Source organism: Papaver somniferum, chromosome 1 (genome assembly GCF_003573695.1).
Source record: "Papaver somniferum cultivar HN1 chromosome 1, ASM357369v1, whole genome shotgun sequence".
Lineage (NCBI taxonomy): Eukaryota > Viridiplantae > Streptophyta > Magnoliopsida > Ranunculales > Papaveraceae > Papaver > Papaver somniferum.
This window is the reverse complement of record NC_039358.1, coordinates 5,459,706-5,531,794: the sequence shown is the minus strand read 5'-3', so window position 1 is coordinate 5,531,794 and position 72,089 is coordinate 5,459,706. Positions and strand designations below refer to the sequence as shown.

General features: G+C 37.5%; 3 protein-coding genes and 1 pseudogene across 3 annotated transcripts; 2 read left to right on the top strand and 2 right to left on the bottom strand.

The window, feature by feature from the left end:
* Window positions 1-39,510: 39,510 nt before the first annotated feature.
* LOC113278267 lies at window positions 39,511-41,273 on the top strand (annotated as a pseudogene).
* A 5,199-nt stretch (window positions 41,274-46,472) lies between these two features.
* Window positions 46,473-48,151, top strand: LOC113284812 (UPF0481 protein At3g47200-like). The gene is made up of 2 exons (XM_026534231.1): window positions 46,473-47,123; window positions 47,219-48,151. Exons 1-2 carry the CDS (start codon window positions 46,473-46,475, stop codon window positions 48,149-48,151), a joined length of 1,584 nt encoding a protein of 527 aa, XP_026390016.1.
* Window positions 48,152-48,833: 682 nt separating this feature from the next.
* LOC113325216 (probable glycosyltransferase At5g03795) lies at window positions 48,834-50,988 on the bottom strand. The gene is made up of 4 exons (XM_026573430.1): window positions 50,563-50,988; window positions 50,154-50,347; window positions 49,710-50,055; window positions 48,834-49,618 (listed from the first exon to the last, which is right to left on the bottom strand). The coding sequence occupies exons 1-4, from the start codon at window positions 50,974-50,976 to the stop codon at window positions 48,950-48,952; spliced, it is 1,623 nt and encodes a 540-aa protein (XP_026429215.1). The 5' UTR covers window positions 50,977-50,988; the 3' UTR covers window positions 48,834-48,949.
* Window positions 50,989-51,545: 557 nt separating this feature from the next.
* On the bottom strand, window positions 51,546-52,416 carry LOC113283972 (uncharacterized protein At4g26485-like). The gene is made up of 3 exons (XM_026533627.1): window positions 52,260-52,416; window positions 51,919-52,129; window positions 51,546-51,828 (listed from the first exon to the last, which is right to left on the bottom strand). The coding sequence occupies exons 1-3, from the start codon at window positions 52,414-52,416 to the stop codon at window positions 51,546-51,548; spliced, it is 651 nt and encodes a 216-aa protein (XP_026389412.1).
* Window positions 52,417-72,089: the final 19,673 nt, after the last annotated feature.

Here is a 72,089-nt window from a genome sequence, read left to right as displayed (position 1 = left end):
AATTGTTTTCCTGTTTAAGAAAAGCCTGAGTTTATATTATATATATTTATTGCTTTTGCTTAAAAAAATTTCGGTACAATTGATGTTTATTCCATGATGTGTGTGATTCAATTGGTTCCGGTTAAGAAAAACTATTGTTATCTTGCTTTATTGTGCGGTATCAATTGTTTAGGCTTACAAAATTTCGGTGCAATTGCAGTGCTTTTAATGTCTATGATTGTTTTAATTGCTTCCGGTTAACGTGAATAATTATGCAAGTTGATTTATTTTGGTTTGTATGAATTATTTATGGATTAACGAAATAAAATATGTACGGGATGAGTTGTTTAGTCCAATTCGATTCCGGATAAGAGAAACTAAGTTAATTCTGATCTTAGTTAGACTTATCCAAGTAAGGTTTCGGTTATTCAAGTCTAATTGAATACCTTAACAACAAATACTAGTTAACTAACCTAGTATTTGTCTTGTTTAAAATTGAAATGTCTAAGTTTATGGATAATTAGAACCTGATGAGAAAAATAGAGTTTATCTTTATTTTGGTCTTATCGAATTAAGCGGTTGTTTTTTAACAATCGGTTTAGCAAAGGGACTAAAGTGCTTAGTTGATTTTTGTTTTGCTAAACTAAATTGGAAAAATTGTTTCGGACAATTGTTTCCTTGGTAACATATCAAAATAAAACTAATTGTAGTTTTGGTTTTGATATTGGTTATCAAAACATGATGTGTGGAACCCTCGTGCCTAACTCTACAGGTTGCAAGTCTATTGAGATTTATAAGATTCTTTTCATGTTGTCCTTTATTTTTTTCGTTTCTTTATCATTTTTGTGACAAAAAGTGGGAGAAATATATGGAGTAAACAGGTGATACTGGCATTTATTTTATATTGATTGGTATCGATAAGGAAAAGAACATTGGTGCTTGAAAGTTTATCTAACGAAAGAGTGAAAGCACATACTAAGGGGGAGTAACATGTCATATGAAGTGGTTTAACAAAGACGTGCAGATTGAATATCTACATATCTTCCTTAGGGGGAGTATTAGCTTTGTTATTATAGTGTCAACAACGACATTTTTAAGGATTGAATGTAAGAAGTTTTACTGTGCTGTTGAATCGGGAATCAAGCAGATGTGTAATGAATTCTTGTATTTTTTTTATCCATATGATGTAAGAGTTTTGTCACTAAAAATTTAAAAAGGGGGAGATTGTTAGAGCATTGCTTGGTTGAACCCACCGAGCGTTGGTATGTTAAGTTTGGTTGTCATATTTTAGTGAATCAAAACTCATGTTAAGAATCACTTGATTATGTACTAGAGTCAACTTCATATAGGTTAGCTTGAAAGTATTAGGATATGAGACATTACAAGTATTGCGAAGTCTTGAAGATGTGAAGAAGCAAGGAGCTACGACGACAACAATCATCCTTCCACTTGAGGTTAGTGATATTTGACTTCAACTATTTCATTCCCTAACTATCTTTGAAGTCGTGCATATTGAAAACATAACTGCGAAGCATATTTGAACTCTAGATAGACATAGTATTAAGGAATATAATATGAGGTTTATTGCTTAACCATTAAACTTTGTAGATAAGACATCGTCATAATCATTTGAATGCTATTGTGATTATGTATGGGTATGAGGTGAGGATTTCATCCTAGGTAACAATGTTTACATGTGTTCTAAGGAAGTAAGTTCATAAACTTGTTTGTGAACCGAAAAGGAAATTGCCATGTGTTATTGGTTTTGTTATTCATTGCATATCTTATGAACAACCAATATGTGTGATTGAATATAACCGCTCATAACTTTTCTTTGTTCTTGGTAGAACTATTCACAAAGGCCTGAATTATGTATTGGGTATGACTTTTATTAGTGAAACCGATCTTAAGTAATCACCTGAAATGGTATGATCGGGTTTGTGTTTTGTCTGACCGAATATGGGAGAGGGGAACCGATCCTAGTAAGATGTGCATTACATCACAAGGGGAACTGATCCTTGTATTGGGTGTAACAAGGTTTATAGAAGAAAGGGGAACCGATCCTATGGACATGTGCAACACGTTTTTAGGAAAAGGATAACCGATCCTATGGACATGTGCAACACATACAAGTTAGATACCATATATATGTGAGGAACCGATCCTAGGACCTAGTCAACCGAATTTTGGAAATCTAGTGTGACTATGCACAATACTCACATGGAGGTAGAACCAAAACTTGTTTTGGTAGAACCGTTAAACCCATGATTGTGATTGAATGTTGTTTTGATTAATCACATAGTTCTTGAAAGTCAGATGAACCAATTCTATACTTGTTTGGAAGTGTGGCAAATCGGTTTCAAGGTTGTAAGTGTGAAAGAGAACTTACAAAGTAAGGATATCGACATACTTTGAACACATGCTGTGAATGTTTATTTCTTTAATTGTTCAAAGATATTGCTTAACGGCTAAGGGAAGAGAATCCCAGGATCGAAACATAAATAAGTTAATAATCTTTTGATTAAGGTTATTAATTTCATTTGGTAGGAAAATTCCAGAATTAGTAATGTGCATTTATTAATTAGATTTTCCGAGAGATTTCGATCATTATCTTTGGACAGAGCATTTCCAGGAATTATGAAAACCGAATCTGTGCTTTAATGAATATCTTGAGAATATTTTTGGTTTTGGAAATTCCTTGGTGTCCAAACTTCCTTGTCTATAAATACTTGAAGTTTGCCTTTCTAGCAAACTAATCCTTCGTAATAACAGACTTCCTCTTTTGTTGTTGTTACTGGTGTATCCGCCTATTCGGAGAGGAGAGTAACCTAATTAGGTGAAATCTCTTACGGCCTCTCAGTTTAAAGTCTTATTTGGGATTGAGAATCTCAAGCATGTACCATTGGTGGGAAACTAGATAATTGCGGTTTATCTTTTGTTTTTGATTGATTTGATTGACTAACGGTGGTTGAAATCTGATTGCACCTTTTTTATTGAGAGTCTTCTCTTCTGATATAAGATTCACTCAAACTAGTTCAAAGTTTCGACAGGGATCTCTAGACTGTTTTCGTTCTAAAGAATATCTTTTGATAATCCATGTTAACAGACTCCGTTCTGTGCGTGATTGATCACTAGAGATTCAAGTGATTGTGTGCAGGTTTTTATTGAATATTTAATAATATTTGTAGACAAAGAAGCTATTGAAGATCTGACTTGGGTTTTATAATCTTTGGTGTGCACAATACTTTTTTCGGTAAAAGAGGATCCAATTAATAATCGGTTTATCCTTGTGGTAGATTGGATTGATTAATTGAGTAGATCGGCATTAACACAATTCTTTGGATTAAGAGTGTTGTTGGATTAATCTTAAATGATTACTTCGGTAATTGAACATAAGATAGATCTAAGGACCTGATGAAGGAGTTTATATTAAGATAAACAGAAGAGCTTTTGTCCAAATCGTATCACTTGGTTGAGTAGAGTTGATACCAAACAGATTTGTTGTTCCTTTACTGTTTGGAATATGAACCAAAGGAATTGTTTCAATACGTACTTATTTATAAGTTGGAGGCGTGGGAATACAGACGGAACTAGGTGAACTATAGATTTAGTTGCTTGGTATCAACTATACCAAGTTAGGTGTAATTTTGTGTAGCGGCTTAATCCTGAGAGTATTCAGTTCTGGACAAGATCCCGGGGTTTTTCTGCATTTGCGTTTTCCTCGTTAACAAAATATTGCCGTGTCATTTACTTTATATTTCATCATTATAATTGTTTTATTATAATTAAAGTAAATCGCACAAACGTTCTTATTTACTTGATAAGCAATCCTATTGTGTTTGGTTAAGTCCGAACATTTGTATCAAGTAAACATACTTCGTTGTTGTATTTTCTCGATCTCGTATCCATAGACGATCACACGAAGTGTGAACCTATTAGTTGTATTGTCTCGACTCAGTCCATAGACAATCACTTTCGGAGAAATGACTTATAGGTAGGAAAAGTTTTAGCTTGAGGTATATTTGGGTACCCTCGACTTTTCAATCCCATGACCAATATTTTAATTATTATACTCGGCCCAGTCGTCAGTATCTTAAATTAATATTTCATTTGGTCCCACTACCAATAATTCATCAAACGAAGCAACATTTTCTCAGATGAGCAATATTTTCTCAGACTAAGGAATATGGGTTCAACTATCAATATTCAACAATTCATCAAATGAGCAATATGTGCTCACCCTAAATATCAACAATTTATTCAACAATTATACCTCTGTCTCAACAGACACGTTCAATTCATGAGTCTTAGAACATTTACAAATCACGTTCGACTCAGCAATACAAAGACACGTCGTCTCATAAAGTCAACAACTGACTAACTAAATACACGTCTGCCTTGCAGACTCCACAATCACGAGACATCAATCGTGTCACATGGGGGATATCAACTAGGGTTTTTTTCTAGTGGTCTACAACACGTGTGTTCATACACACGATGAAATCAACCAAGTCTCCGCACAATGAGCAACTGGTCTCACAAGCAGAAATTTTGTTAACGGGGAAACCGCAAATGCAGAAAAACCCCGGGACCTAGTCCAGATTGAACACACACTGTATTGAGCCCCTACAGACACTAGCCTACTCAAGCTAACTTCAGACTGGGCTGTAGTTGAACCCCAATCAGTCTCCCACTGATCCAAGGTACAGATGTACTCCCTACGCCTCTGATCCCAGCAGGATACTACGCACTTGATTCCCTTAGCTGATCTCACCTACAACTAAGAGTTGCTACGACCCAAAATCGCAGGCTTTGACAATTAACAAATCTGTCTCATACAAACAAGTCTATCAAAGGATCAATCTGTCTCCCATAGAAAAAACCTAAAGTTTTTGTTCCGTCTTTTGATAATAATAATCAAGGTGAAAAGGAACCAATTGATAATCCGGTCTTATATTCCAGAAGAACAACCTAGATAAATCAATCACCTCACAACAATCATAATCGTATGGTAGCGAAACAAGATGTTGCGAAATCACAAACAATAAGACGAAGATGTTTGTGACTACTTTTTATATCTTTCCTATTGGAGATATTAATCTCAAGCCAATCAATCTGATTGTACTCGTACGATAGAAGATGCAAGATCAGATCACACAACTACAATAAAAGTAATATCGGTCTGGCTTCACAATCCCAATAAAGTCTTTAAGTCGTTAACCTGGTTTTAGAAGAAGAAAACCAAAGGTTAAAGGAGAAACGACTCTAGCACGCAAACTAGTATCACAAGTGAAGTGTGGGGGTTAGTTTTACAGAGTTGTCAGATGTCCCCTTATATAGTCTTTAAAATCAGGGTTTCTCCTTGGTCACAAAGCAAACAATATCCACCGTTAGATGAAAACCTGATTTAGATTCAAGCTAATATTTCTCAACCGTTAGATCGAAAGCTTAGCTTGTTATACACAAATGAAATGCATGTTTCTAGGTTTGTTAAACGTACCCAAACGTGTACATTGTTGGTTCAACAATAGTTAACCAAAAGGTTAGCCATATGAGCATTTCATACCAACCATATTCTTTTTCACCATAACTAGTTCAAATGACTCAAATGAACTAGTTAGATAGTTGTTCAATTGCAAGGATGATTTGATTCACTCGAATCGGTTGATGAACATTATAGACACGGTTTGAAAATTGTATTCCTTAGTGTTTATATGTTTAAGTTCAGAAATCATCTTCATATATATAACCTTCTTAAGTTCGCACACTAGGTTCGCGGACTTAAGCAACCGGGCATAGTTTACAAACTCCAGCAGAAAATCTAGGCAAAGACTTTCCGCCGGTTCGCGAATTGGTACTCACGTAACAAGTTTGTCAACTCCAGTAGAATTTCTATGGATGAGAAGTACGACAGTTCGCGGACTGAGTTTGCGGACTTGGAAACAAGCCATTCTTCCGGTTTCTCCTGATCAACAAAGTTCGCAAACTTTGGTTCAATGGATAGAACTTATGCACATATGTGTTTCCAAAACAATACTTATGTCCATCATTGGTTATGTAATCTCATTCCAACCATTGAAACATTCTTATAGGACGTTATATAGTTGCTACACCATTTCTAGTCAAAGAAATTTTCAAAGTGATTGAAACATATCATGACTTACGTTACTAGGTAAAGAGAAACATGGTCAAATAGAAACGCTTACCAACACATATTTCGAGATATAGATAGGCGAGGTATACTCGGCTCGAAATACCAAATGTGTATAATCTAAGTCTATATATAGCATACGACTTTTTGTCTCAAGAAGTAGGAGATAGAGTAGATAGACTTTTGAGTGACAGATAAGTTCAAGTCTTCAAATACTTTTTTGTCGAGAAGTTCCACCGGTTCCTTGAGTAGTTCTTCTTCTTGTATGATGAATCGCCATGAAGTCCTTGATCTCAACTACACTTTTTATCCTAGTCCGAGACTTAGCTATAGTAGACTAGAAATCAAGACTTATAGTTTTGATCACTAACATTGAAAAACATGCTTGAGATAGGAACGCATGCGAGTTCAACCGAGCAATGCTCTAACAATCTCCCCCTTTGTCAATTTTAGTGACAAAACTATCAATACATATGAAATACAAAAAAGATAAAGAAACTATAGTAGCTCCTATTCCACATGTCTAATCTTCAACATTCCTTGAAATCTTCGTCACTTCCAAGTACTCCAATGATCCCAAAGGTTGTAAGTTTAGCATCACCGTTGTTGAAGATCCGTAGCTATAACAATGAGAAAGCATCGGTATCGATCATTGTTATACAGTGTCATAGTATTATTACATAGTGTCAAAGTCCAATTGTATCACAACTTCAAAAATAATACTATGATGATATGTATCACTCCCCCTTAGTCAATACTCCATCTCACATGGAAACCACTCCCCCTTACACAATGATCCGAAAATCATATGTATTTGTAGTGTGAACTACATATTAATTCTCCCCCTTTTTGTCAATAAAATTGGCAAAGGTACAAGAACGGGATCATAATAAAATTTCTGTAAGAGACATTTCATGACCAAAAGAAAATACATACCATCTAATTTAGATGCAATCATATAGCCGAAGCTAATAGCATTCATCAAGGAGTTTAAATATACAAGATAACCCCTTTTAAATTCTACAGCCGCACACCCCTCAAGATATGACCATTAAGCACAAGTTCAAAAGAACTCTCCCCCATTAGATGTCATTCCCGAAAGAACAACAAGAGCGACCTTAATTACAAAAGAAAAGAAGGATTTTATTGGACACTAAAAACCATAAGAACGATTTTATATATCCAAAGAACTCAATCAAATTAATCACAAGTAAACCCATGATTAATTTAATCGGAATACACAATCAAATTAAACACAAGAGGTGATAAATTCAATTGATTATGCTCAACATAAGATAACTTATGGAGACACGAAAATACTCAACTAGATTAATTACAAGAGAACCCATAATTAATCTAATTGGAATACACAACCAAACTAATCACAAAAGTAATAAATTTAATTGTCAATTATTTTGCTCGACAGAAGAAAACTTATGGAACAATAACTAAATAACCAAACAAGATGATTAATTTAGTTCAATATGCTCGACATAACATATCTCACGGAACACCAACTAAGTTAAAAGATCAACTTGGTTGTATAGTGCTCAACATAAGATACATTACGGAGCCTCACAGTAATACATAAAATATGGATCAGGGATGATCAATACTGCGGAATACACAAGGATTCATTATATCTTCAATCATTATTTTCATAACAACAATCAATAGATATCATCCTTGTCACAAAAGATTTTAACCTATCTTCCATCAAAGATTTGACAATATAGGCTTAACTTTTGTATTTTCCAAAAGTCCATTCATTATTTAATCAATACATGAATACCGATCATGAACGACTTTACTTCTGATAGAGTGTGGGACAAACATAGTTCACGGACGTATACACCAATATCCCATAACATATTGCAATATATAAAATCATAAAGATTAATACTGCAAAAATCATCTTCGAAACAAATTTAGAATTTAAACATGAAGATGAAAATGTTGGACATAGCTATGTGAAATCACAATAATTTCTATTCCAAACTCTAGTAATACTTCAAAAACAAGAATAAATTCTCATAAGAAGTTTCCTAGGCATCAAGACAAACTCGTAATGCACATATAAGATGATTTGTCCTTAGAGGGTAGAATCAATCTTTTTCTCCCGGATTTATACTAAGTAGCTACCAAAGGCGTATAAAAAAGATTTTCTTAACAAAGAAGAACATACAAACGACCATCCACCATAATTCACATAAAATGGTTGTGAACATTCAAGAATCCTATAGTAATGCGTACTATAACCCATTCTTGAACTTACTTCTTTGTGATTCACTAAAAACATTCTTTTTAAAGCTACAAATGAGCATAAAAGAGTAGTACTCCAAGAATCCAAGTTCCCAAGTCCAAGAGAAGTGGAACATGTGCAACGAAACTGAGCAAAACACTCAAAAACAAGAGACAGGACAAATACCAATCTTAACTCATCCAAATACAATAATTCTCATATCCATTTTGAAGATAATTCAAACAGGAAGATAATGCAAAAAGAATTAGGACATTCCGAGTTCGGACGAAGAAGTTACGGAAAAAACAAGTTTACCGAATATCGACGTCAAGTATGCATACGGGTTTGCAAACGAACTTTCAAGTCTGCGAACTTAAACCCCTGGATTTTGATTTTAAAAGATGTGATGCATACCTGGTAGGTGTACCATGAAGTCCAAACATCTCGAACTACTATTTTCAAACCTAAACGTTAAAGAACCTTAAACACGGATCAAGTTAGGTAGAAAAGAACGATAAGAAAGGTACGTGAATCATTATAAGTTCTCTAAACAAATAAAAGCACAAATCTTGTTCAAGTTTATAGACATACCTTTCTAGATGAATCCAATTGAATTATACAGCATTGTCGAACATAATCTTTGCGCCCCAGTTTCGTTCTTCCCTCACCGTATACATAGCAGGGCATTCCTTGGTGAGGATGCACTTACAACACAATCAAGTTATGTTGGGGTGAACAATGTCTTGTTCACCATAATTTCCCTTTGGATTATCATGAAAGGGATCACTTTTAGAGCCATTCACATCCAATTCCATTTTTCCAAAAAACTTGTTAAGTTCCAACATCATGGATACTGCCTTCTCCATAGTCATGGAATTTTCTGGAAGATCATTCCTTTTCACACTCAAAGCATCATTAGCTTTCTTTGGTACCCACTTCTGAGTGCGTTTAGGAACAACCGGAACCTTCTTCCCATTACTCTCTTTAATATTTCTCGGAAGAAAATTGGATTGACTGTTCTTTTGAAAGTTAGTCTTTCTCCAATTGGGAGCATCGGATCTTGTCTTTGTATTTACGAAGTTATCCTTTTGATAACCATTACGATTGTGAAAAGGATTCGTATGACGTTTATAGGCAAAACTAGGATTATCACAGCACTGATTCCTTTACCTAAAGGTTGGACAGTTACAACCTGTAACGTTAAGGGGATTAGTCTTAACATATGATCTTGGTTTCACAACTTCTTGTGATGCCCAAACAAGAACATCATGAAGTTTCTCATTACTTATACGGAAACGACATCTCCTTTCCAGGTGACCTTTATTTCTGCAATAGTGGAAAACATAAGGAATTTTCTTACCTCGATCCGTGTGAGCTGACTTGGGAGGTTGATATACTTTGCTCTTTCGAGCTTTAACTTCTGGTGAAGATATTTCACTTTTTCTATCAGTGGAAACCTTTTGTTGAGAAGAATCACTAGCCTTAACAAATTTTACCTCTTTGCTAATACTTGGAGCATATATTCCCTTATAGCCCAATCCTCGTGTATCACGATGATTTTTTACTTGCTCCTAACATAGTGGTTAATTTGCTTGAACTAGTATTGGACTTTTTCAAGTCATCTTCTAACATCTTGATTTTATCAAGAGCAGCAGCTAAATCATCCTGAAGGCGTTTTTCTCGAGTGAGACAAGCACTTTCTCTGTCATCAAAACTAATTTTTTGAGAGTTAAACCTTTCTTCAGATTCTGCAAGTTTCTCTTCCAACAAAAGTAATTTTGATAAAGATTATCACATTCAAGTGACTTCATACGTAGTTTTTCCTCAGAATCCTTGATGATCGATTCGTTAGAATAATTCGAAAAATAAACACCTGCATAACATCTTCTCAATTTTTTGTTTTCTCGACAGAGAGGAGTCAGAAGAGGTGTGACATGATAAGTTGTAATCCTCTTCATTTTCCATGAATCCAAAAACTTAACATACTTTGAGACTTCCTCATCAACATCTCTATCAATATCTGAATCACCTTCATCAGAAAGTTCATCCAATTGTTCTTCTAGGAGAGTTTCCCAATCAACAGTTTTTACATCAAGAGAATGTTTAGATATTGACTTAGATGTGACAGATCCAATCTTTTATAATTATCTGTTAATTTCTGAATTGGTACATTATTAGAGATAGACTCGTCCATAATCAGTTCACTACAAACACAGACTTATAAGGTCTTTAACGTGTTTGCCTGCTCTGATACCAATTGAAAAAGCGGGGGTCTAACAACACCACCCAATATTTCGCTTAGCAATCTGTATGGACTAACTCCGAAATACTTTCTAGAGAATCAACTAGACAGTCATACTCAATCTAGGTAAAAGTATCTCAAGGAGTTAATATCTCTCTCTTGTTTTGATTTACTCGAGATAATAGAAATCAACGAGTCTTTAATCAAACACAAGGAATAACTTGGATGGTACCAAAGACCAATATCCAAGGATCAATCAATGACAATCAACAACCAAAGGTTGGATTACTCTAATTGATGATCTAACGCACAACCTGTATTATTTCAATTATAAAGATAAAACAATATAATGCGGAAACTGAAATAACACAGACACCAAAAATTTTGTTAACGAGGAAACCGCAAATGCAGAAAACCCCCGGGACCTAGTCCAGATTGAACACACACTGTATTAAGCCGCTACAGACACTAGCTTACTACAAACTAACTTCGGTCTGGACTGTAGTTGAACCCCAATCAATCTCACACCGATCCAAGGTACAGTTATGCTCCTACGTCTCTGATCCCAGCAGGATGCTACGTACTTGATTCCCTAAGATGATCTCACCCACAACTAAGAGTTGCTACGACCCAAAGTCGAAGACTTTAATAAACAAATCTGTATCACACAGAAAAGTTTACAGTAATAGATAAATCTATCTCCTACAGAAATACCTATGAGTTTTGTTCCGTATTTTTATAAATCAAGGTGAACAGGAACCAATTGATAACCTGAACTTATATTCCCGAAAAACAGCCTAGTATTATCAATCACCTCACAGTAATCTTAATCGACGCGGTGAAAGAAGATATTGTGGAATTACAAACGATGAGACGAAGATTTTTGTGACTACTTTTATATCTTGCCTATCAGAGATATCAATCTCAATCCAATATTTACGATTGTACTCGTACGATAGAATATGCAAGATCAGATCACACAACTACGAGAAAGTAGTATCGGTCTAGCTTCACAATCCCAATGAAGTCTTTAAGTCGTTAACCTGGTTTACAAGAAGAAACATAAGGTTAGAGGAGAATCAACTCTAGCTAATACAACTAGTATCACACGTAAGGTGTGGGGATTAGGTTTCCTAGTTGCTAGAGTTCTCCCTTATATAGTCTTTCAAATCAGGGTTTGCAATCAATATTAGCTTGGTAACAAAGCATTCAATATTCACCATTAGATGAAAATTTTATTAGATTCAACCTAATATATTTCAACCGTTAGATCGAAAACCTAGCTTGTTACACACAAACGAAATGTACGATTTTAGGTTTGGGTAACCTACCCAAACATGTACATTCGTTGGTTCAATAATAGTTAACCAAATGGTTATCCATATGATCACTTTCATATTAACCATATTCTTATTTACCATAACTAGTTCAAATGAATCAAATGAACTAGTTAGAGTGTGTTCAATTGCTTAGATCGTATAAAAGTATACAAGACACAATCGAAGCAAAACCGATTTGATTCACTCGAACCGATTCATGAACTTTATAGCCACGGTTTGCAAACTTGTATTCTTTAGTTTATATAAGTTTAATTTCACGAATAATCGTCTTTAGAAATAACCAACTCAAGTACGCGGACTTAGTTCGCGGACTTAAGTTCCCTAAAGAGTTTACAAACTCCAGCAGATTTTCTCGAGTCGAGAACCTCCGAAAGTTCGCGGACTGGTTTTCCGGTTTTCCTGATCAACAAAGTACGCATACTTTGGTTCAAGGAATAAGGACTTATACATATATGTGTTAGCACACAATGCTTATATCCAACATTGGTTATATATTCTAAACTCTGATTTCAATCATTGAAACTTTCTTAGAGGATGTTATATAGTTGTTATTCACAAACTATTTTTCGTCAAAGCCATTTTCAAGTGATTAAAAGATAATATGACTTTCGTCACTAGGTAATGATGAACTTGTCCAAAGCGAAAGTTTACAAACACATATTTCGAGAAATAGATAGGCGAGATAAACTCGGCTCGAAATAGCAAATGTGTATAATCAAAGTCTATATAGCATAACGACTTTTGTCTCAAGATAGGAGATAGAGTAGATAGACTTTTGAGTGATAGATAAGTTCAAGTCTCCACATACCTTTTAGGCGATGAAGTTCCACCAGTTCCTTGAGTAGTTCTTCGTCTTGTATGATGATCGCCATGGAGTTCTGGAGCTCAAGTACACTTTCTATCCTAGTCCGTGACTTAGCTATAGTAAACTAGAAATCAAGACTTATAGTATTGATCACTAACATTGACAAACATGCTTGAGATAGCAACGCTTGCGTGTTCGACAAAGCAATGCTCTAACAGTTTTCTTGATAAGGGTTTTGGTTTCGAATTCAAAGAGGAGGAGAAAATAACTCTTGTGGAAGTTCATGACACCTCTTTTCTATCCAGATAATTATTCAGACATTGAGGACGATGAAGAGATTTATGTTCAGAAAAACCCAGGGACCTAGTCCAGATTGAACACACACTGTATTAAGCCGCTACAGACACTAGCATACTCCAAGCTAGATTCGGAATGGACTGTAGTTGAACCCCAGTCAGTCTCACACTGATCCAAGGTACAGTTGTACTCCCTACGCCTCTAATCCCAGCAGGATATTGCGCACTTGATTCCCTTAGCTGATCTCACCCATAACTAAGAGTTTCTACGACCCAAAATCGCAGGCTTTGACAATAAACAAATCTGTCTCACACAAACAAGTCTACCAAAGGATCAATCTGTCTCCCACAAAAAAAACCTAAAGTTTTTGTTCCGTCTTTTGATAATAATCAAGATGAGTAGGAACCATTTGATAATCCGGTCTTATATTCCCGAAGAACAGCCTAGATAAATCAATCACCTCACAAAAATCTTAATCGTATGGTAGCGAAACAAGATGTTGCGGAATCACAAACAATAATACGAAGATGTTTGTGACTACTTTTTATATCTTGCCTATCGGAGATATTAATCTCAGCCAATCAATCTGATTGTACTCGTACATAGAAGATGCAAGATCAGATCACACAACTACAATAAAAGTAATATCGGTCTGGCTTCACAATCCCAATAAAGTCTTTAAGTCGTTAACCTGGTTTTAGAAGAATAAAACCAAATGTTAAAGGAGAAACGACTCTAGCGCGCAAACTAATATCACACGTGAAGTGTGGGGATTAGTTTTGCAGAGTTGCTAGATGTCCCCTTATATAGTCTTTTAAATCAGGATTTCGCCTTGGTCACAAAGAAAAAAATATCCACCGTTAGATGAAAACCTGATTAAGATTCAAGCTAGTATTTCTCAACCGTTAGATCGAAAACTTAGCTTGTTATACACAAATGAAATGCACGCTTCTAGGTTTTTTAACCGTACCCAAACGTGTACATTGTTGGTTCAACAATAATTAACCAAAATGTTAGCCATATAACATTTCATACCAACCATATTCTTCTTCACCATAACTAGTTCAAATGACTCAAATGAACTAGTTAGATAGTTGTTCAATTGCAAGGAAATCTTATGTACTATACAAGACACAATTGAAGCAAAGGTGATTTTATTCACTCGAATTGGTTCATGAACTTTATAGCCACGGTTTGAAAATTGCATTCCTTAGTCTTTATAAGTTTAAGTTCATAAATCATCTTCAAATATATAACCTTCTTAAGTTCGGACACTAGGTTCGCGGACTTAAGCAACTGGGCAGAGCTTACAAACTCCAGTAGAAAATCTCGGCAAAGACTTTCCGTCGGTTCGTGGACTGGGTTCGCGTACTGGTACTTACATAACAATTTTATCAACTCCAGCAGAATTTCTCGGGATGAGAAGTTCGGCAGTTCGCGGACCTTGCAACAAGCCATTCTTCCGGTTTCTCTTGATCAACAAAGTTCGCAAACTTTGGTTCAAAGGATAGGACTTACGCACATATATGTTTCCACAACAATACTTATTTCCATCATTGTTTATGTAATCTAAACTCTCATTCCAACCATTGAAACATTCTTAGAGGACGTTATACAGTTGTTACACATTTCTCGTCAAAGCAATTTTCAAGGTGATTGAAACATATCATGACTTACGTCACTAGGTAAAGATAAACATGGTCGAAGCGAAATGCTTACCAACACATATTTCGAGATATAGATAGGCGAGGTATACTCGGCTCGAAATACCAAATGTGTATAAGCTAAGTCTATATATAGCATACGAATTTTGTCTCAAGAAGTAGAAGATAAAGTAGATAGACTTTTGAGTGACAGATAAGTTCAAGTCTTCACATACCTTTTTGTCGAGAAGTTCCACCGGTTCCTTGAGTAGTTCTTCTTCTTGTATGATGAATCGCCATGAAGTCCTTGAGCTCAACTACACTTTCGATCCTAGTCCGAGACTTAGCTATAATGGACTAGAAATCAAGACTTATAGTTTTGATCACTAACATTGACAAACATGCTTGAGATAGCAACGCATGCGAGTTCGACCGAGCACCTTCCAATACTACTCCTCTGAATACTGGTGCTCCAGTGATCACTCCTGCAAAAGACGGTACTGACGCCATCAACAATCCTCTCTTCGGCCGGTCCCCTGAAGAAGTCAAAGAAAATCCGCGTACCATAGGTGATCTCATGAAAGTGCAAGAAACTCTTGCCAAAAATCAGGTTGACATGGCTTCCACTCAGAAGAAATTATGAAATTATCTCAAGACTCTTACAGACAAGATGTCAGAGAAAACTCAAGAGAAAGGAAAATCCAAAGAAACATCTTCGGTTGCTGATCCTGAGGTCACTCCAATCCATGTTGTAGATAATGAAGAAATACTCAGGGATGCATATGACTCGCCAGCAAAGGAACCTGCAATTTTCATCACTCGTGAAGACCTGGAGTGCTTTTTGGAGGATAGAGGAAAAGACAAGATATCATCTGTCCAACGTTACCAACCTTCAAATATATCCTGCTTTCACACAGAGAGCTCCTCTCTCGAAAGGATACACTTTTCCAACTTTCACGCTTTACAACGGAACAGTAAATGCTCGAGAACATGTCTCTCGATTCTTATAATCATTAGGCATGAACACAATCATGTCGTCCGTCGGAAGGAATTCTCAAAGTCTCAGGAAGATCGTATATCTGGTACGACAACATGGAACCAGGAAGTATCACTAGTTGGGGAGAAATGATTAATGCTTTCTACAGAAAATATTTCTTTGTTTCACAGCAAGTCACTCTCTCTGATCTAGGAAGGATGTTTCAAAGGAGCAATGAACATACCAATGACTATGTGAAACGGTTCATAGTTCAAGCCTTGGATTTCCATGATCCAAGCATCGCAAAGCAGCAACTTGTTTACTTGTTCATAAAATGAATGGTACCGGCCTACAGAGATTTATTGGAAAATCTCAGGTTCCAAACTTTCTCAGAATTTTATGAAGCGGCTAAGAGGTCAGCAACTATCGCACATGCTTTACTGGAGATACCTAAAACTACAAAAGCTGAAGAACCACGAGAAACTCGAGGTAGAAGACGTTTGATCAACAAATACTACAATCTCCAACCTTCCACAAATGTTGTCGCAGAAGGGAGCAAACGGAAATCCGAGCCACAACGCAAGCATACTTCTCCAGCTCCTTCAAAAGCACAAAGGAAGGATAATCAAACCCTAGATGTAGAGGCTCCAACCCAGCGTACAAAAGCTGATCAAGAAGCCTCTGATTTCCCCTTTTCCATTGAAGAAGTGATTGAACTAGATGTATGGATTCAAGATGGTGCAATCAAGTTTCTGTACGTCAAGAAAGAACCAACCGAAGAAGATATGGAAAGTCCTCGCTACTGCCGCTTTCACAGATTCGTCAACCATCCTACAAAGGACTACAGAATTTTGAAGTGCATATTCCAAGAAAAAGTCAAATCAGGAGAGCTTAACTTGGGGACTGAATGAGTACACATATACCCTCTACCAGTCAGAACTTTCACTCTCTCTGAACCACCTGTCAAGGAAGAAGTTCAATCCTTAATCGAGCATGTCTGTGAATTGTTGTACTTATCAAAGGCTTAGAGGAAAGACATGTTTTCCGCATTGAACCACATCGTGTCAGGAAGAAATTTATCAATTCAAGAGACACTCCCCGTACCTCCAGTAACAGACAAGGAGATATATGACTGAGGACTTCTGATAGACACATATTTGTGTCTGATTTGTCCTCAATGTCTATATTGTTGGTACTCGATTGTGTGCTTATTATGGTGTTTTATGTGTTTGTATGTGTTTTTAGAGAAATACACTTGTGTGGAAAAATTTGCTCGAAAAGTGCTATTTGGACCCCCTGAGGAGATTTGATATTCGGACCCCAGTTTTGGCTAAGGGGAATCTCAGTTGGGCATCTACTATTCGTACCCGTACTCTGGTTAGGGGGAAAACCTTTCTTCCACGTTTAAACAGAATTTGGCAGGAAATTTACCTTTGCACCTGCGATATTTTATGGAGCAGAATTGGACGTGATTTTATGTGAGTTTCCACGGATTGGTTTGCAAATAACCTGTTTCATTAAAACAGGGAAGATAATTGATTCATGCACGTAAATAATGGAAGAAATCATCACACGAAGGAAGAAATATTTTCTCGGATATTTTGTTTTAATTTCCAGGTAATTTTTGGGAAGTTTGTTCGTTGGTACAACGAGTCCTTTGCTGTCATAGAAAAATAAGGAACGTGTTGGGACATGTTATCCAGAGAAAACAGCGTGACAAAACAAGAATGGAAAGAAAACTTCTCGATAATATTTTCATTGAGTGTCGAGTAATGGGGAGATTATTTGGATTAATGAGGAGTTATTCTGGGTCCAAAAGGTGTTTAAATAGGTTGTTGGGGTCGATCAGAGGGGCACGGAGAGTTTGGGAGACCACAGTGCAAAGAAAAATCGAGTTGCAGAGCTACCATTTCTGCTGCTGCATAGCTGAAGAGCACGAAGAACAGACCAGCCAAGACAGTCGTTTATCAATAGTGTTAACCACACAGAGGTGTGGGTCTTAGAAGCTACAGTAACATCGACAGTTTTCTTTTATCGTTCTTTGTAACAGTGTTTTGCAACAATTAAAAACGTTGCAAACACCCGATTTTCATCATTTTCTCTCCATTTCATCTTTGTAAACAATTTTTGAAGCAATGAACAAATATTTTGAGCGTGTTTACACAATGATGAGCTAAACCCATCCTCTGGGGCGAAGGAGGAAGCTATTTCACCAATGAAAAGTGGTAATCTCTAATTTATGCAATTATTATATGATTATTTGCCTAGATAAATAAATTGATAAAATGGCTTTTGTTAAACAATTGTCATTTTAATTGATGGAGCATGCTAGCCTAGGGTTTTGATGTCCCATACTTTCGATCTACAATTTTTTTTCCTAAAAAATCAACTATTGCAATATTAAGAATCAATTTGAATGCATGATTTGCATGATTATAATTAGAGAATATAAATCACTTTGATATTGGTAAAAAGTGAATTCCATAGCCCCAGTCTTCTCCATATTTTTCATATCACTTTTATTTAAGTTTGCTATATTTTTAGCCTTAAAATTAAATCTAAAATCTATTGCTTTCACAAGTCTCAACGAACCTATTACTACAAAATCATTGAAAATCACGTCAATTTTTGGCGTCGCCGACGCGGACTTGTCTTTAGGCTAGAGTTTTTAGATTTTTTTTTTTTTTAGGTTTTTATTTGTTCTTCTTTACGTTTTTGGGTTTTTGTCTTTTCCTTACAAATTTTGGAATTTGGAGCGAAAGAAAAATTTGCCAAAGCTTTTGGTGAATACTTAAAGATTTGGAGTAAAAGCAAAGCGAAAGGAGCGAAAGAAAAGAAGAAGAAAAATTAATTAAAAAGAGAGAGAGAGACATTGTATTTTGTTTTTATTCTTTAGAGTTTTTAAATTTTTTTTTTAGACTTTCCTTTTCTTTTGCACTGTATTTTTGGACTTTGGACTGTGCAAGGGTAGTTTAAATATATTTTCTTAGACTTTCCTTTCCTTTTCTTTTGCACTATATTTTGGGACTTTATTTTTTTTAAAACCCTACGAAAGGGTAGTTTAAATATAAACTGTTTGCAGACAAGGACGACGATTACGATATCGCCTTTGCCCCTCGGGTTCTACATGACATAGGAGTCGTGGCCCAAGTTGACTTCAGCAGTTCATCCTCCGTCTGGAACGGGAGGTAAGTTTATCTAAACACCCTAGAATCCCCTGTCAACGGGTTTACTGTATTCCTTCGTTTGCATATATGCTGAGGAATTGAAAACGGCTGCTTTAATTTCCTAGTAAAGGGCAAGGACTGGCCATACAAGATAAGGGTTCGGATTTCATCACCGTTCTCTTCTTGACCGCCATAGGAAAACGAAACCAAATGTGAACCTAAGGCTAAAATTTTGACTAGAACTGGACCTATAGGGTAACGAGATTAATAGGAAAGTCGTTCGAAAAATATTAGTTACTCTTTTGAGCATACTTTGAAGTTCATGATGGTTTCTGTGAGTTGAATACGCCGCCTTGTAACGCCGGTGAGGCCTTGGGTATCAAAGATCCACGCAGCTTCCCTCGTCTCTATTCAACTTATTTTAACTCGGATTGATTCCAGAGAGGTTTGCTCAGATTGTAACGAGTTTCTTTTCGAAAGAATAGAAGCTGGTCTAGAAACAATCTAATTGGAGCCATCATGCTTTTTGTTTGTTAGAAATATTTAGGTTTGCTTTAGTGGAGTCAGCCTTCTTTGTGTTTTCTTAGAACCTCCCTTCCTTTAGGATTATTTTATTTGTTTTTCTAGTGTATTCCAGAGGTCATTAGAAAACGGGCTTGGAAAAGAGATAATCTAGGTCGATTGATTAGTGAAAAACCTAGTAGTTCTTCTTGTGGAAGCGGGGAGCTCGAAGACGACTCTTCTTTTGAGTGCCCTGTTTTTGGAAACTTCAGTTTTGAAAATCTGTCTCTTCGTGAGGAAAATACCCCTAGTACTTCAGCTGTGCCGATGGAAACTTTGAAAGATTACATGTTCCCAACTAGGTCCACCCGAGCCTCGTGCATTAAATTGCCAGCCACTACGGCTAATTTCGAGATAAAGCCTAGTATTCTTCAGATGATCCCTATATTCTTAGGGAAAATGATGAGAACCCTTATTTTCATATTAGGGACTTTGAGGAAATTTGTGGGACAATTAGAATAAAAGACCTTACTGATGAAGTCTTGAAACTTAAGTTGTTTCTCTTTTCCTTGAGAGATAAAGCCAAGACTTGGATGTACAACCTACATCTGAATCCATTGAAACATGGCAGGCACTTATTGCTGCTTTCTATATGAAATTCTACCCTAAGCATAAAACTGCGTCTGTTAGGCAGAAAATTAGTGCTAGTGTGCAACAAGAGGGAGAGTCTCTTTATAGGTTTTTAGAGAGATTCAATGATCTCCTATCCCAGTGTCCACACCATGGATTTTATAAGATGAAACTCGTAGAGATTATTTATGATGGTTTAGACTATTCAACCAAAGCCATGGTTGAGTCTATGTACGCTGGTGAGTTCACTAGTAAAAGTGCTGATGATGTTTTCACCTTCTTAGGAGCTGTCGCTGAAAAATCCCAATAGTGGGAGTCTTGTGTTGAACCCCCCAAAAGACTCTTGGTCAATAGAAGTAGCACCAATGTGGTAGATATAAGCTTCGGGTCAGTTGCTAAGTTTGTTGCTTTGTCTAGAAGGTTAGAAGCTTTGGAATTGAATCATACGAAACATAGGTATCTTGTTGAACCTGATGATAGGTTTAGAGCCTCTCAAGTTTCTAGTTGTGGAGTAGAACCCAATAACTCGATTTTGGAAGATTAGGTTAGTGAAGAGCAAGCCCATTATATCTATAACAATGCTAGGTTTTAGAACCGTCAAAAGTTTGACCCATACTCAGAGACTTACAACACTGGTTGGAGAAACCATCCTAATTTTTCCTGGTCTAAGGGTCAGAATCAAGGACAGTCTAGTAATTCTCATCCTCTCCCAGGTTTTGGTTATGCTAAGAACTCTTCAGGTCAACCCCGGTTTTAGAATGAGAAAAAGATCTCCACCTTAGAAGAAACCCTAACTATGTTAGCAAAGAACCATGAGATGTTATCAAAGAACCACTATGGTTTTCAAGAAGAAACCAAGAAAAATTTTAAGAATAATTCCTAGTCTCTTGCTAAATTAGAACTTCAAGTCGGCCAAATAGCTAAGTTTCTTAGTGAAAGAGAAGATGGAAGGTTCCGTAGTCAAACTGATCCTAACCCTAAAGGAGAGAAATCGTACAATCATGTGAATTCTATTACAACCCTTAGGAGTGGAAAGAAAGTTGACAATAAGGTTGCCATGCCTGATAGTGAACATGCTGTAGTTCACCCTTCTGGGCCAGACAATGAGGAAACTGATAAGAGTCTCCAAAGAGACCAATGAGGGTCATGCTGAGCCCGGCTTTGTTCCCAGAGCCCCGCTCCCCCAGCTGCTAGTTCCAACTAAGATGGAGTCTAACTTTAATGATATATTGGAGGTTTTTAAGCAGGTTACTATCAAACTCCAATTGTTAGATGCGATTAAGCAGATTCCCGCTTATGCCAAGTTTCTTAAGGATATGTGTACGCGAAAGCGACAACTTATTGTCCAGAATAAAACCTTCCTAGCTAGTCATGTGAGTTCTATTATTCAGAATACCACTACTCCTAAGTATAAAGGCCCAGGGTCCCCTACTATTTCTTGCACAATGGTAAATACCGTGTCGAGAAAGCTTTGCTTGACTTAGGAGACAGTGTGAACTTACTCCCATACCATGTGTACCTTAAGTTAGAACTTGGTGAGATGAAACCTACCCAGATGACACTTCAGTTAGCTGATAGGTCCGTTAAAATTCCTCGTGTTGTGATCGAGGACGTTCTTATAGAGGTCGACAAGTTTATTTATCCAGTGATTTTGTTATGCTTGATACCCAACCTGTCCCTGGACTAGAGAACCAAATACCAGTGATTTTAGGTCACCCGTTTTTAGCTACATCGAATGCGATCATTAAGTGTCGAAATGGTATTATGAATTTTTCTTTTGGTAATATGACTATTGAGCTGAACATCTTTAATATTAGTAAGCTACCCTCTTAACTAGATGATTCAAGCATAGAAGAGGTGAACATGATAGGAACATTATTCGAGGAGTCATTACCAAACACTTTATTAGAAGATCCATTAGAGAAACGCCTAGCCTCATAAGTTGGACCTTAAACCATTACCAGATACCCTGAAGTATGTGTTTTTAGGCCCATGTGAAACTTTACCTGTGATTATATCATCCGACTTGGATAGTGATTAGGAAAGTAGGCTAGTGACCGTCCTTCAGAATACAAGAAAGCTTTAGGGTGGACCATAGTAGACATTAAGGGTATAAGTCCTACTGATTGTATGCATCATATATATTTAGAGAGTGACAGCAAACCTTCTAGAGATGCAACGTCGACTGAACCCTAATATGAAAGAAGTAGTTCGAACCGAGGTTCTTAAGTTGTTATATGCAGGCATTATCTACCCCATTTCAGACAGTAAGTGGGTCAGCCCCGTTCAGGTTGTTCCAAAGAAATCCGGTATTACTGTAGTCCAGAATGATAACAATGACTTAATCCCAACCCGGGTGACCACGGGTTGGCGTGGATGTATTGACTATAGGAAATTGAACAAGGTCACTAGGAAGGACCACTTTCCCCTTCCCTTCATCGACCAAATGCTATAGAGATTAGCTGGACGTCGCCATTATTTCTTTTTAGATGGATACTGCGGTTATAATCAGGTTGTCAAAGCCCCAGAAGACCAAGAGAAAACAACTTTTACCTGTCCCTTTGGTACCTTTGCGTATAGACGCATGCCTTTCGGGCTATGTAATGCCCCTGCGACCTTTCAGCGTTGTATGCTGAGCATATTTTCTGACATGGTAGATTGGTTCTTAGAGGTCTTTATGGATGGGTTTTCAGTGTTTGGTTTGTCTTTCGATGAGTGCTTGCATCATTTGTCATTAGTTTTGACTAGTGTAAGGAAAAGAAGTTAGTGCTTAATTGGGAGAAATGTCACTTCATGGTTCGTTCAGGAATTATTCTAGGGCATATCGTATCTTCGAAGGGTATAGAGGTAGATAGAACCAAAGTTGACCTTATTAAAACTTTACAGGTCCCAAAAACCGTAAGAGATATTAGGTCATTCTTAGGTCATGCAGGTTTTTATCGTCGATTCATTAAGGATTTTAGCTTGATTTCTAGACCTCTTTGCAATTTGCTTGCAAAAGACGTTAAGTTTGTCTTTGATGATGCTTGTTTAGAGGCTTTTGAGAAGATTAAGAATTTACACAATATCGCCCCCATAGTCCAGGTACCCAACTGGAACCTACCCTTTGAGATCATGTGTGATACTTCAGATTATGCTATTGGTGTTGTGCTAGGTCAACGAGAAAACAAATTACTTCATGTGATTTACTATGCTAGCAAAACTCTGAATGATGCCCAGTTGAACTATACCACTACCGAGAAGGAACTGTTAGCCATTGTGTTTGCCTTAGACAAGTTTAGACCCTATCTCTTAGGTTCTATGATCGTAATATATATACTGATCATGCTTCTTTGAAATATCTTCTGTTTAAAAAGGATACGAAACCTAGATTGATTAGGTGGATCCTTTTGTTGCAAGAGTTTTATCCGGACATTAGAGACAAAAAGGGTGCCGAAAATGTAGTAGCAGACCTCTTGTCTAGGCTAGTTTTTAATTCCCCTGATGATTCCCTTCTTATAAGGGATGGCTTTCCTGATGAACAACTGTTCTTTGTTACCCAATTACATTAGTATGCAAATATAGTGAACTATCTTGTTACTGGTCGAATGCCCTAACATTGGGGTAAACAAGATCGTTCTAGGTTTTTAGCGGAGGTGAAGCACTTATTTTAGGATGATCCTTGTTTAATTATTGTCCATACCAGATTATTAAGAGATGTATACCTGAGAGTGACTAGTCCAGTATTATTTCTGTTTTTCATGATCATGCTTGTGGGGGTCACTTTAGTGCTAAGAAGACCGTTGCTAAGATATTGCAGTGTGGATTCTATTGGCCTTCGTTGTTTAAAGACTCTCATAGTCACTGTGTTACTTGTGAGCGTTGCCAGAAATTAGGAACCATTTCCCGTAGGAACATGATGCCCTTGAACCATATTCTAATTGTTGAGGTCTTTGATGTGTGGGGTATTGACTTTATGGGTCCGTTTCCTAGTTCTTTTGGTAACCTATACATCCTTGTCGCTGTAGACTATGTCTCTAAGTGGATTGAGGCGGTTGCGTGTAAAACCAATGACCATAGGGTTGTGGTTGAGTTCTTGAAAGATAATATACTTACACGTTTTGGTACACCGCGTGCTATAATTAGTGATGGAGGGTCGCACTTTTGTAATAGACCTTTTAGGCTTTTGATGAAGAAATATGGTATTACACATAAGGTAGATACCCCGTATCATCCACAAACTAGTGGTCAAGTAGAGGTTTCCAATAGGGAGATAAAACGTATATTAGAGAAAACAGTTAATCCTAATCGGAAAGACTGGTCGTCTAGGCTTACCGATGCCTTATGGGCTTACCGTACTGCGTTTAAGACCCCCATTGGAATGTCACCTTATCGACTTGTGTATGGAAAGGAATGTCACTTACCTGTTGATTTAGAACATAGAGCATATTGGGATGTTAAGCAGCTAAATTTTTCACTCGACAAGGCAGGAGCCCATATGAAACTCCAGCTCAATGAGTTTGAAGAAATTCGTAGAGATGCATACGATAGTGCTAAGGAGTATAAAACAAAATGAAATTGTGCATGATAAGCATATTTTAAGAAAGTCATTTTCTCCAGGTCAAAAAGTTCTTCTGTATGATACCCGCTTGCATATTTTCCCTGGGAAGTTACGTTCTCGGTGGACGGGTCCTTTTACTGTTCGCACTGTATTTTCTCATGGAGCTGTTGAGATCGAGACACTGGATGGTACTAGTTCTTCGAAGGTTAACAGTCAGAGATTGAAACCCTTTTTTAGATCCCTTTCCTACAGGTGATGTTGAGGAGGTCCCTCTGGAGGACCCTGTTTACCCTTGATTGACCATCGAGGCGATTGTATGTTGTATATTAGTTTTTGATTTCTCTCTTCACCCAGGTATTATCTTTCCGACTTCTCTCTTTACTGATTCCTCATGTTACTTTACTTTTTGGTATTTCTCTTTCATTATAAACATTGAGGACAATGCTAGATTTAAGTTTTGGGGTGGGAAGAAACTTTTTGTTAGCTTTTAGTTGCAATAAATAAACTCCAGAGCCTAGAAATTTATGTTTATTAAGGTTGGCACTAACCAATCTAAGTGGATGAGAACATCTTGGTTGTAGGAGTTGAGGAACCAGTCTGATTAGATGGAAACATCTAAAGAGTCTATTCATAAAAGCACAGAGCTAAGGTGTTAGAATTAAAAAAAACACATGGTAGTTTCGCCATATCTCGTTCAATCCTAATCCCTTCTGTTTTTATTTCTTAAGTGATTTGGTGGGGCACACGATTCAAGTTGTTACCATTGCTAGGTGAAATAGAGTGATTGAGATACAAAAATTTTTTTGAGACCAGACCATCAGACCAACCGGAATAAATTCAATAAAGTCGACCACTGGTGCCCTTGTATATGCCAGTTGTGTTGATATTAGTCAGACCGGTATCTCAGTCCATTAGGATAGGTTCATCTTGGCAGAGGCCTTCAGACAGATATGGGAAACACCGTTCACTTTAAACCGTCGATTTTTTCTCTTTATCCATCTTCTTAATCTTTCCATATGATTGGTTGACTCCGGTTATGATGTCCAAAAACTATCTGAGTAGAGCTCTGTCACTTATATATGAATTTTAGTATGCTGAGTGCAAACTCGTGTACAATAATTGGAATTTCGCATCAGGGTGCTTCCTCCTGTAGTCAATGAGAGTATGCCAATAAAGGAGATTCTTTAGTGCCTTCCAAGGTTCTGCGTAGATAGCTAGGGTCTGGAGTAAAGGTTTTGTCGGTAGACCTCTGGTAAACCCTCCGAAGACAACACTCCGCCGCTAGGGCCACCTAGCGGTTTAACGGATTGCTGCACGTGCTAAGTGTAGTAATTTTATTTTCTAGATTATTTTTTCTCGGGACCAGCAAATATAAGTTTGGGGGTATTTTGATAGACATATTTTTGTGTCTGAGTTTTCCTCAATGTCTGTATTGTTGGTACTCGATTGTGTGCTTATTATGGTGTTTTATGTGTTTGTATTTGTTTTTAGAGAAATACACTTGTGTGAAAAAAGTTGCTCGAAAAGTGTTATTTGGACCCCCGGAGGAGATTTTCTATTCGGACCCCAGTTTTGGCTAAGGGGCATCTCAGTTGGGCATCTACTATTCGCACCCTTACTCTGGTTAGGGGGAAACCTTTCTTCCACGTTTAAACAGAATTTGGCGGGAAATTTACCTTTGCACCTGCGATATTTTATGGAGCGGAATTAGACGTGATTTTATGTGAGTTTTTCACGGGATTGGTTTGCAAATAACCTGTTTCACTAAAACAGGGAAGGTAATTGATTCATGCACGTAAATAATGGAAGAAATCATCACACATAGGAAGAAATATTTTCTCGGATATTTTGTTTTAATTTCCGGGTAATTTTTGGGAAGTTTGTTCGTTGGTACAACGTGTTCATTGGTACAACGTGTTCGTTGCTGTCACAGAAGAATATGGAACGTGTTGGGACATGTTATCCATAGAAAACATTGTGACAAGAAAAGAATGGAAAGAAAACTTCTTGAGAATATTTTCATTGACTGCCGAGTAATGGGGAGATTATTTGTATTAATGAGGAGTTATTCTGGGTCCAAAAGGTGTTTAAATAGGTTGTTGGGGTCGATCAGAGGGGCAAAGAGAGTTTGGGAGAGTTTAGGAGACCACGGTGCAAAGAAAAATCCAGTTGCAGAGCTACCATTTCTGCTGCTGCATAGCTGAAGAACACGAAGAACAGACCAGCCAAGACAGTCGTTTATCAACAGTGTTAACGATACAGAGGTGTGGGTCTTATAAGCTACAGTAACAACGACAATTTCCTTTTATCGTTCTCTGTAACAGTGTTTTGCAACAATTAAAAACGCTGCAAACGCCCGATTTTCATCATTTTCAATCCATTTCATCTTTGTAAACAATTTTTGAAGCAATGAACAAATATTTTGAGCGTGTTTACACAATGATGAGCTAAACCCATCCTCTGGGGAGAAGGAGGAAGCTATTTCACTAATGAAAAGTGGTAATCTCTAATTTATGCAATTATTATATGATTATTTTCCTAGATAAATAAATTGATAAAATGGTTTTTGTTAAACAATTGTCATTTCAATTGATGGAGCATGCTAGCCTAGGGTTTTGATGTCCCATACTTTCGATCTACAATTGTTATTTCTAAAAAATCAACTATTGCAAAATTAAGAATCAATTTGAATGCGTGATTTGCATGATTATAATTAGAGAATATAAACCACTTTGATATTGGTAAATAATGGATTCCATAGCCCCAGTCTTCTCCATATTTTTCATATCACTTTTATTTAAGTTTGCTATATTTTTAGTCTTAAAATTAAATCTAAAATCTATTGCTTTCACAAGTCTCAACGAACCTAATACTACAACATCATTGAAAATCACATCAACTTCTCACCACAGTCCATCTCAAAGGAAACAAATTCAAATGAGCATTGATTGCTGTTGGCACTGCTGGCATTCCTTTGAAAACTCTCAGAGCTGCTGGTATCACCCTACAATAAGCTACTCATGCTCCAATATCAATCACGGATCATGAAGGAACGTCCAGAGATGCTTATGGTTACACTACTAAGATGACTACTGAGGCGCCTACACCCTTCTCAGACGGAGAGAAATCTATGATTCGGGAGATTTAACGGATGTTCGAGCATTTAAAGCAACTCCAAACTTTGATGGAGTTGAAACAAGAGAGGATGTGCTAGAAGGAGATTTCGCACTCAGGAAAATCTCATTCCTCCTCATACATCCATGTCATTTGTTTTAAAACATGCTCTTCTAGTCCGAGGACTCAATCCTACCAGCAACTCTGCTATTGTGAGGCGTTATGAATGAATAGCTTTACCATACCAATATTTTATCAAATGGTTGAATCTGGAACCTCTTCAAATTGAGTATCTCACTAAGAAATTCATTACTGAAATGATGTCTCAACATGATGAAAAACATCTCGGGTATTCTGCTCTTCACGAGTGTCCACATGTTCCACAAGCTTGGAAGGCTCCACAAACGTGGAACCCCATTGGGATTCCGAATCAACATAAGATATTCAGAGCACAGAGGGTCAAGTCTAAAAAATTTCATGAAAATAAATCAGCAAAGTAAGATTTTTGCTCTTCTGCATTCTTCAAGACTTGCAAAGTTGCTTTCTCCAACTCCATCTCCTTGGTAAATCTAGCAACTGCAGACTTTTTCTCTATCACAATATCACTTGGAAAGGGTATGTTCTTCTCACAATAATCCTTGATAATATTTATTCTCTGACCAATCCACTTCACATTGAAGCAAAGTGTTCTCCAATTTGTACTCCCAATCAAAGGGTATGTATTGAGTAACAATACTTCTAGCTCTGGTTCGTATGTCTTCTATGACACTCAATATAGCTCATACTTTCATTGTCAAGAAGTAAAGATGTTTGGAGTCTTGGGTAACGATGATATGACCGTACCGCTCCCATATTTTTTCACACAAGCCAGCATATCTAGTACGCTGAATCCACCAACTAGATCATGATAGGTAGTAACTAACTGAATGTAAGAGCAAAGGAAATACCTTTATTAGTATACTCGTGCACCACTATACGATTCTCAATCATTGGAGCATATTTTTCTATCCATTGAAGCAGTTTCTTCAATCTTTTGCATGGTTTCTTCTATCCCTGAAGTGATGACGACATGAGCTTCAGTTTCTTTAATCGTTTCAGTAACGAACTCCTCAAGTGAAAAAATGGTTGTGTCAGTTCTTTGATTCAAAATACCGCTCGTACCATTGCCATCAACTCGGTTATTCCCAGCTTCATCATTCGACACCTAATATGATAATTACATGAGAATAGAGCGCTCCAAGCATATAAAGCAAAAGAAATCATAAATTTAGGATATAAGTGATCTAACGTGATCAAAGTTCTTCATTATGGCTTCAAGACACAAGAAAATAACGTGAAGATACAAGAAATACGTTTTACAAGCAAGTCTGTCTGAGTCAATTTTACGCTTCCTTTTATAAGACGATGAACTGGGAGCAATTGGTAAGGAATCTAAGGTTGATTCATATAACATTATCTCCGTATGGATGTCCTTTACAACATATCCAAAATTCACATTAATTGGATAAGCGAGAAAAACATGCGGCCGAAACACTCAACTACATGCCAACTGAAAATTTTCTGAAAACTTCCTGGAAGTTTACTGTTTCGTCAATTTCGACTCCTAAACATGCTCTAATAGACACATTTTTGTTCCTGAATTGTCCTCAGTGTCTCTATTGCTAGTGCTTGATTTTGTACTTATTATGGTATTTTTATGTTTGTGTAGGTGTTTTTGGAGAAATACACTTGTGTGGAAAAAGTTGCTCAAAAAGTGCTATTTAGACCCCTGGAGGACATTTGCTATACGGACCCCAGATTTGGCTAAGGGGAACTCAAAGTTATCTGTAGCCCAAATTCATCCTCAACACCCAAATTTGTCGTCAGCACCTCAGTTGAACACCTACTATTTACTCTCCACAGACGGATAGGGGGCGACCTTCTTCTTCCACATTTAAACAACAGAATTGGCGGGAAATTTGGCAGCGGAAGAACAATATTAGGGTTTGCGATTTGACCTTGTTTAAGTGAGATTAAAGGGTTGTAATCAAATGGGTTTAATCCTTTGGGCCAGACAGGCGTGTTATGGGTGTTTAGTTGGATCAGATTTGGCTGGATATTCCGTTCGAAGTGAAACAAGGAGAGTTAACCAAGTCACCTGCGGTTTCTTCTGGAACTGATTTAGACGAGATTCCATTGGATTTTTCTCTTAGTTTGGATATATACCATCCTGTTACATCACAACGGGATTGGTAAGTGCTTTGAATTAGATCAGAGGGTAAGATTTCATGTAATCTTGACTAAACAGGGCATGCACATTCTCGGGAAACTTCTGTGATATTTTGAGAAGGTTTGTGTGTATTTTCAACGTGCTAAAACTCTTAAGGAGCGCGTATGATGCTGTTGGGAGTGTACAGAGTACATGAATACGCGTGTAGGAGATGCAAAGGAAATTATTCCCGTGACAAGAAGAAGAGAATAAACGGAGTTAATGAAGATTATATGGAGTTATTACAGCGATTTTTAGGCCCTGTATAGTATATAAAGAGTGTTCGGTGGTCAGAGAAGGTTTACGGAGAGTTTGGGAGATTATAGAGCATCACACAGTCGAGAAAATCAAATTCCAGAAATATTTTTCTACTGCTGCTCATCTGAAGAACGCGAAGAACAGACCATCCAAGACAATCGTTTTTCAACAGTGGAAACAACACACAGTCGTGGGTCGAGAATCAGCGACAGTACACTTCTATCGTTCTTTTCTGTTTGTAACACATATAACTGTTACAAACCCGGTTATCATTGTTTCTCCCATTTCATCATTTTTAAACACCATTTGAGCAATGAAATCAACTTTTGATCGTGTTTTCCTAATGATGAGCGAAACCCAATTCTTGGGGAGACGGAGGAAGCCATTCTCTCAAGAATTATGTGGTAATATTTATTTTATAAATTTATGAAATATTTTTATATGATTAATTGCATTGATAAAAAAATAAATTAAATGATTCTTATTAATCAAATGTGTTTTCTCTTGATGATGGATGCTTAGTTTTAGACTCTTGATGCGTTATACTTGCGACTAACATTTGATGTTTTGGGAATCTGATTTTGGCAATACTTTAGAATCGAATCAATTGTTTAAATTGTATGATATAAATTAATTTAGAACCACATAAGTATTGATGAATGGTGAAATCCTTGCTCCAGCCTCTCCATAATTTTCACAACCTATCAACATTTATTTTCTTTATTTTTCTTTGCTTTAAAATTAAGTCTAAAATCTATTGCTTTCACAAGTCTCAACGAACTTTTTACTACAACTCAATTTGAAATCACATCAATTTTTGACGCCGCCGACGTGGATTTGTCTTTAGGATAGAGTTTTTATATTTTTTTTTAAGTTTTTATTTGTTTTTCATTTTTATTTTATTTGTTCTTCTTTAGGTTTCTGGGTTTTTGTCTTTTCCTCACAGATTTTGGAATTTGGAGCGAAAGAAAATTTTTCCAAAGCTTTTGGTGAATACTTAAAGAGTTGGAGTAAAAGCAAAGCGAAAGGAGCGAAAGAAAAGGAGAATAAAAATAATTAAAAAAAAAGAGAGAGACAATTTTTTTTATTATTATTTTTTTAGAATTTCTTTTAGGTTATCTTTTTATTTTGCACTTTATTTTTGGACTTTGGACTGTGGACTTTGGGACTTTATTTTTTTTAAACTCTACGGAAGGGTAGTTTAAATATAAACTGTTTGCAGAGAAGGACGGCGATTATGATATCGCCTCGGCCCATCGGGTTCGTACATGACATAGGAGTCGTGGCCCGAGTCGACTTCAGCGGTTCATCCCCCGTCTGGTACGGGAGGTAAGTTTGTCGAAACACTCGGGAATCTCCTGTCAACGAGTTATTGTATTCCTTCATTTGCATATATGCTGAGGATTTGAAAACGGCTGCTTTAATTTCCTAGTAAAGGGCAAGGACTGGCCATACAAGATAAGGGTTCATATTTCATCACCGTTCCCTTCTTGCCCGCCTTAGGAAAACGAAACCAAACGCGAACCTAAGCCTAAAATTTAACTAGAACGAGACCTATAGGTTAACGAGATTAATAGGAAAGTCATTCTAAAAATATTGGTTACTCTTTTAAGCATGCTTCAAAGTTCATGATGGTTTCTGCGAGTGAATACGCCGCCTTGTAACGCTGGTGAGGCCTTGGGTACCAAAGCTCCATTGATCTTCCCTCGTCTCGATTCAACTTACTTAAACTCGGATTGATTTTAGAGGGGTTTGCTTAAATTGTAAAGAATTCCCTTTCGAAGGATTAAAAGCTGGTCTAGAAACAATCTAAGTGGAGCTATCATGCTTTTTGTTTGCTAGAAATCTTTAGTTTTGCTTTGGTGGAGTCGGCCTACTTTGTGTTTGCATAGAACTTCCCTTCCTTTTAGGATTTCTTTCTATTTCTTTTGTTTTTCTAGTGTATTCCCAAGGTTATTAAATAGCGGGCTTGAAAAAGAAACACTCTAGGTCGTTTGATTAGTGATAAACCTAGTAGTTCTTCTTGTGAAGGCGGGGAGCTCGAAGACTCTTCTTTTGAGAGCCCTGTTTTTGGAAACTTCAGTTTTGAGAATCTGTCTCTTCGTGACGAAAATACCTCTAGTACTTCAGCTGTGCCAGCGATGGCTACTTTGAAAGATTACATGTTCCCAACTAGGTCCACCCGAGCCTCGTGCATTAAATTGACAGCCACTACGGCTAATTTCGAGATAAAACCTAGTATTCTTTAGATGATCCCTATATTCTTAGGGAAAAATGATGAGAACCCTTATTTTTATATTAGGGACTTTGAGGAAATTTGTGGGACAATTATAATAAAAGACCTTACTGATGAAGTCTTGAAACTTAAGATGTTTCCCTTTTCCTTAAGAGATAAAGCCAAGACTTGGATGAACAACCTACCATCGGAATCCATTGAAACATGGCAGGAACTTATTGATGCTTTCTATAAGAAATTTTACCCTCAGCATAAAACAGCGTCTGTTAGGCAGAAAATTAGTGCTAGTGTGCAACAAGAGGGAGAGTCTCTTTATAGGTTCTTAGAGAGATTCAATGATCTCTTATCCCATTATCCTCGCCATGGATTTGATAAGATGAAACTCGTAGAGATTATTTATGATGGTTTAGACTATTCAACCAAAGCCATGGTTGAGTCTATGTGCGCTTGTGAGTTCACTAGTAAAAGTGCTGATAATGCTTTCACCTTCTTAGGAGCTGTCGCTGAAAAATCCCACAGTGGGAGTCTTGTGTTGAACCCCCAAAAAGAATCTTGGTCAATAGAAGTAGCACCAATGTGGTAGATACAAGCTTCGGGTCTGATGCTAAGTTTGCTGCTTTTTCTAGAAGGTTAGAAGCTTTGGAATTGAATCATCCTAAACATAGGTCTCTTATTGAACCTGATGATAGGTTTAGAGCCTCTCAAGTGTCTAGTTATGGAGTAGAACCCAATAACTCGTTTTGGGATGGTCAGGTTAGTGAAGAGAAAGCCCATGCTGTCTATATCAATGCTAGGTTTGAGAACCGTCAGAAGCTTGACCCATATTCTGAGACTTACAACCCTGGTTGGAGAAACTATCCTAATTTTTCTTGGTCTAAAGATCAGAATCAAGGACAGTCTAGTAATTCTTAGCCTCCCCCAGGTTTTGGTTATGCTAAGAATTCTTCAGGTCAACCCCAGTTTCAGAATGAGAAAAAGATCTCAACCTTAGAAGAAACCCTTACTATGTTAGCAAAGAACCATGAGATGTTATCAAAGAACCACTGTGGTTTTCAAGAAGAAACCAGGCATAATTTTAAGAATAATTCCCCGTTTCTTGCTAACTTAGAACTTCAAGTTGGCCAAATAGCTAAGTTTCTTAGTGAAAGAGAAGATAAAAGGTTCCCTAGTCAAACTGATCCTAACCCTAAAGGAGAGAAATCATACAATCATGTGAATTCTATAACAACCCTTAGGAGTGGAAAGAAAGTTGACAATAAGACTGATAGAAACTATAGTGAACATGTTGTAGTTCACCCTTCTGAGCCAGAAAATGAGAAGACTGATAGAGTCTCCAAAGAGACCAATGAGGGTCATGCTGATCCCGGCTTTGTTCCCAGAGCCCCGTTCCCCCATCTACTAGTTCCAAATAAGAGGGAGTCCAACTTTAATGATATATTGGAGGTTTTTAAGCAGGTTACTATCAACCTCCCCTTGTTAGATGACATTAAGCAGATTCCCGCTTATGCCAAGTTTCTTAAGGATATGTGTACGCGAAAGAGAAAACTTAGTGTCCAGAAGAAATCCTTCCTTTCTAGTCATGTGAGTTCTATTATTTCTTGCACAATAGGTAAATACCGTGTCGAGAAAGCTTTGCTTGACTTAGGAGCCAGTGTGAACTTACTCCCATACCATGTGTACCTTAAGCTAGGACTTGGTGAGATGAAACCTACCCAGATGACACTTCAGTTAGATGATAGGCCCGTTAAAATTCCTCGTGGTGTGATCGAGGACGTTTTTATTGAGGTCGACAAGTTTATTTATCCAGTGGATTTTGTTATCCTAGATACCCAACCTGTACCTGACCCAGAGAACCAAATACTAGTGATTTTAGGTCGCCCGTTTTTAGCTACATCCAATGCGATCATTAACTGTCGAAATAGTATTATGAATTTGTCTTTTGGTAATATGACTATTGAGCTGAACATTTTTAATATTAGTAAGCTACCCTCTGAACTAGATGACTCGAACATAGAAGAGGTGAACATGATAGGAACATTAGTCGAGGAGTCATTACCAAACACATTGTTAGAAGATCCATTATAGAAATGCCTAGCCCACTTTGGGATTGATTTTGATGGTGACGATGTGATTAATGAGGTGAATGCTTTGTTAGATTCAACCCCTTTGATAGACACTAGTAATGGCTGGAAACCTAAGTTCGAACCTCTACCCGTTTCTGAGTCTACCCTAGTTCATTCGTTAGAAAATCCTTTAAGTTGGACCTTAAACCATTACTAGATTCCCTGAAGTATGTGTTTTTAGACCCATCTGAAACTTTACCTGCGATTATAGCATCCGACTTGGATAGTGATCAGGAAAGTAGGCTAGTGACTGTCCTTCAAAATAACAAGGAAGCTTTGGGTGGACCATAACATACATTAAGGGTATAAGTCCTACTGATTGTATGCATCAGATCTATTTAGAGAGTGACACCAAACCTTCTAGGGAGATGCAACGTAGGCTGAACCCTAATATGAAAGAAGTAGTTCGAACCGAGGTTCTTAAGTTGTTAGATGCAGGCATTATATACCCCATTTCAGACAGTAAGTGGGTCAGCCTCGTTTAGGTTGTTCCCAAGAAATCCGGTATTATCGCAGTCCAGAATGATAACAATGAGTTAATCCCAACCCGGGTGACCACGGGTTGGCGTGTCTGTATTAACTATAGGAAATGTAACAAGGTCACTAGTAAGGACCACTTTCCCCTTCCCTTCATCGACCAAATGCTAGAGAGATTAGCTGGAAGTTTCCACTATTGATTTTTAGATGGATACTACGGTTATAATCAGATTTCCATAGCCAAAGAAGACCAAGAGAAAACCACTTTTACCTATCCCTTTGGTACCTTTGCGTATAGACGCATGCCTTTTGGGATATGTAATTCCCCTGCGACCTTTCAGCGTTGTATGCTAAGCATATTTTCTGACATGGTAGAACGGTTCTTAGAGGTCTTTATGGATGACTTTTCAGTGTTTGGTTCGTCTTTCGATGAGTGCTTGCATCATTTGACATTAGTTTTGACTAGGTGTAAGGAAAAGAATTTAGTGCTTAATTGGGAGAAATGTCACTTCATGGTTCGTTCAGGAATTATTCTAGGGCATATCGTATCTTCGAAGGGTATAGAGGTAGATAGAGCCAAAGTTGACCTCATTAAAACTTTACAGGTCCCCAAAACCGTAAGAGATATTAGGTTATTCTTAGGGCATGCAGGTTTTTATCGTCGATTCATTAAGGATTTTAGCTTAATTTCTAGACCTCTTTGCAATTTGCTTGCAAAAGACGTTAAGTTTGTCTTTGATGATGCTTGTTTAGAGGTTTTTGAGAAGCTTAAGAATTTACTCACTACCGCCCCCATAGTCCAGGCACCCAAATGGAACCTACGCTTTGAGATAATGTGTGATGCTTCATATTATGCTATTGGTGTTGTGCTAGGTCAGCGAGAAAATAAGTTACTTAATGTGATTTACTATGCTAGCAAAACTCTGAATGATGCCCAGTTGAACTATACCACTACGGAGAAGGAACTATTAGCTATTGTGTTTGCCTTAGACAAGTTTAGATCCTACCTCTTAGGTTTTAAGGTCATAATATTTACTGATGATACTGCTTTGAAGTATCTTCTTTCCAAGAAGGATACTAAACCTAGATTGATTAGATGGATCCTATTGTTGCAGGATTTTTCCTTAGACATTAGAGATAAAAAAAGGTGCAGAAAATGTAGTAGCAGACCACTTGTATAGGCTTGTTGTGGATACCCTTAATGATTCTCCTCCTGTTAGGGATAGTTTTCCTGATGAACAACTGTTCTTTGTTACCCAAGAACCTTGGTATGCGAATATAGTGGATTATCTTGTTACTGGTCAAATGCCCCAACATTGGGGTAAACAAGATCGTTCTAGGTTTTTATCCGAGGTGAAGCACTTCTTTTGGGATGATCCTTATTTTTTTAAGTATTGTCCAGACCAGATTATTAGGAGATGTATACCTGAGAGTGACCAGTCCAGTATTATTTCCTTTTGTCATGATCATGCTTGTGGGGGTCACTTTACTTCTAAGAAGACTGCTACTAAGATATTGCAGTGTGGATTATATTGGCCTTCGCTGTTTAAAGACTCCTACAGTTACTGTGTTACTTGTGAACATTGCCAGAAATTAGGAACCATTTCCCGTAGGAACATGATGCCCTTGAACCCTATTTTAGTTGTTGAGGTCTTTGATGTGTGGGGTATTGACTTTATGGGTCCGTTTCCTAATTCTTTGGGTAACCTTTACATCCATGTCGCTGTAGACTATGTATCTAAGTGGATTGAGGCGGTTGCGTGTAAAACAAATGACCATAGGGTTGTGATTGAGTTCTTGAAAAATAATATACTTACACGTTTTGGTACATTGCGATCTATAATTAGTGATAGAGGGTCGCACTTTTGTAATCAACCTTTTAAGATTTTGATGAAGAAATATGGTATTACACATAAGATAGTTACCCCATATCATCCACAAACTGGTGGTCAGGTAGAGGTTTCCAATAGGGAGATAAAGTGTATATTAGAGAAAACAGTTAATCCTAATCGGAAAGACTGGTCGTCTAGGCTTACTGATGCCTTATGGGCTTACCGTACTGTGTTTAAGACCCCCATTGGAATGTCGCCTTATCGTCTTGTGTATGGAAAGGAATGTCATTTACCTGTTGAGTTAGAACATAGAGCTTATTGGGCTGTTAAGCAGCTAAATTTTTCACTTGACAAGGCAGGAGCCCATAGGAAACTCCAGCTCAATGAGTTGGAAGAGATTCGTATATATGCTTACGATAGTGCGAAGGAGTATAAGAACAAAATGAAACTTGTGCATGATAGAAATATTTTAAAGAAGTCATTTTCTCCAAGTCAAAAAGTTCTTCTGTATGATACCCGCTTGCATCTTTTCCCTGGGAAGTTACTTTCTCGGTGGACGGGTCCTTTTATTGTTTGCACTGTCTTTCCTCATGGAGCTTTTGAGATTGAGACACCGTATGGTAGTAGCTCTTTGAAGGTTAACGGTCAGAGATTGAAACCCTTTTTAGAGCCCTTTCCTACAGGTGATGTTGAGGAGGTCCTCTGGAGGACCCTGTTTACCCTTGATTGACCATCGAGGCGATTGTATGTTGTATATTAGTTTTTTATTTCTCTCTTCACCCAGGTACTATCTTTCCAACTTCTCCTCCTGTTATTTTACTTTTGGCACTGCTCTTTCATTAGAAACATTAAGGACAATGTTAGATTTAAGTTTGGGGGTGGGGAAGAACTTTTTAGTTGCATTTTTGAAACTTCTAGCGTCACATAGTATCCGGTTAGCTAAGTTTACGTACGGTTTCTTACCGAAAAGATGGAAATTGGAATTGCTAGGGACAACATTCTTTTGAGACATTAGATCAAAAGACATTGAGATCTTTGACATTCAGGAAAGAACTTGTTCTTTTTAGAGGGTAACCGTGATGGACCTAACCATCCATGATGGAAAGGCAAGTAGGTCATAAGGAAATGCCAGAAAGACAAAGCAACCTCACAATGTAGTCTTAGTTACTGGATTACGACTCTCTCTCAGTAGAAACTTATCATCATCAACAAGCGGAGCGACATAAACATCTATGAAGAAAGTTGAAGACGTTTTAGGTTTAGAAGCAACAATAGAAAAGAATAATTCAAAAAAAAAATATCAAAGTTGAAGATTGAGTTACAAGAGCAAAGAAAATCAAACGATATACGTTGTTGAAGTTCATGATACTAAGATATTATACGTTGTGAAGATCCAAGTTCTAAAGTCCTTCTTTAATGGCCATATAATTTGTTGTCTTGTTATTTTTGTTTCACAAAAAAAGTACATTTAAATTTTTCCATAGGGAAGTAGAAATCTATAAGGAAGTTTCAGACAAGAAATCGAAGAGAAGAATTAATTTTCAAGGTTCTACGAAGTTCGAGAGTTTATCATCAGTAGTTGAAGACCGAAGAAGACGTTGTTTCTACTGAGCACTATGAGAGAGTCGAGGAGAGATGCATATCGGTTGCTTTGTTAGTCCGCTTTCCATCTGGCACAAGATCTTTCTAGCACTGGTTCAACTCATCACACGTAATTAGTCCAGCTGTGTAGCAGATGTCCCTCTCATTTTTATCTCTCTCCTAATCTTATCCAGCTGTAAAGCGGACGCATCTAACAATGTTTATCTAGTTGTGTAGTGGATATCTCTTTATCTAGCAGTATTGCGGATGTGTCTCCCCTATTCTTTGTTCAGCTTTAGAGCTGACACCTTTAATTTCTCTGACATTCTAGTTCCTTGGAGATAGGTTGAGAATCTGTATGTCCTCATAGCTCTTTGGATACTTGTGACCAATTAGAAGTCATGGTTTTGTGGGTACACCTCTGGTAAACCCTCCCGAAACTATATCTCGGTCACTAGGACCACCTAGTGAGTTAGGCTTTTATTTTTATTAGATTTGCTCGAGGACTAGCAAATAATAAGTTATAACTTTACAGCTATGACAGCATGTCTTTGTCAGTAGCTTTATATAAATATCTCTGAACATCTCTGTGTAAACGTTATCTGAATTCATTCAATACAATTCTTTTACTTTCTCTAGCTCTCATTATCTTAGATTGTGGTACCACAAGTCATAAATATCAAGAATGTTTTAGTGGCTCCTAGACACCTTGTTGTGCGATGGTTATTCGGTTGACTTGTCTTGAGATATCTTGACTTGATACACTCTCAGTAATTTCAGAAACAACCAGTACATATATTTTATATACAAGTGGACCATAAGAAGCTAAGATTTTGTGCACAAGGCCATAATATGTTGATTAAACAAGGGGTTAGGTACTAGCTTTCCAATAGCTAATTAGTCTTTGAAGATAACTTGAGGGCGATGAACTCTAGCTGCCAAATTTGTATGACTATTCCTTGCAATATACGCGTAACTGTGACAGTCACATTAAATTCTTAGTCTTCTTTGACTCCGAGAAGGAACATTTCAACTGGAAGAAAATTCTTGATCAAGCAAGAGAATGTACACCGCAAAAAGTCTGTATAAGATTTCCATAGTACTTGGAAGTCCATAGTGAATTTCTAAGTTTTAAGATTTCAGCTAAATTCGTTGGTGCCATCCCTGAACCAAAGCTCGAAAAGGTCGATGGGGCGTAAAGGCAAAGGAAGGAAATCTCATGGACGACTGAGATCGATAAAACATCAAACTATCAGTAATGGGCAGCCTCCGGAATGGGTGATCAACATCAACAATTGTCTTGATGAGGGTCCTGACGTGGATTCAGGTAGATCATGGACTATCTATAGAATACCCAGAAACTTGGTTAATGTTCATGAGCCTGCTTACATCCCCAAAATCATATCAATCGGTCCATTTTATTACCAAGAACCTCGTTTACAAGCCATGGAGGAGCACAAGACGCGTTATCTATTGCGTGTCCTTGGATACACCGGCCTGCAGCATTCGGCAGTTACTACAGACAACACTGCTAATAATCAAGATAACAAAGGTAAACTAGTACTAGCTGAACCATCTTCCCACTCGCAGCAGCAGCAACGTCTTTCAGGCAAAGACATTCAATTGGTAAAATTAGAATCAGCGATGAAGGGTTTGGAAAGGAAGACAAGAGAATGCTACTCAGAGAAATTTGATAATATTGAAAGCGACGATTTTGTTCAAATGATGGTAACCGACGGTTGTTTCGTGATTGAGCTCCTCCGCCTTTTCTATAACTACTACTTTGAAGATGACTTCAAGGTAATATTAATTGGTTAATATATGGCTATGATCAGTTTGATACCATTACTGAATCTTCTCATTTGTATATATTTTAACAGGAAACAGTATGTGATCCAATCTTCACTACACGATGGATGATTCGTTCTCTGCAGCGCGATTTATTGATGTTACAAAACCAGCTTCCCTTTTTTGTTCTACAAGAACTATTCAACCTAACAAGCTTTCCTGGAAAGTCTAACATGTCTCTAGTCGATCTCATACTCAAGTTTTTTGCTCCACTTCTTCCACGGTATGATGTCGACAGTAACAGGGACATGAGAGGTGATCATACTGAGTATGATCACTTACTCGACATACTGCGCACAAGCTTCATTACAGAGGTGATCATACTGGAGGAAACCTCCGCATGCGACTCCAAGTGTCCGATTTGTACAGGAGAAGCAATTGATTCATTCCGTTAAAGAACTGCAAGATGCAGGAGTGAAGTTCTTGAGGAAAGAACAGAGCAACTTACTAGACATTGATTATGAGGATGGAAAGTTAAAAATTCCTCCTCTCTACATTGACGACAACACCGTTCCTGTCTTGCTAAATTTTGTGGCTTACGAGCAATGTGATGAGGAGGCAGAGCCTTATTTTACAAATCACTTGATGTTCTTTGATAGTTTGGTGAATTCATCATTGGATGTCGAGATACTACATAACTATGGGATAGTAAATCATCTTTTGGGAAGCGATAAAGACGTAACTAATCTCATCAATCGGTTATGTAGAGAGATTGTTTACGACGTCGAGAGTTGTCACCTGTCTAAGCAAATGAGGGAAGTGAATGATGCTTACAAGGCATATTATGCTACAAGATGGCATACATGGTGGGCGAATTTGATCCGTGACTACTTCAGCAGCCCATGGACATTTCTCTCACTCCTTGCTGCCATCATTTTATTGCTTTTAACATCGGCCCAAACCTTTTTTGCTATCTATGCTTATTTTAAACCACCAAATACATAGCTTAATTATATCTGGATAGCTGCCTGCAACATTTTGTAACTTATTTATATTTGTTCCCTCAGTTTATCTATGTCATTATTAAGAAAGCAATACCTATACATATATGCAGTATAGTGCATTAAAGAAACCTGGTTAAATTGGAATCTATGCCACTTAATTGGGGCCTATAGATTACTTCATCTAACCAATTCAAATGATAAGGGGTGTCTAATATTTATGTAAACTATCAAAATTACCTTTAAAAATATTAATATTACTAAATTATCCCCATCAATCCTTAATAGACCTAACTAACAAAAATCAGTTTTTATTTTTAACATAAAAACCGATTCATCTCCTCCTCCACTCCCGCTTTTTCCATTTTTTTCAAACCAAAAATCGTCGATGATCGATGACGATTAATCGTTTCTTTCTTCTATAAAATGTCGAAACCAACAATAAGAATGAAGTATGTTACTAACAGGAATTATTCTAGCGACGACGATCCCGGACTTGTTGAAGCGATTCGAAATAGAACGAGGGAAGTGCAAGAACAATCCGAAGCCGCTCGTATCGCACAGGAGGAAGAAATGGGTCGAATCAGGTACTTTTCTATCAACCCAATCCTCTAAACTAGGTTTTAGTAACATTCTTTAGGTTAGAAATCGAGAATTTTGAAATAAAAAAATTTCAGTGTTCACAGAATCGGATTACGTTAGTCACGAAGTAAACTGATTCTTATTAGAAACGAATTTTGTTCATAAACTTATAGCCCGATTGTTCTGTATGTGAAAAGGAAACGGGGAACGTTATTGTATAAATAGCCCGATTGTGGTAGCCAATGTTCCTGGATCGTTTTTTTAGGAATCGGATTACATATGTCTTCAAAAAAACCGATTGTTTAGTTTAGAAACGGACTTTATATGTATATCGAGTAAACCGATTCCAGGAATCGGTGTACATTAGCACATAACAAAACCCTATTTTGGATTGCATTATGTTAAGAATCGGGCTTCATATGTATATCGAGTAAACCGATTATTTACCATGACTTTAAAAACGCATTGTATTCCATTGTTTTTTGTCGCTTAAATCCATATTCTACGGGCAAAAAAATCAAGAAGAAAAGAAATATAAGAGGAAACATGATCATGCTACTCCTAAGCCTTTGGGACCTCGTCGAAAAGACTGTAAAAATTTGAATGCTTCTCACCGAAGGGCCACGGGGAGTAAAGTCAAAGGGACCAGCATAAATGACCCACCACCTCAAACAGAGCAACCAACACATGAAGAACCTGATTCTGATACACCTACTGAACAAGAAGGTGGTGAGGAGGAGAGGAATGAAGAACAAAGTGGTGGCAAGGAAGGTGGTGAAGAAGAAAGTGATGAGAGTGAAAGTGAAGAAGAAGAAGGTGGCAAGGAAGGTGGTGAAGAAGAAAGTGATGAGAGTGAAAGTGATGAAGATGCCCGTGGTAAGAAAGGTGTTGAAGAAGAAAGTGATGAGAGTGAAAGTGATGAAGGTGTCATTGGAAAGAAAGGTGTTGAAGAAGAAAGTGATGAGAGTGAAAGTGATGAAGGTGAAAGTGATGAAGAAGAAGGTGACGAGGAAGGTGATAAAGAGATAAGAGAAGTCGTTCAAGAACAAGAAGGAGACCCTAAAGGAAAATGTCAGAAGAAAGAAGTTCCAAAGAAGACGAAAGGTGACCATATACCCGACAATCTAAAGATGTTTGCTCGCAGCCCTGATGATCCACCTTTAGGGATACCAGCTGATGGAGGAAATGTATTATGGGGTTACAAAGGCAGTTGGGCCAGCGTCGTCTACAATACCATAGTAAGTACCTAAACCTTGTGCCATGTAATGTAAACATTATTATCCGTGTAGTGTTTTGATTGTTGTCCATCGTGGTTGTTTGGTTTTATAGGATCACAAGCATGTCGTTCGTCTTATGAAACCTGGAACGTCAGTGACTATGATGACGAAATGGCCACTTATAGCTGATGAATTAAGCAAGGGAGAAGTTCCGGAAGTGGCCGATCTAGTCAATTCTACGGGGTTGCTTTCTGTGGTCAACAATTTGGGCCACCTTGGTTACGACAGACCTCTTTGTTCCGACTTCGCCGAGAGATACGACGGGGAAACAAATACTTTACATCTTCCATTTGGAGAAATGACGATAACTCCAAATGATGCGAAGTTCATTACCGGGCTAAGCATAGAAGGTAAAGCCATGAAGCACAAAGAGTACGCGCAAGAGCTTGATTGGGACAAGATTTACAAGTGGACCAAGGAAGTGTTCCAATGGGATGAAGGGAAAACCAAGAAGGAGATGCTAGTAGGCAAGGCAAAGCAGAGGATATTCCATCTCTCGAGGATGAGGAGCAACTTTATGGGAACAAAAAAGCTTCGTCATGAGGGAAAAGAGGTGACACCGCAACGTATCATCGCCACGACCAATGCATATGTCCTCTATATCCTTGGAGCTGTTATCTTCCCCGAAGTTTCCGGTGCCCGTCTTAACGCCAACTTTATCCAGCTGTTGCAACCATTTAACAAGATACAAGACTACTCTTGGGGCACTGTCATCCTTGCACACTCTTTGACGCAGTTGAGAAGGGCTTCTAGGGATCAAAGGAACCAACTTGGAGGGAATATGGATTTTCTGAAGGCGTGGATATATTTGCACTTCCCAATATTTGCTAAAAGGGCTTTTGAGAACAAGGATTGGGACGGAAGCACATGACAGTGATATTGTCATTGTTCTCAAGCCTTTGCCATCATGTGAGTATTGGGATAACATAGCGTTTCACAAATATCCTTTTGTTGGTCCTTCTCGAACAGATGACGATGCAATTTCGGGTTACATGTCGTGGTTCCTCAATGTTTCGCATACTCGAGTGATACGAGTAGATGAGAGACCCATGATAGAGGAGAAAGATACGGCTCTCGAATACTTGGTGCGTATTATTACTCAATTACGATTTTTTTTATGGTTTTAGCATTATATATTGAATGTTTGTTATTTGAAATTGGAACAGAGAAGACGAGTCGAATACTTGATAACCCGGGCAAAGCTGGAAATCAGGGAAGGGAAAAATGTAAAGGCCAATGAAAAGCTAATTGATGAATTGAATCGTCTCGAAGATGTAGAAGCTGGTACAAAGTTTGGGGAGCAGGATGAGGATGATTATGAGGAGGGGGGAGAAGAGGAGGAGGATGAGCCAAAGAAGAAGAGAAAGAGAGCCCCTTCCAAAAAGATGTCTGAAGGTGCATCGAGCAGCGCCCAACCTTCTAAACGAGCACGCGGTTGACGTGGTCGTGGCGGTGGACGTGGTCGTGGTGGGGATGTTCATGAATGAATGGTTGTAGTCATGTTTATGTCTTTAAGTATGGATAATTATGGAGTCAAAACTTATGTCTTGTCTTAAACTTATCGTCGAATTATGTTTGTTTACACTCCTAGTCTATGAATGACTTAATCTGGTTTCTAGTTTATGAATGACTTAACGTGTTTGAAAAAATTTCAGGATTCTAGCATTTTTTCTAGACAATTTCCCAGAGGTTCAGTTTCAGAATCGGTTTACATTTATCTTTATCAAACCCGATTGTGATGAAGAAAACTCATGTAACTTTTGAAGCCAAGAATCGGTTTTCATCAACCAATATGTAGCCTGATTGCTAAGAAGAAAAGTTCTGTAACTTTTAGAATCGGTTTACATGTACACAAATGTAATCCGATTTTTTTGAAGAAAAGTTCTGTAACTTTGACAATCGGTTTACATGTGCATTAAAAAAGCCCGATTGTTGAGAGGCACAATTTATATGATTTTGTAAGGACACAATCGGTTTATGTGGACATACATTAAATCCGATTGTTTGATTTGAATTTGAAAAAAATAGTCGTTGAGTCCTTATCTATATAAGGACAACCTCTTTCACCCATTCCCATATCACACACTTAGCCTAGAAAATGGAATGGGAACCGCATGAAGATTTGTATCTCGTTAAATCCTTTGCTAATACGTTCCGTGAACGTCCGAATGAAATCTATTCAATATTTTGGAAGAGAGTTAAAGAGTTCTTTTATGAGCGTACCGCGAATCTCAACAACCGCAAATGGAAAGACTTGGAATTTCGATTCCAATACATTAAAGGGGCAATGCGAGAGTACGTAATAGTTAGAAATATCGTGTACCACCATCATCCAAGAGCTCCTCTTAGGGAAAAAGTGAGTAATGCTATCATTTTTATACCCATGTCAACTACACTAGTTTCACATACTAACATATAAGAATTCATTGAATTTCAGCTGGAACGTTTCAACGGGCTATGGAGAATTCGTAATGGGGAAAGAAAGTTCATTCACCACAAAGAATATACGACGTTGTACCGACGTGCTCGGAGGTTCATTGATGATCATTTGACGTGTCAAATTTTAGAATTCCCATACTGAGTCCTATATATATGTAGTGGGCTAATTTCCTAAACTATATAATGAATATTTTGTTTCTGAAAGTAAGGCATAATCGGTTTACATATGCATCACAAAAGCCCGATTTTAGGAATCGGTTTATGTGGGTATTGATTAAAATCCGATTCTGGGTTTACATCTTCCTAAGTGTAAAACTCAACCCAGAATCGGGTTACAAATGCACTAACATAAACCGATTCTGGATCGAGTAAAAATTAATTTTTTTTTACAAGTTTTGATTCTCGATTAATGAAAGTTAATTTCAGGATTAACTTGATTAAACATTATTTAATAATCCAAATTAACACTAATTTAATAAGGGTATATTGGACATTAATATAAATATTGGATACGGGGTTTCTATGAATTTTCTCCCAATGACCCTATTTTGTCATGTAGTTATAGGCCCCAATTAAGTGGCATAGACCCCAATTTAGCGAGGTAAAGAAATTCATATATATGCTATGTTTCGAAAACGTTCAACCACGTAAAAATCTGGTGAAGATAGGATAATCAACGTGCATGCATGTATCAGCTACTTACTCATAGTGACTTGCAGCTGGCAAGTGAAAAGCTTTATTTTATAAATAAAAATCTGGTTTAAGATGCTAATCATTAGTTTGGTACGTAATAATATCAGTTGAATTCGTGATTTATGATTAATTTAAACTCCTCATGCTATCACGACCTATTCCCGGTTATGGCATTCCTTAACCAGAACCGGAAGAGCATAAACTGGCAAAGTTCATGCTAGTTATATATATATATATAGTCTTGAAACAGTTATATGGACTCAAGCTGTGAGAAATAGAATTTGAGTTTTGCACCTCATATCTTGACGCGATGGCGAAGAAATTAACAGGAAAGAGGTCTAGTGGAGTTAGAACGAAAAGTAATAGAGGTAGTAAGAGTACTGACGACATGCAGCAGCAAACACCAGCCGAATGGGTGATCAACATCAATGATTGCATTAGAGAAGGAAATGGCATTGATTCAGGCAGGTCATGGACTATCTACAGAGTTCCTAGAAACATGGCTGATATTCACAGGAATGCTTATATCCCCAAACTCGTGTCCATTGGTCCTTTTCACTACGGTGATAGGCTCTTACAACCTATGGAAGATCACAAGATGCGTTACCTCTGGTACATTTTGGGGTACAACTGCAATGATGAAGGTTGTACTACCCTCTCTGGTCAAGAACCCGGACCTTCAGCCCCTTCAGCAGAGGTAAGGACACCACAGCTTAACGTACCTGGAATGGTTGTTTCCTTGGTACTACCAGAGAAAAAGAAAGAAGGCGTCGGTGTTTCTTTGGAGACACTTGGAGCAGCCATGAAGGCATTAGAAAGGAAGACAAGAGAATGCTACTCAGAGACATTTAATTATATTAACAGCGAGGATTTTGTGCAGATGATGGTCATGGATGGTTGCTTTATTATCAGGCTCCTTCATCTTTACTACAGATACTACTACTACGAAGATGGTTTACAGGTATGTGTGTGCTTCCAGTTGGTTTAAATATGATATTGTTCAATTTTTTGTGCACTTTTTTATTTATTTATTGAAACTCCTTTGTAATCCAACAGGAACCTGTGAATGATCCAATTTTCAAAGCACGCTGGATGCTTCGCAGCCTTCAGCGCGACCTCTTGATGTTACAAAACCAGCTTCCGTTTTTTGTTCTACAAGAATTATTCAACTTAATTAGCTGTCCTGAACAAGATAATGTTTCTCTAGCTGAGCTAGCAGTCAGATTTTTTAATCCAATTATTCCAAGAGAACTGATGAACATGGATGATTTAGTCGAAGCAGATGTTGTGTATGATCATCTTCTTGGCTTATTCCGTGGAAGTTTCATCACGCCATTAAAATCTCGGTACAAGCGTGGAAAGAAGAAATTTCATCCGACAACTCCAAGCATCAGGCTTGCTCAACAAGAAAAACAATTGAATTATTGTGTTACAGAACTCAAAGAGGCAGGAATTAAGTTCATCAAGAAAGAGCAAAATGATGACCTACTTAGCATAGATTATGATGAAGATGGCATCTTAAGGATCCCTCAGCTACACATGGATGATAATACTGTCCCTTTCTTTCTAAATTCTATAGCTTATGAACAATGCCACGAAAAAGCACAACCCTATTTTACAAACCACTTCATTTTCTTTGACTGCTTAGTGAACACTTCCAAAGATATCGATATTCTACACAACAATGGAATCCTAAATCATGTGCTAGGAAGCGACAAGGACGTAGCTCATCTAATCAATAGGTTATGTCGAGAGATAGTATATGATGTTGATGTGAATCACTTACAAAGACAAGTGAAGGGACTAAACAACTATTACAAGACCTACTACAGTACTAGATGGCATATTTGGATGAGGAATTTGGTCCATCAGTACTTCAGCAGTCCATGGACATTTCTTTCCCTCATTGCAGCCATCTTTCTGTTGATATTGACGACAGCCCAGACCTTCTTTGCTGTTTACTCCTATTTTAAACCATCCCCGCCATAACACTTGATTGTGTATGTTTAAGTCGATTTTCTCATGTCTTCCTAAGCTCTGAATTGTTTCCCAGCTAGTAGTCTGGGCTTAGATAAGTTTGTCTAGTTCCCCTGTAACTTGTGCTATCCCGAATCTTAATGACCAAATGCAATAAAGCATACTAATGTTTTTTTTTTATTGTGCCACTTCTACATTTACGTACTTCTATGTTGTCAAAGGCGCGCTCAATTAAGACGTTTGATCACTCAAATTCCTCTTGAAAATGCGATGGCCCCTTATTCACTACTATTCACCCAACTGGGTGCCTTGAGGAAATTGGGTTGTTTCTTTGCTAAAACATCAATCAAAAGAGGCAACTTGATAACTAAAGCCCGATGTCAACCCCAGCTACGGATTAGTACAATTGTGTGAGACTAAGCTTCTAAATGTGATGAAATTATTAACTTGGATACAAAAGCAAGCATTATATTGACGTTTTCCATTGATGCATATAAACAAACACTTAAGGTGCAGTATTTAAAAGCAAATAAATCTTAGTAAAACATCACTGGTCGGATTGAATGCAGCGTTAGATTTCGAAAGTAAACTTGTATTACCTTTGAATCGAGGGTCAGTTCTTAATGACATTCTGAGCAGAAGAAAATGCATATCCACTTGTAGTTATTGATATAATATTCTTTCATTTATAAAATTTCTTATGTAGCTACACAAAATTCTTTCTCAACCTCTCTCTCTCTCTCTGATTGATTATTATCTGATTACAGGGTTCAGAGGAAAAAAATAAATTAGTAACGACTGAACCGTCAATCAGATGCCAGCAATCCGAAAGTTCAATCTTCGCAACCAAATCGAGTGAAGAGTCATGTGAAAGACGTCGAATCGCTTAAGAGAGTCATTAGTCACAACAAAATGTTTCTGAACTTGTTTCACTCTCCTTTGCATTCTAATGTACTGACTTTGCGATATTCCCATTAGAATTATCTTTATATTTGGAATGTCACTGACAGAAATCTGAACTGAAAATGACTTCCAATTTAAAACATCGCTGAACGGAGGAACATAATGATCAGAGATCAACACCGGAACGCATTCTGCATATATTGCTTCGACAATTCTAGGGCTCGCAACTTCATACCCACTTGGGCAAAGACAGTATTTGCTAGTCTTCATCATATTGTCGTAGGACACTCCTTTCGGGACCCTATCATAAACTAGAACATCTTGATCTTTGTTTTTCCATTGATTCAGAAGTAAATATCTGATATGACCATGCAAACCCCCAGCAAAGAATGCAAGTACGCTACGGCCAGAAGGTGAAAGACCACCTAGCTGAGCAGTTGCATATGCAGTTCGTAAATGAATCTCAGGAAATGATGCATCTTTGGAGGGGTTGAATCCTTCTGAGGTGTTAGCATTGCATAATACCCGAATGGAATTGTTGAATAGCTCAGGAACGAAGGAAGATGTACGAGGCCCCTATAACGAACAGACAAAGAAACTTTAAACAGTTAGTTCCATTATCTCTTAACTCAAGACAACAATGTCAGAAGTTTAATTGAGTAATTACCCAGTCGTGACACGACAGCATGAAATGATCGCCACCCTTGCTCCGGTTCCAGTATGGATATTTACGAGCGACAACATCTACATAGTCCACCACGGTGCGACCAATGGATTTGATTTCATGAGAATCAGGCACATAAAGGTACTGAACCATCCTTACAACACTAAATGGTAGGAAGAAAACGTGTGCTTCATCGGGATCTTTGGTTCGGAAATGATTATTCATCTCCATTTGGTGAATGAACAATCCTTCCGTGGAGTAAATGCTTTTGCATGGACCGTCATGGAATATTGGTAGCTCTCCTTCGTATACAAATATCTTAAATTTCTTCTCCATCTCAATATAGCTTCTGAAATTTTCACAACAGAATTGGATTAAACAAGCTACAACTAATGACGGTTTTTAACATTTAACCGAAGTTCAAGAACAGGAGTTGAATATTTGTACCGATGGAATGAGTAGACATTTTTGTAAATGGCTCCTTGAGGAACATAATCTCTACCATTTTCGGTTGTACTGCGATTCCTAGAAGCTCCTTTGATCAAACTTCGAGCTCTGGCAAGACCTACTTCAATCTTCTCTAATTTTGTGTATCTATGTTCATATTTTGTTGAAGGTGTGTAATCTTCATTTCCGACGACCTTAATGGTACATAATTAGGATTAGTTAAATTATCTCTACTAGTTTATCTGCTAGAATTTAAAGATAGATTAATTTGCTATTACCGCAACTTAAGTGGTCAAAAGAATGGTACACTATACTCCCTCCGTTTCTAAATAATAGGCTGGTTTGTGTAGTAATTAAAAATATAGCTGTAGAAATGATGAGTTCAAAAAGTAGAGAAAATGTAGCTTACTGTTGACGGGGTTAGATCAGTAGCGTGCAGTTGTTGTGAATTAGCAGTTGACGAGCCGGAGGGCTTGATAAATGAGGTGGAAGAATTGAAGAGGGCTTGTTGCTCATGATCATCTTCATTCATGTCCGAAACCGGCAGTAGTATGGCTTCGCCATCATTAGTCCCACTTTTATTACTGTTAGCAGTATCAGTACTGTCAATGTGGTTAGTCTTAGTATTATCCCAAGTTGACCATCGCTGAGAAGCCAAAGAGAACAAGTGGTTGGATGGAGTAGTAGTGCTACTACTGACAGAATTTGGTGTACAAACTACAATTAGCGAGACTAGTATCAGAGGAACGAAAACTAAAAGAAGCAATAGTGGCGACGATGATTTACAAGGTGCAGAATGTGAAGAAGAAGCTGACAGTTGCATTACCTGTTTTTTCATCTCTCTATATGAGAAGTTGTCCTCTTAATTCTACTATAGGCATACAATATATATTTTTAATGTCGGGCGGCAGATTAATATTCATTGCTTCATTGCCCAGTTATTCTTTGCTGCTGCTGATGGGTGTATCTAATTGAAAGTTGAAGATGAAGATATATATACTTCCCCACCTTATAAGCTGTCGTATAGATAAAGAGTTCCTATCTTTTACAAAGTGACAACACTGTTCACATTTCAGTCCTCCCTTTACATTATCAAAATCATTCTTTAGTTGACAACTGGTATTTTTCACTGCTTAATCAATCAATTAAACTAAAGAGGAAACAACAAAAGGCATTGACGCATTGTCTTGAATTAAGTAGCAGATAAATTGTATTAAGGCTCTAGATGATGAAAAATTAAGTGCAACAGGGAATTAAGATTTCATGATTAATAATAATAACAAAAATAACAAAAAAAAAGAAAGATTCATAACCCATTAGAACAGCATGCCAAATAAGAAAGCAGACTTCCAAACCCAAAGTCTCTTAATCCCTGTTCAAAAATGATGTGATTTAACTTGATTTCAGAGAAAATTTGAAGGACTTTGGGCAGTTTCCGAGAGGGAAGCTATCGTTACTTCTGACGCTACCGCCTCTTTTGTTGCTGTAACCCACATACTGGGATGAGCGAAAATCTAGTTTTTCAATCAAAATAAGACCAGCTTCATTAGCAAGTTCTTCGATCTCCCAACGATTGTAAGGGTGGCCATCCCTGTGTGCAACATGAACTTCACCATCTTCTTTCAACATTTTACTTGAACTCTTGAAAAACCCTGATAAAAGATCCTTGTGCCTCCTGTAGTTAGCACAATAAAATCAAGGGCAATTGGATTTCCTTCATCTCATTCAAACAAAAAAGGTTTCCAATAGGTTTGTCAACACTTACTGGATGACAGAGTCATGAGTTTCTCTCATAATGAAATGTCCAGCATGGGGAAAGTTATAGACTATGCGGTTGAACTTCATGCATGCTAATAGCGGATAGAAAGATGATGAAGCCATGAAATTAACATCCACGTTATGCAAAACCAAGCATCCCAGACTCTGGAGGTCTTTGATATGTAACTGAGAACTCGGTAACCTTGTGCACAGTGTATCTGAATTTAGCAGACATTAAGGACTATCAATAACGCTGCAGAACTAAATCCACTAATCAAGATGCATTTAAAAAACAATGACAAAGCCAGCTTACAAAAGAAGAAAAGGAAAGGGTAAAAGAAAGGTAACCTTCGGAATCTAGAGAGGTGGCTACCATATTGGAAGCAGAGCCAAAACCCCTAGCTAAACAAGCTGAGAATGAAAAATCTCCTTCTCCAACTAGTAGTATCTTATGAGAGCTGCTGTAATGTGTTATCCATCTTTCGGTAGTAGCATTACTGTCCATTTGCTTGTACAGCTGACTTACTCAGATCGAACTTCTTCTTCTTCCATCACCCAGCAAACTATCTTATATGGGTGTAGATTTAAATACACTGATGGTCTCACTTATTGGGTCAATGGTCTTCACTACCTTTTCCACTTCTTCCATCAATTAATTTTCATAAGAATGGATTAAAAGTTAAAGACTTCTCACTTACCGAGAGAGGAGGAGAAACTGAAGAAGCAAAGCTAGCTGTATGCATCATGCATGCATTTCAATTTCCCCGCATCAATATAATGGTTGAGCCGTTGAGGTTGTCTATTTGTATTAAGGCAGACCGCACATATAACCCTAACAAGAAAGTAAATATCATGTCTAAGATGGGGATACCATCTTTCTGTTGGTTGCAGGTTGTTCAGTGCAAAAGTGTTTGGCCCTGTAAAATGATAGCGTATTTCAAAACACTAACCCATTAAATTCCATTTGACACCAGCTTTCGGGAGCAGCTCATAGAAAATGTTAAGTGTTCAACTGAAGAATTCAGAAGGAATTGACAAAAGTCAAAGCATACTGTAGATATTCTTTTTCTTTTTTTATGATACTATATTGATTTGCAGAATCCACAAATTGATAGAAACCAAAATCGATCAAATGGCAATTTGAGTTTGAGTTTGAGATAAAAAGAATCCGTGTTTTAACATTTGCTTAAAACTCTTCAAACATGTCTTTCTAATGTTGTTTGTGTTTTCACCGGTTAACAAGGTCTAGTACAAATATCTAAAACTCTACGACTAGCTATCTCAAAGTCATATTTTAGAACCTTCCGACTTGATACAATGAAATGGGACCAAAAGGCATTCAGTTGATAGGATTCTCAACAGTTAATTAATACATTTAGCTGGTCAAATAAATAAAACACTTAATATGTACAAGTAGACCTCAAGGAGTCACATTCAATATAGAGATTGGCATTCTCCATTCTGTCCGTCTTTGTTGGTTCAACTTCAACTATTTCTTAACTGGTGAGAATTTGAAGGTCATTGGGAAGTCTCCAAAACCAAATGAATCCCAGCTCTTGATGCGACTGCCTCTCTTATTCCTGTACGATGGATAGTCTTCAGGACGAAACTTTACTTTCTCGATCAAATAAAGACCAGCTTTCTTGGCAAGTTTCTCAACTTCCCATGTATTGTAAGGGTAATCATCCCTGTGTGCAACATGTACTTCACCATCTTCCTTCAGCAACTTTCTGGAGTTTTTGAAAAATCCTGATAAGAGTTCCTTGTGCCTCCTGTACAATTGAATGACAACATTACACAAAGGCAGCCTATCTAACTTGACATATGATCCTCATATGTATGTTGTACTTACCGGATGAGCTCAAAATCTTCTTCGCATAACTTGCGCCAATGCCCTGCATGCGGGAAGTTGTAGATGATGCGGTCGAACTTCATACTCACTAATTCTGAATATGCTGATGCCATGAAATGAACATCAATTTCATGCAAAACCAAGCATCCAAGCCACATAAGGTCAAGAATGTGACTGCGAGAACTTGGTAACCTTCTGTCTAGTGTTTCTGAGTATTTATGGTTAAACAGATTAAGGACTGTCAATTGGTAATACAACAATACATGTAAGCAAATGAATAAGAAACAAAATTCACCTTCGGAATCCAATGAGGTGGCAACCATATTGGAAGCAGAGCCAAAAGCATGTGCTAAACAAGCTGCAAACGAAAAATCCCCTTCCCCAACTAGTAGTATCTTTTGAGTGCTATTGTAGTGTGTTATCCATCGCACAGATGTAGTACTGCTAGTAGAATTATTTCTTTTCTTCTGCTCCTCATCTTCTTTTTCTTGTACTGCTAGTAGCTCTTCGTCGTCTGCAGTTGATCCATTTTGTTTGTCTGGTGAACTTACAAACAAATCGTCTCGGCTATGATTGAGACATTCATTTCCGATAACGCAGGGCAGTAACTGCGAATGATTCATGTTCATATCAGACGATGATGAGATTGTTCCTGCAACCACATATTTCATCTCTTCTGTAGTATCGAGATTATTATTACCATCATTGTCAAGAAGTTCTCTTTTTTCCACTCTTGTTAATTCATGTATCCTGTCGTGATCTTGAAGATCTCTAAGGTTTCCATTACGATCTTCTTCTTTTTGGCAGCTGTACTGTAGTAGTAGTGTTTTTGTAATATCAAATGATGAGGTGGCCAAAACAATTCGTTTCTCGACTTTGTCCTCGTGATTTACATCATCAATTAGTAGACTTCTAACAAATGGATGCATGAGTAGTACTGGTTCACCCTCGTCGTTACTAATACCTGGATTAGAGGGGATGACATCTGATGATTCAGTTGAAATCATTGGACGACCTTCTGACAAAACCTCCAATGTATCAATAACATTTGAGACAAGGTTGCCCATTTTCAAGCACGAATAGATAGCGTCACACTCCCAGAAAAATGCATGAAAGCAAACTATGCAGACACACTTTGGATATATATATATATATATATAGATGGCTCTGTAACTGAATGGATGGAATGCATAAGACATCTTCACTTCTTCAATCTATTCATTTCTGTTATTTCCCAAAAGCAATAGAAATTAAGAGACTTTTCACTTCCCAATGACAGGGGAAGATGAAGAAACAGAACTGGCTTGCTCTACACATGCGTAATAATTGTCACAAATTTCCTAGTTCAGTTCTCCCAATGCTTGAATCTTGGTCTTGCATGATACCCGAATAGAGATGAGGGGAAGTCTTGCATTCAGTGTTGGTATTACAAATTATAGCCTTGGACAACAAAAAAAAAATGGACTAATTGAGTACCAGACATGAGCTTACACACGGAAATTAAATCCAAGTATGTGAACCGAGTAAACACTGTCAAACTGAAGAACAGACCACGTCAATCAAGAGGTAAATAAGTGTGGGTGCTCTAGCAAAATCATGGAGCAAGCCACAGAGTCTCAGAGTATCACAACATCAACTATGTTTTGCGATATCCGTACGCGTAGAACTCTACTTCAGCTTATACTTCATTGTATAAAACAAAGTGTAAGAGTGTAAGACCAATCAAATTTAGAAAGAGGGTACGACTGAGAACACTGCAATACTAGGTAAAGTAAGACGTGATTTTATCTAGCTTCTACCAGAGGGTAGGGTACGACTGACAACACTGCTACCAAGCATGTTTGTGGGAACAGAGACTTGTTCACCTCCTACCAGAGGGTAGGGGAAGGCGAGAAACTCTATATGGGTAACTCATCTGCATCAGAGGTTGCAGGAAAAGTAAAGGTCGGTCTGAAGCTCACATCTGGCAAGACTCTCACATTGAATGAAGTTCTTCATGTTCCAGACATCTACAAAAATCTTGTTTCTTGTTCTGTTTTAGATGATAAGGGTTTTAAAGTTTCAATTGAGTCTGGAAAACTTATAGTAACTAAGGGAAATGATTATGTGGGTAAGGGTTATAAGACCGGGGGTTTTTACAAACTTAATGTAACCTGTCCTGAAGTGAAATTGAATGATTCTTCTGCTTACATGTGTGTGTCATCGAATGTTTGGCATGGTAGACTTGGTCATGTAAATTACAAATCAATGCATAAACTGGCTAGCGTAGGCTGCATACCTAAATTCACTTTAGATAAAAGTCATAAGTGTGAGATTTGCGTAGAATCTAAGCATGCTAAGAAATCATTCAGGAAGAATGTCCAGAGAAACACTAAACCCTTAGAATTGATTCATTCAGACGTAGTTGACATGAAGTCAGTTCAAACTAGAGGTGGTAAGAAATGGTTTGTCACTTTTATAGATGATTGTACGAGGTACTGTCAGGTTTATTTGCTTAGAGGGAAGGACGATGCCTTAGAAGCCTTTAAGATATATAAACGTGAAGTTGAAAACCAATTGAATACTACCATTAAAACTTTTAGGTCTGACCGTGGTGGTGAGTATCTAATTCCTATTGGAGATTTCTGTGAAGAACATGGCATAATACATGAAACTACATCCCCTTATTCACCTCAATCCAATGGTGTAGCTGAACGTAAGAACCGTACCCTTAAGGATATGATGAATGCCATGTTGATTAGTTCAGGATTACCTTCGAATTTGTGGGGGGAGGCTATCCTCTCAGCCAATTACGTCCTGAACAGAGTACCCTTTAAAGGATCAGATAAAACTCCATATGAGTTATGGAAAGGTAAACAACCATCTTATGATTACTTCAAAGTGTGGGGGTGCTTGGCAAAGGTGGCCATCCCTCCTCCTAAGACAAATAAGATAGGACCCAAAACCGTTGATTGTGTTTTTATAGGGTATCCTGAGCATTCTAGTGCTCATAGGTTTATGGTTGTGATTTCTGAAATTTCTGACATAGGGTTGAATACTATCATGGAGTCTAGGGATGCTGAGTTCTTTGAGAATGTTTTTCCTATGAAACGTGATTCTCGAAAGATATGTTTAGATGATCCCCTAGAATTTCCATCATCCAGTCAGTCATTACCTTTAGAGGAAGATGAACCAGAAATAGAATCTAGAAGAGGTAAAAGGGTTAAAACTATGAAAACCTATCCTGGTTGCATTACATACCTAGACGAGTCTGATCCTCAGACTTATAAAGAATCCATGACTTGTCCTGAAGCTCCGTGGTGGAAAGAAGATTCAATTAGTGAAATGGATTCCATTCGAGAAAACGGTACTTTTGAACTTGTAGATTTACCTCCAGGGTCTAAGGCCATAGGTTGTAAATGGATTTTCAAGAGAAAACGTAATATAAATGGAACTATTGAAAAATACAAGGCTAGGTTGGTAGCGAAAGGCTATAAACATATAGAAGGTATAGACTTCTTTGATACATATTCACCAGTAAGTAGAATTAGCTCCATTAGGATGTTAATTGCTATAGCTTCTTTTTATAACCTACAGATACATCAAATGGATTTAAGACAGCGTTTTTGAATGGTGAATTAGATGAAGAAATTTATATGGAACAACCCGAAGGCTTTGTAGTTACACTAGTGGAAAACAGCAATTCCGTGACCGCCAGGACACGTCATATATACGAGTTAAACGACCTGTTCTAGGGTTCTCTGAATGGGTCGTTTATAAAGCGTTTTTTAATTGCACGACCCTTATTGCGTGGGTCTCTGAACAGAGACCGTTTCCTACAGTCACTATAAGCTGACCCGCGATACTGGTCGTATATTTAAATTATAATATAAAAAAAATCAGATTCGGATCAGCTGAAATGCCTGAATGGCTGAATCTGAATTAATCTTACTGGCATTTTAGTCAAACAGTCAAGTCAAGTTAAGTCAAACAGTCAAGTCAAGTTAAACTACAGTCAAGTCAAATTAATGTCAAACTGAAATTCAATTGCAACCTCAAATTTAACTGAAATTCAAATGCAACTCAAACTTAACTGATATTCAGGTTCAAAATTAACTGAAATTTATAATCAAACTGAGAATTTTAACATTCATTCATTTTAACCATTGAGTGTAAAATTACACAAAAAAGGATGAAATACTGAGTTCATAGAATACATGTCCAAGATAGCTAGTAAATTCCAACAAAAACCTGTGATTCAATCACGAAGAACTAAGTAAGATACGATTAGATTATATGCCAACACAATCTTTAGATACGAATTAAATGTGTACAACGAGACTAAATCCCAGTATGATCTGCAAGCTTGCAGCTACAATCGGCACTCCTTGAGTTTCCATCATACTGTGTAAAAATCTCTGCAAGTAGAGAATACATGTGCATAAAACTAGCTAAATCGTCAAAGTTAAGAAACATAAATGGAAAGAGGTGGAGAGATAATCAAAGTTTGTCTGCAGAACTTACTTCATGAGGTTCAGTGATTCGTTGTAGAGATGAGTCTATGATAATGCAAAGGATAGCTACAGTATCAGCAGAAAAACCACCAATGACTGCCGGTAACCTGATTCCAAACAAAACTTGCAGAAATATGTTTATGCCAGATACAAATAGTGGTGTTTGTATCACTCGTATCTTGACACACTGAATGAAGCCTACTAAGATAAAAATCTTCCATTAAAACCAAAATCCAAAATTGAATATATCAATACACAAGAAAGGGACTATTGATTCTTACAAAGGTACCACCAATCTTAACAAGCATCCAATGCTTAAGCGCATTGAGCCTCTTCAAATGCTTCTTTAACCCTCTTTCCTGTTACCACACTAAAATTAGTACACATAGATTTATGTCAAACTCAAGGAATCCAAATATACAGTCCTGTAATTTCATAAATATCCTATCCCTACAAAGGGAACTCAAAGCAAAAATATGAGCATATCTCATAAGACATTGTCGCGGAACTTGTCCAAGGAGACTATATCAACTCAAGGTAATATACAGATAACAGTAATGTATGCAGTAGGTGTAACTACAAACACTTGTAACCGGACCCAAGGATCAGAATACCACTGAAAGTTGCTGAGTTCATCTCTATGAAAGAAGTATAAATCTACACACTACAGTGTCACTCTCTAGAGCGGATTTAGCTGTACTCATGCCCCCACCGTACCTGCATCGAGAATCACTATAGAGTTAGAGTCACTATACATAAACATTGGAAGATCCAGTTTTCATTAATGCATAACAAACTACGAACTATGCTTTCAAAGGCGTCGCCTAGGCGCCAAAGTGGCCCTATTCTGAACTTGGGCACCACGCAGTGGGTAATGATATGCCACTTTAAAAAGTGGCGCCCAGGCGTCGCCTTTCTAGGCGTTCAGGCCAAGGCACCAGTTTTTTGGGCGCATAAGGGGCATTTTTTGCCAAAAAAGGAAGAAAAAAAATATAGCCAAAATTTTTTGAAAATATTTTTCATTATTAATATTTTAAAACCCAAACTAATTATGTTAAGAAACAGATCATTCCTAGCTATACTGTAACAATAGTGAAGGAAAAAAAATCTTTTCAAATATTTTGTAAATCTTTTTCATTAAGATTTACAAGCTAATATAGGAAATCCTAAGCTATTTATCTGTTATGTCAAGAACATAAACCTATGTGGGAATCATTGTTCTACGCCGCGGCTTCGCCACGCCTCGCTGCGGCTCGGGATTTTACACCCAATGCCACGCGGCGCCTTACGCCCATGACAACCTAGACTACGAATACACTCGTAGAGAAAGTTGTATGTTTAACAGAACTACACAGTATAAACCTAATATGACCTAGCTAAATTTCCTGCTACTGAATAATGAGAAAAGTTACTCAAAATTTGAAAGTTAGGTTGAAAGTATCTTAGGTTACCATGTAATTTCTATCTAAATCATGGGACAAGAAGTGTTCTGTACATTCTTCTATACTTGAATAACATCAAATGTCAGAAAGCTAATGTCTAGTTGGAAAAGAAAATAAAAGACTCATCTTTAAACAAAAAATCTAAATAAAAAAACATCACATTGTGTTATTACTAGATAACTTCACTTAGGTTTGTTCGGTTAACATTCCATAAGAATATTGCCCCAACCTTTTCTTCGGATTTCAGAGACACCAAGTCAGGATCTGTGAAAATTTGAAAAAGTGAAACAAAAATTATAAATTAATTCATTATTAACGAAATCAATGCAGTAGATATAGCTTTTGAAAAAACCCTAACCTACAAGCGCATTTTGGGGGTTTGAATAGTGATATCCATAAACACATCATCATATCACCAGAACCACTAGCAAGTTGTCTGCCATCAGGGATGAATTCAACAGTTATAACCTTTCCTTCATGACCTACACAAGGAAAAAGTAAACAACAAACTTAATCAGCATCCACAAAACTACATCTTCTTGACGTACCAAAATTATAACAAAAAGTCAAATTGAAATCTTATACCAGCTTCTTATCGATTCCAATGGGTTCCCAACGAACATGGTTCTTAAATTTCTCCATTGGAATGTTGACAGGAACCTTGTGTTTTGCATCTAGGCCTTCAACAAGTTCTTCATAATATTCAAAACATCCAACAACATCATGCTGGATTGAAATAAAAAATAAGGTGAGGCAAATATCCATAAGAGATTAAGCCCCTAGAATTCTTATGAAAATATGCATTGCTAGCATACCATGTCCTATGATTCTTCATCCAATAGTTCAAACATGATATCCTATCCTAACCAACTCAAATTTTCTTTCAATTACCTGCAAAGAGATATGAGACAAATGCTTCAGCATACAAAAAAAAATGTTAAAAGATTTTTCACACAAACACGTAGATACTAGTACACTAACAAACACTTTCAACTCGATAACTTGCTGCAGATTCCCACTTACTAATATTTGAAACCAACACGACTTCCTAATCTTTGAAACCATAGAAACACACACAATGAGTCTCAACCTTCTAATATTTTCAAGATAAATTCCTTCACTTTAATTAAGACAGACCCAATGGAAGATTTACAATGGAGACTCATACGACCATTCACAGAGCAACAAAACACAATCAAACAAACTTCTAAAGACCAAGCTTCAAACAACTTCCAAAGACCAGTAGTAGAGCAAACTACTTCTACCTTTAAACAAACTAAACTGAAATTAAAAATTAGCTATGATTTGAAACCGCAATAAAACATAAGTAACATACACAAAATAGCGAAATCTTTACAAAATAAGTTATATCGAGATAAAACCCCATCGATATGTGAGACCCTATTAATATATTTAGAAGTCAATACCTTACAACCTCTGTAGCTAAGATAAAACCCACCAAAAGCTCTACATATAAATTGATATCCACTGGTAGAAGTCAATATAATCCCTCTGCAAATTAAAAACAAATCCACCATTAACTAAACAACAAACTCCTTATCCAACGAATCAAACCCTAAGGTCCCTAACTTAAATAGTGAAATTAGAGGAAAAAAATTGCAAATCCTAACATCACCTGATACAGTTTGAAGAAAATCAAACACTAATTAAATGGCTTCGTTTACAGAAAATCAAACACGACCCAAAGAATTTTGATACCAAATCAAAAGAAAAATGAATGAAAATTTCTACAAACACAATTTAATGAAACCCTAAAAAAAAACCCAAATCAAATCTTTAATTTAATTCCAAATCTAAGCAGAAACCCTAAATTTTATAAAAGAAAATCTGGATCTAATAACTTCGTTAACTGAAAATTGAATCGAATCAAGTAAAAATGAGGGAGAAATTATACCTGAGGATTTTCAATTAATTTAAATCAAAATATTCATCTTCAATTGAATTGAAGACTAGAATCCAATCAATATAAATCTTCAAAGAACGGCTCCAGATTCTCAAACCCTAGAAAAGCAAAAGCCATAGCAGTAATCATTCATAAGATTTTATTTAGATATAGTTAGAGAAACCCTAAAATGAAAACAAAAAAAACTTCGATTGAATCTGTTCCCAGCAGATTTGAGATTTATAACTTGACCAATGAGTTGAGGGACTTTAACATCTAAGGTTTACTGAAGACGGGGAAAGGGGTTGGGTTTCAGAGAAATGATTTAATTAATTTCTTCTGAGTTTTCTTTTTTTCAGTTTCGCTTGGGTGGTGAAGAAGATGGATAAGAGAGGCGAGGAGGAGACCGAGAGAGCAGAAGAAGAAAGAGAAATGGGAGAGAGAAATAGGTATTTATATGCTCTATCAAATAATAAAAAATTAACACATCTAAATCGGTTTTCATGGGTCGCGGGATCGGTAGCAGTTTTAGGGCAAAAGAGTAATTATTCAGAGACTGCTATTAATCCTCTCTGAATTTTTACGGTTTTTTTTATATCACAGACGGCTATTTTTGGTCAACGGTCCAACTACAGTCAATGAGGGTCTCTGATGTGGGTGGTAAAACACCTATTTTCCACTAGTGTTTGGGGGTATTTGATAGACACATTTTTGTGTCTGAATTGTCCTCAATGTCTCTATTGCTAGTGCTTGATTTTGTACTTATTATGGTGTTTTTATGTTTGTGTGGGTGTTTTTGGAGAAATACACTTGTGTGGAAAAAGTTGCTCAAAAAGTGCTATTTAGACCCCTAGAGGACATTTGCTATACGGACCACAGATTTGGATAAGGGGCACCCAAGGTTATGCGTAGCCCAAATTCATCCTCAGCACCTCAGTTGAACACCTACTATTTACACTCCACAGACGGATAGGGGGCGACCTTCTTCTTCCACATTTAAACAACAGAATTGGAGGGATTTGGCAGCGGAAGATCAATATTAGGGTTTGCGATTTGACCTTGTTTCAGTGAGATTAAAGGGTTGTAATCAAATGGGTTTAATCCTTTGGGCCAGACAGGCGTGTTATGGGTGTTTAGTTGGATCAGATTTTGGCTGGATATTCCGTTCGAAGTGAAACAGGGAGAGTTAACCAAGTCACCTGTGATTTCTTCTGGAACTGATTCAGACGAAATTCCATTGGATTTTTCTCTTAGTTTGGATATATACCAGCCTGTTACATCACAACAGGATTGGTAAGTGCTTTGAATTCGATCAGAGGGGAAGATTTCATGTAATCTCGACTAAACAGGGCATGCACATTCTCGGGAAACTTCTGTGATATTTTGAGAAGGTCTGTGTGAATTTTCAGCGTGCTAAAACTCTTGTGGAGCGCGTATGATGTTGTTGGGAGTGTACAGAGTACATGAAGACGGGTGTAGGAGCTGCAAAAGGAAATTATTCCCGTGACAAGAAGAAGAGAATAAACGGAGTTAATGAAGATTATATGGAGTTATTACAGCGATTTTTAGGCCCTGTATAGTATATAAAGAGTGTTCGGTGGTCAGAGAAGGTTTAGGGAGAGTTTGGGATATTATAGAGCATCACAGAGTCGAGAAAATCAAATTCCAGAAATATTTTTCTACTGCTGCTCATCTGAAGAACGCGAAGAACAGACCATCCAAGAAAGTCATTTTACAACAGTGGAAACGACACACAGTCGTGGGTCGAGAATCAGCGACAATACATTTCTATCGTTCTTTTCTCTTTGTAACACATATAACTGTTACAAACCCGGTTATCATTGTTTCTCCCATTTCATCATTTGTAAACACCATTTGAGCAATGAAATCAACTTTTGAGCGTGTTTTCCTAATGATGAGCTAAACCCAATTCTTGGGGCGACGGAGGAAGCCATTCTCTCAAGAATTATGTGGTAATATTTATTTTATAAATTTATGCATATTTTTATATGATTAATTGCATTGATAAAAAAAATAAATTAAATGATTCTTATTAATCAAATGTGTTTTCTCTTGATGATGCATGCTTAGTTTTAGACTCTTGATGTGTTATACTTGCGACTAACATTTGATATTTTGGGAATCTGATTTATGCGATACTTTAGAATCGAATCAATTGTTTAAATTGCATGATATAAATTAATTTAGAACCACATAAGTATTGATGAATGGTGAAATCCTAGCTCCATCCTCTCCATAATTTTCACAACCTATCAACATTTATTTGCTTTATTTTCTTTGCTTTAAAATTAAGCCTAAAATCTATTGCTTTCACAAGTTGATGTAATTTCAAAGTTGTTGTAGTAATAAATAATAGAGTTCGTTCAAGACTTGTGAAGGTTGTGCTTTTAGATTTAAATTTTAAAACTAAAGAAATAAAGAAAATTAAAACTGATTATATTAGAGAGACCGGGGTTCAGGATTTCACCACTCACCAAAATTCATATAATTTAATGTTAATTTTTATCATGCAATTCTAGACAATATAACTCCAATCAAAAGAAATTGTGATTCTAATCATTGCCTAAATTAAATTTTCAAAACATCAATTATTAATCGCAAGAATGAAGTATCAAAAGCCCTAAACTAAGAATACTTCATCAAGAGAAAACACAACTAATTAATAAAAATCATTAGTCAATTTTCATTCGGTGCAAATAATCAGAAAAGAATTGCATAAATAAATTCAAATAAATTTTACCACATAAATTTTGGAAGAATGGCTTCCTCCATCGCCCCGGAAGATTGGGTTTAGCTCATCATGTTGGAAACACACTCAAAATATGTATTTTCATGGCTCAAAAAGTGTTTACAAGAAGAGAAAATAATGAAACAGGAAATCTGCAACAGCACATGCGCGTTGCAGACCGACTGTTTCAACTCTCAACTATTATGATGAAGATAACCGTTAAAAATATGAAGATCAATGTTGCAGAAGAGGATAAAGAAACTATTACAATGAAGATAAATGTTGCAAACCAGTTGAAGAAACTGTTACAATGAAGATAAATGTTGCAAACCAGTTGCATAAACTGTGACAAGCATTTGAAGAAACCATTATGACGGATGAAGAAACCGTCGATATTTCCTTTTTCTTCACGAGCAGCAGCAACAGAGTTCTGAAAACTCTTGATTCACGCTTCCTGAGCTCTCCTCTCGACCCCAAACTCTCCCCTCCCATTCTATGTAATCCTAGGAACCTATTTATACATCATTGAGACATTAAATCTCCCAAAATCTCTTTATTTAATCCCATTATTTCTTTTATTCTCGAAAATATATCGTTTCCAAAAATCGTTTTCCTACGCGTCTGCAGCTGTATTTCTTTCCTTCTATACCTTCTTCATGCTCCAGAATATCGATCAACTCTTCCAAACACGTGCAGTACGCGTTTAAATTCCTCACAACTCGTGCAACCTCATGTTTTTCCTCTAACTCCCTGTTTGGATTAAACCAAGTTATCCATCCAAATTTGATCGAACACCCATACTAGCTTTGTTAGGACATATCACAACTACCCATGAAGTTTCAGCGATTTAATCACACAAAAACTCCTCTAAACATTCGATCGAAATTCTTCCAGTGAAGTGAAATGTTTTCCCGCCAAAATTGGTTTTGAATTTGAGAAGAAGATTTCCTCCCCCTAATATTGTACGGGTTTCCCTTTAGCACTTGCCTTATGGGGTGCAAATAGTAATTTTTGGGCGTAAATAGTAATTTTTCTGTGGTTTCTCCGGCACATTTTTGGGGTGCTTCCGGTGCATTTCTGGGGTGCCTTTAGTAATTTATCTTGGGGGTGTAAAACACCACTTTTCGAGCCAATTTTTGCTGCAAGAGCTTATTTCTCTATAAATACCTACAAAGACATAAAATAACAAAATAAATACAAAACGAGCACTAACAATACATACAATTGAGACATATTAGACACATAAATGCGTCTATCAACACCCCCAAACTTATTATTTGCTAGTCCTCGAGCAAATCAAAACTACAAAATAAAAATGACTACACTTAGCACGTGCAGCAAGCCGTTAAACCGCTAGGTGGCCCTAGCGGCGGAGTGTTGTCTCCGGAGGGTTTACCAGAGGTGTACCCACAAAACCTTTACTCCAGACCCTAGCTATCTACGCAGAACCTTGGAAGGCACTAAAGAATCTCCTTGGTTGGCATACTTATTGACTACAGGAGGAAGTACCCTGATGCAATTCCAATTGTTGTACACGAGTTTGCACTCAAGCATACTAAAATTCATATGAAGTGACAGAGCTCTACTCAGATAGTCGCACTATGGACATCAATATCCGGAGTCAAAACTAATCACATGGATAGATCAAGAAGATGGATATAGAAAAACATAGATGGTTTTGATGTTTACTAGGTGAACGGTGTTTCTCATATCTGTCTGAAGGCCTCCGCCAAAATGAACCTATCCTAATGGACTGAGATACCGGTCTGACTAATATCAGCACACTGGCATATACAAGGGTACCAGTGGTCGATAATCCTAACTCTAGGTCAACACAACTGGCATATACAAGGGTTCCAGTGGTCGACTTTATTGAATTTATTCCAGTTGGTCTAATGGTCTGGTCTCTTTTTTTTTTTTTTTTTTTTTTTTTTTGTATCTCAATCACTCTAATTCACCCTAGCATTGGTAACAACTTGAATCGTGAGCCCCACCTAATCACTTAGAGAAACATAGTTTAAAAACAAAACAAAATAAAAACAGAAGTGAAAAGGACTCAACGAGATATGGTGAAACTATCATGTTATTTCTAACACCTGAGCTCTGTGCTTTTATGAATAGACTCTTTAGATGTTGCCATCTAGTCAGATTGGTTCCTCAACTCCTATAACCAAAATGCTTCCATCCACTTAGATTGGTTAGTGCCATCCTTAATAGGCATAAATTTCTAGGCTCTGGAGTTTATTTATTGCAAATAAAAGCTAACAAAAAGTTTCTTCCCTACCCCCAAACTTAAATCTAACATTGTCCTCAATGTTTCTAATGAAAGAGCAATACCAAACAGTAAAGTAACATGAGGAATTAGTAAAGAGAGAAGTCGGAAAGATAGTACCTGGGTGAAGAGAGAAATCAAAAACTAATATACAACAACATACAATCGCCTCGATGGTCAATCAAGGGTAAACAGGGTCCTCCAGAGGGACCTCCTCAATATCATCTGTAGGAAAGGGCTCTAAAAAGGGTTTCAATCTCTGACCGTTAACCTTTGAAGAACTACTACCATCCGGTGTCTCGATCTCAACAGCTCCATGAGGAAAGACAGTGCGAACAATAAAAGGACCCGTCCACCGAGAACGTAACTTCCCAGGGAAAAGATGCAAGCGGGTATCATACAGAAGAACTTTTTGACCTGGAGAAAATGACTTTCTTAAGATATTTCTATCATGCACAAGTTTCATTTTGTTCTTATACTCCTTAGCACTATCGTATGCATCTCTACGAATCTCTTCCAACTCATTGAGCTGGAGTTTCCTATGGGCTCCTGCCTTGTCAAGTGAAAAATTTAGCTGCTTAACAGCCCAATAAGCTCTATGTTCTAACTCAACAGGTAAGTGACATGCCTTGCCATACACAAGTCGATAAGGTGACATTCCAATGGGGGTCTTAAACGCAGTTCGGTAAGCCCATAAGGCATCAGTAAGCCTAGACGACCAGTCTTTCCGATTAGGATTAACTGTTTTCTCTAATATACGTTTTATCTCCCTATTGGAAACTTCTACCTGACCACTAGTCTGTGGATGATACGGGGTAGCTACCTTATGTGTAATACCATATTTCTTCATCAAAAGCCTAAAAGGTCCATTACAAAAGTGCGACCCTCCATCACTAATTATAGCTCGCGGTGTACCAAAACGTGTAAGTATATTATTTTTCAAGAACTCAATCACAACCCTATGGTCATTGGTTTTACACGCAGCCGCCTCAATCCACTTAGAGACATAGTCTACAGCGACAAGGATGTATAAGTTACCAAAAGAATTAGGAAACGGACCCATAAAGTCAATACCCCACACATCAAAGACCTCCACAACTAAAATAGGGTTCAAGGGCATCATGTTCCTACGGGAAATGGTTCCTAATTTCTGGCAACGTTCACAAGTCACACAGTAACTGTGGGAGTCTTTAAACAACGAAGGCCAATAGAATCCACACTGCAATATCTTAGCAGCAGTTTTTAGCACTAAAGTGACCCCCACAATGATCATGACAAAAGGAAATAATACTGGACTGGTCACTCTCAGGTATACATCTCCTAATAATCTGGTCTGGACAATACTTAAACAAATAAGGATCATCCCAGAAGAAGTGCTTAACCTCAGCTAAAAACCTAGAACGATCTTGTTTACCCCAATGTTGGGCATTCGACCAGTAACAAGATAGTTCACTATATTCGCATACCAGGTAATTGGGTAACAAAGAACAATTGTTCATCAGGAAAGCTATCCCTTATAGGAAGGGAATCATCAGGGGAACTAACAACTAGCCTAGACAAGTGGTCTGCTACAACATTTTCGGCACCCTTTTTGTCTCTAATGTCTGGAGAAAACTCTTGCAACAAAAGGATCCACCTAATCAATCTAGGTTTTGTATCCTTCTTAGACAAAAGATATTTCAAAGCAGCATGATCAGTATATATGATGATCTTAGAACCTAAGAGATAGGGTCTAAACTTGTCTAAGGCAAACACAATGGCTAACAGTTCCTTCTCAGTAGTGGTATAGTTCAACTGGGCATCATTCAGAGTTTTGCTAGCATAGTAAATCACATGAAGTAATTTGTTTTCGCGCTGACCTAGCACTACACCAATAGCATAATCTGAAGCATCACACATGATCTCAAAGGGTAGGTTCCATTTGGGTGCCTGGACTATGGGGGAGGTAGTGAGTAAATTCTTAAGCTTCTCAAAAGCCTCTAAACAAGCATCATCAAAGACAAACTTAACATCTTTTAAAAGCAAATTGAAAAGAGGTCTAGAAATTAAGCTAAAATCCTTAATGAATCGACGATAAAAACCTGCATGCTCTAAGAATGACCTAATATCTCTTACGGTTTTTGGGACCTGTAAAGTTTTAATCAGGTCAACTTTGGCCTTATCTACCTCTATACCCTTAGAAGATACGATATGCCCTAAAACAATTCCTGAACGAACCATGAAGTGACATTTCTCCCAACTAAGCACTAAATTCTTTTCCTTACACCTACCCAACACTAGTGACAAATGATGCAATCACTCATCGAAAGAAGAACCAAACACTAAAAAATCATCCATAAAGACCTCTAAGAACCGTTCTACCATGTCAGAAAATATGCTCATCATGCAACGCTGAAAAGTCGCAGGGGCATTACAAAGCCCAAAAGGCATGCGTCTATACGCAAAGGTACCAAAGGGACATGTAAAAGTGGTTTTCTCCTGGTCTTTAGGGGCAATAACGATCTGATTATATCCAGAATAGCCATCTAAAAAGCAGTAATGACTATGTCCAGCTAATTTCTCTAGCATCTGGTCGATGAAGGGAAGGGGAAAGTGGTCCTTCCTAGTGACCTTGTTCAATTTCCTATAGTCAATACAAACACGCCAACCCGTGGTCACTCGGGTCGGGATTAACTCATTGTTATCATTCTGGACTACAGTAATACCGGATTTATTGGGAACAACCTGAACGGGGCTGACCCACTTACTGTCTGAAATGGGGTAGATAATGCCTGCATCTAACAACTTAAGGACCTCGTTTCGAACTACCTCTTTCATATTAGGGTTTAGTCGACGTTGCATCTCCCTAGAAGGTTTGGTATCACTCTCTAAATATATTTGATGCATACAAACAGTGGGACTTATACCCTTAATGTCATCTATGGTCCATCCTAAAGCTTCCTTGTTGTTTTGAAGGACGATTACTAGCCTAATTTCCTGGTCACTATCCAAGACGGAAGAAATAATCATAGGTAAAGTCTCAGACGGGCCTAAAAACCTATATTTCAGGGAATCTGGCAATTGTTTTAGGTCCAACTTAGGAGTCTCTTCTAACGAAGGAACTAGGGTAGACTCAGAAACTGGTAGTGGTTCCAATTTAGGTTTCCATCCATTACTAGTATCTAACAAAGGGGTTGAATCTAACAAAGCATTCACCTCATTAATCACATTATCATCATCAAAATAAATCCCAAAGTGAGCTAGGCATTTATCTAATGGATCTTCTAACAAAGTGTTAATGTTCCTATCATGTTCACCTCTTCTATGTTCGAGTCATCTAGTTCGGAGGGTAGCTTACTAATATTAAAAATGTTCAGCTCAATATTCATATTACCAAAAGACAATTTCATAATACCATTTCGACAGTTAATGATCGCATTGTATGTAGCTAAAAACGGGCGACCTAAAATTATCGGTATCTGGTTCTCTGGGTCAGGGACAGGTTGGGTATCTAGGATAACAAAATCCACTGGATAAATAAACTTGTCAACCTCTATGAGAACATCCTCGATCACACCACGAGGAATTTTAACGGACCTATCAGCTAATTGAATTGTCATCTGGGTAGGTTTCATCTCACCAAGTCCTAGCTTAAGGTACACATGGTATGGTAGTAAGTTCAAACTAGATCCTAAGTCAAGCAACGCTTTCTCAATACGGTATTTACCTATTATGCAAGAAATGGTAGGGGACCCTGGGTCTTTATACTTAGGAGTAGTGGTATTCTGAATAATAGAACTCACGTGACTAGCTAGAAAGGATTTCTTCTGGACATTAAGCTTTCGCTTTCGCGTACACATATCCTTGAGAAACTTGGAATAAGAGGGAATCTGCTTAATTGCATCTAGTAGTGGAAGGTTGCTAGTTACCTGCTAAAAACCTCCAATATATCATTAAAATTGGACTCCCTCTTAGTTGGAACTAGCAGCTGTGGGAATGGGGCTCTAGGGACAAAGCTGGGCTCAATATGACCCTCATTGGTCTCTTTAGAGACTCTATCAGTCTCCTCAGTTTCTGGTTCAGAAGGGTGAACTACAGCATGTTCACTATCAGGCATGGAAACCTTGTTGTCTATATCTCTACCACTCTTAAGGGTTTTAATAGCATTCACATGATCAGATGGTCTTTCACCTATTTCATTAATTCCTCTAGGGTTGGGTTGAGTCTGACTAGGAAACTTACCTCTTTCTCTTAAAGACTCATTTATCTGACTAACCTGGTTTTTCAACTCGGAAATATCCTGAGAGTTAGCCTGACCTATTCTCCTATTTTCTTCTAAACCTTGAGAAACAGATTGCTGAAACTGCACAGTGTTATGAGTTAACAAAGCAAGAGACTCTTCTAAACTCATAATCTACTTATCCGAAGGGTTTTGAAACTGTGCCGGAGCTGAAGGATTCTTAGTATAGCCAAAACCTGGGGGAATCTGAGCATTACTAGACTGACCTTGATTCTGGCCCTTGGACCAAGAAAGGTTTGGATGGTTTCTCCATCCAGGGTTATAGGTTTCTGAATATGGGTCAAACTTCTGTCAGTTATCAAACCTAGTGTTGTTATAAAGAGCATTGGCTTGCTCTTCAACAGCATGGCCTTCCCAAAAAGGCTCATTTCTTCCACTGCTACCACTAGAATGACCTAATTCTAAGGCTTCTAACCTTTTTGATATAGCTGCTATTTTGGGACTCATGAGATCCTTCTACCCTATTAACATTTCCTCTACTTAGAAGAATTATTTTCTGGGGTTCCCTACTATTTTCCCATTGTTGGGTCTTATCGACGATTTCATTCAAAAATGTCATCGCTTCATCAACAGTTTTATTCTCAAACCCACCTATGCATAAGGACTCAACCATGGTTGTTGTTGAATAATATAAAACCTCGTAGAAGATCTGAACTAACCTAACCTTCTCCAAACCATGATGAGGACATTGAGATATCAAGCCATTGAACCTTTCTAAGTACCTATATAAATATTCTCCCTCTTGTTGGGCAAAAGTACATATTTGTGTCCTAATAGACGATGTTTTATGCCTTGGGACAAACTTATGTATAAAGGCAGAAGTAAGTTGGTCATAGGTTTCAATTGACTTAGAGTCCAAACTATACAGCCAAGATTTGGCTTTATCTTTTAAGGAAAAGAGGAATAACCTAAGTTCCAATGCATCATCACTTAGGTTTTTAATTTTCAGAGCACTACAAACTTCCTCAAATTCCCTAACATGAAAATAGGGGTTCTCATTCTCCTTCCCTAAAAACATTGGGAGCATCTGTAAAGTCCCAGGTTTCAGTTCATAATTTGCCTCGGTTTCAGCTAACTTGGTACAAGACGGACGAGAGGTCCTAGTTGGGTTTAGCAAAGCTTTAAAAGTTGCCATTTCTGGCACTACCAAAGGACTATGAGTACTAGGGGTACTTTCCTCACGAAGAG

What these genes read in the sequence shown, in the direction of transcription:
- LOC113284812 (XM_026534231.1), top strand. Translation starts at nt 46,473, where the DNA reads ATGGCGAAGAAATTAACAGGAAAGAGGTCTAGTGGAGTTAGAACGAAA. An exon ending in ACTACGAAGATGGTTTACAG is followed by an intron (nt 47,124 to 47,218) that starts GTATGTGTGTGC and finishes GTAATCCAACAG; the next exon opens with GAACCTGTGAATGATCCAAT.
- LOC113325216 (XM_026573430.1), bottom strand. Translation starts at nt 50,976, where the DNA reads ATGCAACTGTCAGCTTCTTCTTCACATTCTGCACCTTGTAAATCATCG. An exon ending in AATGTCTACTCATTCCATCG is followed by an intron (nt 50,056 to 50,153) that starts GTACAAATATTC and finishes TGAAAATTTCAG; the next exon opens with AAGCTATATTGAGATGGAGA. An exon ending in TGCTGTCGTGTCACGACTGG is followed by an intron (nt 49,619 to 49,709) that starts GTAATTACTCAA and finishes TGTTCGTTATAG; the next exon opens with GGGCCTCGTACATCTTCCTT.
- LOC113283972 (XM_026533627.1), bottom strand. Translation starts at nt 52,416, where the DNA reads ATGGACAGTAATGCTACTACCGAAAGATGGATAACACATTACAGCAGC. An exon ending in CACCTCTCTAGATTCCGAAG is followed by an intron (nt 52,130 to 52,259) that starts GTTACCTTTCTT and finishes TGCTAAATTCAG; the next exon opens with ATACACTGTGCACAAGGTTA. An exon ending in ACTCATGACTCTGTCATCCA is followed by an intron (nt 51,829 to 51,918) that starts GTAAGTGTTGAC and finishes TGCTAACTACAG; the next exon opens with GAGGCACAAGGATCTTTTAT.